Source organism: Hordeum vulgare, chromosome 2H, assembly GCF_904849725.1.
Source record: "Hordeum vulgare subsp. vulgare chromosome 2H, MorexV3_pseudomolecules_assembly, whole genome shotgun sequence".
NCBI lineage: Eukaryota > Viridiplantae > Streptophyta > Magnoliopsida > Poales > Poaceae > Hordeum > Hordeum vulgare.
The window spans coordinates 176,964,262-177,036,350 of NC_058519.1; the positions used below are offsets into that span (position 1 = coordinate 176,964,262).

Here is a 72,089-nt window from a genome sequence, read left to right on the forward strand (position 1 = left end):
GTTTACAAACTTTGAAATGCTTTATATGGTCTCAAACAAGCCCCTTGAGCTTGGTACAAATGCCTAACAATGTTTCTCATTGAAAAGGGTTTTGAGATTGGTAAGATTGATGCAACCCTGTTCACTAAAAGAGTTAAAGGAGAACTATTTGTATGTTGAATTTATGTGGATGATATTATCTTTGGTTCCACTAACCCACATTTAAGTGAAAAGTTTGGAAAAGTGATGCCAGAGAAGTATGAGATGTCCTTGATGTCTGAGCTGAAGTTCTACCTTGGATTGCAAATCAAACAATCGAGAGAAGGTACGTTTATCTCTCAAACCAAGTACATCAAGGACTTATCAGGAAGTTCGACATGCAAGAATGCAAAGGTATGAGAACCCCCATGCCTACTAGTGGACATCTTGACCTCACTAAGGAGGACAAACCAGTTGATCAAAAGGTTTATCGGTCAATGATTGGTTCATTGCTATATCTATGTGCCTCTCCTCCTGCCATCATGCTGAGTGTTTGCATGTATGCCCGATACCAAGAAGCACCTAAAAAGTGTCATCTATTGGTTGTGAAAAGTATAGTGATATACCTTATACATACACCAAACTTTGGCACATGGTATCGCAAGGGATCTTTTTTCAATCTTGTTGGCTATTCCGACTCGGATTATGCCGGACCGGAGACAAGATTGACAGAAAATCCACCTCGGATACATGTCAATTTATTGGGAGATCTCTTGTGTCTTGGACATCCAAGAAAAAAACTCAGTATCCTTATGAACTGCCAAAGCTGAATACATTGTCGTTGCATCATGTTGTGCACATTTACTTTGGATGACCCAAACGCTTAAGGATTATGGCATTCATGTTAGAAAAGTTCCATTTTTATGTGACAATGAAAGTACTATTAAAATTGTCTATAATACTGTGCAAAATTTTAGAACGAAACATATTCAAGTGCGACATCATTTCATTCGTGATCATGTTGCTAAAGGACATATCGATCTTAAGCATGTTTGTAATGACAAACAACTAGCTGATATCTTTACCAAACCACTTGATGAGAATGTGTTCTATTATTTGAGTAGTGAGTTGAACATCACTAATGCTTCAAACTTGAGCTAGACTCACTCGGATGCATGCAAGGGCATGAGCTTAAATGACTATTCCTTGATGCCATTGATATGACTATCTTATATCTTGGAAACTATGCTCCCTTGTATTGCATCTAACCGTTTGTAGGTACTTGGAAGAAATACACTCCACAAGGTTGCAATCCACTCCAATCAAAAGCAATCTTGACATGGACAAGTATCAACAACCTTTTCTTTGGAGATGAAGGAAGAAGACAACAAAATCATATCCTTGACAATTCTATGATATGGAATTTCACTCATGTCATTTGGATATATTATGTTCTTCCTTGCATGACTAATCATTGTAGGTGAAAAATGAACCAAAATGTCATGGATTGCTCTCAACTCAAGATGACCCACATCAACGTTGAGCATCCACAACAAGATCACCTACATGCCACATCATCAACATCATTCGAGGGTATATACTCATATCCTTGATAAAGTTCTAGCCAACACATGGAGTAAAGCAACTCAAGTGATATGAAGACATTGAAATGCTTAATCTAAAAATGGTAACCCCATTTCCCTCTTAACGATGAGTATGCCCTATGATCAAGCATCCTTGCTTGACCCCTCAAGTCAAATACTCTAATATAGGTGACCTAGTCACCGCCCCACATCTAGATGGAGATCATTAAATGGTTCACATTTGACCTTTTAGAATCTTAGAACCATTCAACTCTCATCTACATGTATGTATATTTTTCAAAAAAAATCATTGCTACCTTAAGTTTTCTTTTACTTTTGTTTGTCTTTCTCAATTTGTACCTTTTTACAACTGGACTCTTGAAACAATTCCTTCGATCTGTCTAAATTCAGTTAAAGAGTTGACTATCATTGCAAGTCTGTTTCACCAATCTAGAAAACTCGATCCAACCAATTTCTCCCAAAGGCCTGAATTTCATTCTCATCTCTACCGAACCACTTTGCCTCGGTGAGTCCAATTTCTTTTGACAGCCTTAGTTGCTCTAATATTTTCTTCTAGATCTTTGTCTTAGGGGGAGAAAACTTCTCTAGTGGGAGAAATATCTCAGTGATCCCATGCAATATAAGAGGGAGATTCATCTAGGATCCCTAACAAAGGGGGAGATAATTCAAGGAACTCTTATCCATATCAAAGGGGGAGAACATTCGAAGAACCCTTATAAAAGAGAGAAGTATCCATGATCCCTTTCTCTCAATGAGCCCTTACCCTTTGTCCTTCTTTTGGTAATTTATGCCAAAGGGGGAGGAATATTATCAAAGCTTTCATTCAATGAACCTACTTATAGGGGATAAATATCACCGAAAGCCTATACAAAAGAGGGAGAAACAACACCATGGAAAGATACTTGTTCCTAAGGTGAGATGTATCAGACCTCACATATTAAGGGGGGGAGAGAGATAAATTGCTTTATTTGATTGAACTTATCCTCCCTGCCTACTCCAATATCTTCAATGCCATGATTCAGGGGGAGAGGAAATTATCACATTCTCATTTATAGGGGAGAAAAGTTCTCACTCCTAGGAGACATATCCTTTCATCAAATCTTATCCTCAATATGTCTTCAATATCTTGGTACTTTTGAAGTTCTTAGCATCTTTACAACTGGGTATTATTGTGTCATCTAACATTTGTTTTCCCGAATGTACTCCTATGCTAAGACGCTCAAGATCCTCTAGGTAAGTATATGCATCATATCCATGTTCATGTTGACCACTTGTTTCTTGCACATATTGTTTGCAAGAGGGAGTCTTGAACATGTAAATCCTTCTTTCACATTTTTTTATGCATATAGCCAGGATGTCTATGACTTGTCTTGTCCTTCTACCTTGTGTGTGCCCGTGCAGTCCAAAGCAACTATCCTTTAAAAGGGAATGCACAAATTTAGGGGGAGCTTGTACTAGTCATATTTCTTTCAAAGTTGCCATATCCTTATGCTTATCTTTATTTGAAGCTTTGATTCTATGTTGTCAACAATTACCAAAAAGGGGGAGATTGAAAGCACATATGCTCCCTTGGTGACTTTGATAATTCATGACAACATACATTGTCTCTTGGACTAACATTTCTACCTAGATATTTCATGTTTAGGTCATCGAGATGTTATGGCTAAAGGTTTATGTAAAGATGCACCTTGATGCAAGAAAGGAATAGGATTGGCTCAAGCTTCAAGCTAGAAGACTCTTCATTTTATATTTGTGAGAATCACTTTTGAGTCCATAGGAAAGCCAATACTATTAAAAGGGGGTGAGGTAGTAAAATGAACTAACTGCTCAAAATACTCAAAGTTAGCCACCAAAATACTCAGTAATTTTTCCCACATATCCACTCTATCTAATCCCATATAAATAAATTCGGTGTCACCAACTTTCCCATATCAGACTTACCCATTTTGACGTGAGACAGAACCCTAGCCATTCCCATAAATCGATGCAACCGAAACCATATCGGTGCTACCAAGTTTGGGTGACCAACTTTCGGGTGCCTCGGTACACAAAATTGGAATTTTCGAGTTTCAATATCGGTGCCACCGAGTTTGGCCATCTGACCATTAGTCACTTTTTTGGTGCCACCGAGTTTCATATATCGGTCTTAGTGAGATTCAAAAGTTCACACTTTTAGTGCTAATCGATACCACCGAGTTTTCAACTTAGGTGTCACCGAGTTTGCCATTTTGTGTGTAACTGTTGGATTTTGGCTGCTGCCTATATATAACCCTTCACCCACCTCTCATTCATGGGAGAAGCACTCAGAACACACACTTCACTGCCTGATCCATTTTCTGAGAGAGAACCACCTACTCTTGTGTTGATACCAAGATATTCCAATCCAATCATGTGAAACTTGATCTCTAGCCTCCCCAAACTACTTTCCACTAAATCAACCTTTCCTACCCATGCATATTGTGAGAGAGAGTGATTTTTTGTAGAGGAGACTGTCTTTAGAATCACAAGAGCAAGGAGTTCATTGATCTACCAAATCTATTACCTTTTGTAGGGTGGTGCCTCCTAGATTGGTTAGGTGTCGCTTGGGAGCCTCCTACTTCGTCTTGTGGAGTTGAACCAAGATGTTTGTAAGGGCAAGGGCATCGTCTACTTCGTGAAGATCTATCGTGAGTAAGGCTGGTCCTCCGTGGATGGAAGCCGTGGTGGAATAGACAAGGCCGCTTCTTGTTGGACCCCTTGTGGGTGGAGCCCTCCGTGGACTCTCACAGTCGTTACCCTCCGTGGGTTGAAGTCTCCACTAACATGGACGTACGATAGCCCCACCTATCGGAACCATTCCAAAAATCGCCCTATCAACCTTATTGTGTTTGATCTCCTAAACTCTACTCCTTTACATGTGCAAAGTCTTTACTTTTCCGCTGCCATTTTTGTTGACTAGCATGTGTAGGGTGCACTAGACTTGTTAGAACTACGGAATTCCTGCCCTCCTAGAAATTGGGTTAGGCTAGAAATTTTATCTTGACAAGTAGTCTATTCACACCCCCCCCTCTAGACACATCTTCTATCGATCCCTCAATTAGTATCAGAGCAAGATGTCCAAAGCCTTGGTTTAATCGCCATTGGAGGAAAATGAGTGTGACTAGTTCCAGGATTTTTAGTTGTAGAGTGCCTATTCTTGATGGAGAGTACTTTAGACAATAGAAAGATGAAATGCTTGATATATTTGATGAGTTCCATTTGCGCAAGTATGTTAAATATCCCTATGTGCCTCCCATTAATCCCATACATCCTTCTCATGATGATGAAATTGATATGTTTTGTAAACTTAACATTGTCAATCTAATCATTAGAGGATTACCAAGAAATGTGCTTAATCAGTTACAAAACTTTGAGTGTGATCTTACCTTGTGGAAAGACTTAGAGAAAAGATATCAAAATTATTCCTTGAAAAATCTTGATATTATTGTCCACAAATGCATTTCTTTTTAGAAATTGAAGCCAACTGGTCCTAATTTCAGTAAATGCCTATTTGAGCTTCGTGACCTCATGCATGCTAAAGGAGATGTCATTACTATTAACAATATAATTGTTACAGGCATTCGAATGCATAAAGATGAACATTGTCACATTCACCTTTCTCATGAAACTCTTGTTTCTTATGAGGGAACTTCATCCAATGATGACTATGTGGAGGATGGATACTATGATAAAGATGAGGACTTCGACATCAAGTATGACAAGACCATGAAAAATCTTAGTCTTATGGCGAACCTTAGAGACTACATGGTCAGTGGTAAGGAGTGGGTTCTCGACAGTGGATGCACTTATCACATGACCGGAGATAAATACATGTTCCATGAGATCACACCGAATTGTGGACCTCGAAGGTATGTGACTTTTGGAGATAACTCCAAGGGTAAGGTACTTGGTCTTGGTAAGGTGGTTGTATCTCATGATAGTTCCATTCAGAATGTCGTGCTAGTTGAATCTCTAGGCTACAATCTCCTTTCTGTATCTAGACTAGAAGACTTCGGTTTCAATGTGCTATTTACGAAAGTAGAATGACGAGTGTTTGCAGCGACAACCATAAAATTGTCTTTACTGGTTTCCGTAGAGGTGATCTATACATTGTTGATTTCTCTAAAATATCCAAACCCCGTACATGTTTTTTTGCAAAATATTCTAAAGGTTGGTTATGGCATAGAAGGCTTGGACATGTTCGTATGCGTAATATTTACAAACTTATCAAAGGTGATCATATTCTTGGTGTTAAAGATGCTATCTTTGACAAAATAGACTTTCTAGTGCTTGTCAAGCAGGAAAGCAAGTTGGTGGAAGTCATCCCATGAAGAACATCATGACTACCGCAAGACCACCTCGAGCTACTTCACATGGATATCTTTGGTCCCTATTCTTACAAGAGACTCGGTGGAAATTCTTATGGTTTAGTCATTGTTGATGATTTTTCCAGATTTACGTGTGTGCTCTTTCTAAATGATAAGTCGCGGGTACAAATGATCTTCAAGAATTTTTCTCGAAAAGCTCAAAACGAGTTTGAAGTGAAGATCAAGAAGGTTCGGAGCATCAACAAAATGGAGTTTAGGAACACTAATGTGGATACTTCTATTGACGAACAAGGTATCTCACATGAGTTCTCAACGACGTACACACCTCAACAAAATGGAGTTGTTGGGAGGAAGAACCGAACTCTCATAGAGATGGCGATAACGATGCTTGATGAATACAAGACTCCAAGACACTTTTGGGCAAAAGCCGTGGAAACAGCTTGCCATGCAAAAAAAACCGACTCTACCTGCACAAGCTTCTCGGTAAAACGGCATACGAGCTACTCAACGGTAACAAACCCCATGTTGGATACTTTCGAGTATTCAGCTCTAAGTGATATATTCTTGATAAGCATCGTTTATATAAATTTGCACCTATTATGAAGGTTTCCTACCCGGTTATGGATCGAACTCTCACACTTACCGTGTCTAAAACTTGACTCGAAAAGTTGAAGAGACGGTAGATGTGAAGTTTTATGAGACTAACGGTTCGCAAGTCAAATAATTGCCAATTGATGTAGGAGATAAGGAACTTTCAGAAGCTATCAGAGACTTGTCCATTGGCAAGATTTGTTGGAAATATGCACTAGAGGAAATAATAAAGTGGTTATTATTACATTTCCTTGTTCATGATAATTGTCTATTATTCATGTTATAATTGTATTAACCGGAATCAGTAATACATGTGTGAATATATAGATCACAATGTGTCCCTAGTGAGCCTGTTGTTGGCTAGCTCGTTGATCAATAGATGATCATGGTTTCCTGATCATGACATTGGATCTCATTGATAATGGGATCACATCATTAGAGAATGATGTGATGGACAAGACCCGATCCTAAGCATAGCACTAGATTGTGTTGTTCGTGTGCTAAAGCTTTTCTAATGTCAAGTATCGTTTCCTTAGACCATGAGATTGTACAACTCCTGGATATTGTAGGAATGCTTTGGGTGCATCAAACGTCACAACGTAACTGGGTGGCTATAAAGGTGTACTACAGGTATCTCCAAAAGTGTCTGTTGGGTTGGTACGAATCGAGATTGGGATTTGTCACTCCGTGTGACGGAAAGGTATCTCAGGGCCCACTCGCTAGAATATCATCATAATGAGCTCAATGTGACTAAGGAGTTAGTCACGGGATGATGTGTTGCGTAACAAGTAAAGAGATTTGCCGGTAACGAGATTGAACAAGGTATGGGGATACCGATGATCAAATCTTGGGCAAGTTATATACCGGTAGACAAAGGGAATTGTATACGTGATTGATTGAATCCTTGACATCGTGGTTCATCCAATGAGATCATCGTGGAACATGTGGTAGCCAACATGGATATCCAGATCCCGCTGTTGTTTATTCACTGGAGAGGTGTCTCGGTCATGTATGCATGCTTCCCAAACCCGTAGGGTCTACACACTTAAGGTTCAATGACGCTAGGGTTATAGGGAAATAGTGTACGTGGTTACCGAAGGTTGTTCGGAGTCCCAGATGAGATCCCGAATGTCACAGGGAGCTCCGAAATGGTCCGGAGGTAAAGATTGATATATAGGAAGTCCTGTTTTGGTTATCGAAAAGGTTTCAGGCTCATCGGTAGTGTACCTGGAGTGCTGGGAGGGTGCCGGAGGACCCCCGGGAAGGGTGTGACGACTAAAGGACCTCATGGGCTGTTAGAGGAGGTGGACCAAACCTTATTGGGCCGGCCAAGGCCTTCCCTAAAGGCACATGCAGCTGGGATAAAGAGAAAAGGCAAAAAGGAGATTTAAAGGAAGGGATCCACCTCCCTTGTGGGAGGTGGACTCCTCCCCTAGCTTGGCCGCCGGCCCTCCTTGCCCCATCTAGGGTTGCCGCCACCCCTAGGGAGGGAACCCTAGGGATGCGCACCCTCTCTCCCTCCCTCCTATATATACCCAAGAGTTGGGGCTGATTTGAGACACGAAAACTATCTCTCTCGGCGCAACCCTTCCCCTCTCTCTCCTCGTCCTCCGCATAGCTTAGCGAAGCTCTGCCGGAGTACCACGTAGTTCCACCGCCACCACGTCGTCGTGCTGCCGGAGCTCTCTCCCTCAACCTCTCCTTCCTCCTTGCTGGCTCAAGGTGTTGGAGACATCACCGGGTTGCACGTGTGTTGAACGCGGAGGTGCCATAGTTCGGCACATAGATCTGAATCCACCGCGATCTGAATCGTTGCAAGTACGACTCCATCAACCGCGTTCATAGTAACACTTCCGCTTAGCGATCTTCAAAGGTATGAAAATGCTCTCCCCCTTTGCTCGTTGCTAGTTTCTCCATAGATAGATCCTTGTATGGCGTAGGAATTTTTTTGAAATTACTACGTTCCCCAAAAGTGGCATCCGAGCCAAGGTTTCTATGGGTAGATTCTATGCACGAGTAGAACACAAATGTTGTGGGTGCTGATTTTGTCAATTTCTTGCCGTTACTAGTCTTATCTGTTTCCGGCGGTGTTGTGGGATGAAGCGGCCCGGACCGACTTTACACGTACACTTACGTGAGACTGGTTCCACCGTCTCACATGCACTTGGTGCATAAGGTGGCTAGCGGGTGTCTGTCTCTCCCACTTTAGTCGGATTGGATTTGATGAAAAGGGTCCTTATGAAGGTTAAATAGCTTTGGCATATCAAAGTTGTGGCTGTCACGTAGGTAAGAAGCGTACTTGATAGAAACCGAGATCAGCCACGTAAAACTTGCAACAACAATTAGAGGACGTCTAACTTGTTTTTGCAGGGTTTGCTATGTGATGTGATATGGCCAAAGGATGTGATGTTACATGTGTGATGTATGAGATTGATCATGTTCTTGTAATTGGATTCACGACTTGCATGTCGATGAGTATGACAATCGGCAGGAGCCATAGGAGTTGTCGTGATTTATTGTATGAGATGCAACGCCATGTATTTATTACTTTACTTCATTGCTAATGGTTAGCTATAGTTGTAGAAGTAATAGTTGGCGAGACGACTTCATGGAGACACGGTGATGGAGATCATGGCGTCGCGCCGGTGACAATGATTATCATGCGATGCCCCGAAGATGGAGATCAAAGGAGCAAAGATGATAACGGCCATATCATGTCACTATATGATTGCATGTGATGTTTATCATGTTTTTCATCTTATTGCTTAGAATGATGGTAGCATAATAAGATGATCCCTCATAAAAATTTTAGAAAGGTATTCCCCTAAGTGTGCACCGTTGCGAAGGATCGTTGTCTTGAAGCACCACGTGATGATCGGGTGTGATAAATTCTAATGTTCGCATACAACGGGTGTAAGCTAGATTTACACACGCAGAACACTTAGGTTGACTCGACGAGCCTAGCATGTACAGACATGGCCTCGAATATATGAGACCGAAAGGTCAAACATGAGCCGTATGGATGATACGATCAGCATGGAGATGCTCACCATCGATGGCTAGTTCGTCTCACATGATGATCGGACGCGGGCTAGTCGACGTGGATCATGTAACACTTAGATGACTAGAGGGGTGTCGCTCTAAGTGGGAGTCCATATATGATTTGATTAGATGAACTTAATTATCATGAACTTAGTCTAAAAGTTTTCTTTACAAATATTGTAGATCCAATGGCCAACGCACCTGTCAACCTCAATTCAAACGCGTTCTGAGAGAAAACTAAGCAGAAAGATGATGGCAACAACTATGCGGAGTCGATCCATAACTTAAAGCTCATCCTCATTGCATCCAAGAAGGCTTATGCCCTTGATGGGCCGCTAAGTAACCCTCCTGTTCCCGTGGCAGCCCAGGAGGTTCTGAACGCTTGGCAGTCGCGGAGTGATGACTACTCTCTAGTTCAGTGCGGCATGCTGTACAGTTTAGAATCAGGGCTCCAAAGGCGTTTTGAGCAATACGGGGCACGTGAGATGCTCCAGGAGCTGAAACTAGTTTTTCAAGCTCATGCCCGGGTCGAGAGATATGAAGTCTCCGACAAGTTGTTTAGCTGTAAGATGGAGGAGAATAGTTCTGTCAGTGAGCATATACTCAGAATGTCTGGGTTGCACGGACGTCTGACTCAGCTTGGAGTCGAACTTCCGGATGATGCGGTCATTGACAGAATCCTCCAGTCGCTTCCACCAAGCTATAAGAGCTTTGTGATGAACTACAACATGCAAGGGATGGAGAAGACCATTCCCGAGTTGTACTCGATACTGAAATCTGCAGAGGTAGAAATCAAGAAAGAGCATGAAGTGTTGATGGTCAATAAGACCACCAGTTTCAAGAAAGGCAAGGGTAAGAAAAACTTCAAGAAAGACAACAAAGTTGTTGTCGCACCCGGTAAGACAGTTGCCGGGAAGAAGAAAAGGAATGGACCCAAGCCTGAGATTGAGTGCTACTATTGCAAGGGAACTGGTCACTGGAAGCGGAACTGCCCCAAATACTTAGCGGACAAGAAGGCCAACAACGTCAAAGGTATATATGATATACTTGTTATTGATGTGTACCTTACCAGCGCTTGTAGTAGCTCCTAGGTATTTGATACCGGTGTTGTTGCTCAAATTTGCAACTCAAAGTAGGAACTAGGGAATAAGCGAAGGTTGCCTAAGGACGGGGTGACGATGCGCGTCGGGACTGGTTCCAAGGTCGATGTGATTGCCGTCGGCACGCTACCTCGACATCTACCTTCGGGATTAGTTTTAAACCTTAATAATTGTTATTTAGTACCAGCTTTAAGCATGAACATTGTATCAGGATCTTGCTTGATGCGAGATGGCTACTCATTGAAATCTGAGAATAATGGTTGTTCTATTATATGAGTGATATGTTCTATGGTCATGCCCCGCTGGTCAATGGTTTATTCTTGATGAATCTCGATCGTGATGTTACACATATTCATAGTGTGAATACCAAAAGATGTAAGGTTGATAATGATAGTCCCACATACTTGTGGCACTGCCGCCTTGGTCCTATCAGTGTCAAGCACATGAATAAACTCCATACTGATGGACTTTTGGAGTCTCTTGATTTTGAATCATTTGACACATGCGAACCGTGCCTCATGGGCAAGATGACCAAGACTTCGTTCTCCGAAATAATGGAGCGAGCGAGCAACTTATTGGAAATATACTGATGTATGTGGTCCAATGAATGTTGAGGCTCGCGGTGGCTATCTTATGTTCTCACCCTCATCGATGATGTAAGTAGATATGGGTATGTCTACTTAATGAAGCACAAGTCTGAAACATTTGAAAAGTTCAAAGAATTTTAGAGTGAGGTTGAGAATCAACTTGACAAGAAAATAAAGTGTCTATGATCTCATCGTGGAGGAGAATATTTGAGTGACGAGTTTGGCACACACCTAAGGAAATGTGGAATTGTTTCACAACTCACGCCGCCTGGCACACCACAGCGTAACGGTGTGTGTGAACGTCGTAATCGCACTTTATTGGATATGGTGTGATCTATGATGTCTCTTACCGACTTACCGCTATCTTTTTGGGGATATGCATTGGAAACCACAGCATTCACTTTAAATAGGGCACCGTCTAAATCCGTTGAGACGACACCATATGAATTATGGTTTGGGAAGAAACCTAAGCTGTCGTTTCTCAAAGTTTGGGTCTGTGATGCTTATGTGAAGAAACTTCAACTAGATAAGCTCGAACCCAAAGCGGAAAAATGTGTCTTCATAGGATACCCTAAGGAAACTATTGCATATACCTTCTATCTTAGATCTGAAGCCAAGGTTTTTGTTGCCAAGAACAGATCCTTTCTAGAGAAAGAGTTTCTCTCGAAAGAAGCAAGTGGGAGGAAAGTAGTACTTGATGAGGTAATTGTACCTCCTCTCGAACCGGATAGTAGCGCAGCACGGGAGATTGTTCCCGTGGCGCCTACACCAACTGGAGAGGAAGTTAATGATGGTGATCATGAAACTTCGAATAAAGTTGCTATTGAACCTCGAAGGTCCACAAGGGTACGTTCTGCACCAGAGTGGTACGGCAACCCTGTGATGGAGATCATGTTGTTAGACAACGGTGAACCTTCGAACTATGAAGAAGCGATGGTGGGCCTGGATTCCAACAAATGGCTTGAGGCCATGAAATCCGAGATAGGATCCATGTATGAGAACAAAGTATATACTTTGGTGGACTTGCCCAATGATCGGCAATCCATAGAAAAATAAATAGATCTTTAAGAAGAAGACTAATGCGGACGGTAATGTGACCGTCTATAAGGCTCGACTTGTCGCAAAGGGTTTTCGACAAGTTCAAGGAGTTGACTACGATGATACTTTCTCACCCGTAGCGATGCTGAAGTCCGTCTGAATCATGTTAGCAATTTCCACATTTTATGATTATGAAATTTGGCAAATGGACGTCAAAACGGCATTCATTAATGGCTTCCTTAAGGAAGAGTTGTATATGATGCAGCCGGAAGGTTTTGTCGATCCTAAGAGTGCTGACAAAGTATGCAAGCTCCAGCGCTCCATCTATGGGCTGGTGCAAGCATCTCGGAGTTGGAGCATTCGCTTTAATGAGGTGATTAAAGCGTTTGGGTTTATACAGACTTGTGGAGAAGCTTGTATTTACAAGAAAGTGAGTCAGAGCTCTGTAGCACTTCTCATATTATATGTGGATGACATATTTTTGATGGGAAATGATATGAATTATTGGAGAGCGTGAAGGCCTACTTGAATAAGTGTTTTCCAATGAAGGACCGTGGAGAAGTTGCTTACATATTAGGCATCAATATCTATAGAGATAGATCGGGACGCCTCATAGGTCTTTCACAGAGTACATACCTTGACAAGATATTGAAGAAGTTCAATATGGATAAGTCAAAGAAGGGGTTCTTGCTTGTATTGCAAGGTATGAGATTGAGTAAGACTCAATGCCCGACCACGGCAGAAGATAGAGAGAAGATGAGTACCATCCCCTATGATTCAGTCGTAGGCTCTATTATGTATGCCATGTTGTGTACTAGATCTGATGTGAACCTTGCCATAAGTTTGGTAGGGAGGTACCAAAGTGATCCCGGTATGGAACACTGGACAACGGTCAAGAATATCCTTAAGTACCTCAAAAGGACTAAGCAAATGTTTCTCGTTTATGGAGGTGACGAAGAGCTCGTCGTAAAGGGTTGCGCCAATGCTAGCTTCGACACAGATCCGGATGACTCCAAGTCACAAACCGGATACATGTATATTTTGAATGGTGGGGCAGTCAGCTGGTGTAGCTCCAAGCAAGGCGTCATGGCGGCATCTACATGTGAAGTGGAGTACATAGCTGATTCGGAAGCAGCACAAGAAGGCATCTGGATGAAGGAATTCATCACCGACCTAGGAGCGATTCCCAATGCGTCGGGCCCGATGACACTCTTCTATGACAACACTCGAGCTATTGCCATAGCCAAGGAGACCAGGTTTCACAGGAAGACCAAGCACATCAAGCGCCGCTTCAACTCCATCCGGGATTACATCCACGAAGGAGATATAGATATTTGTAAAGTACATACGGATCTGAATGTCGCAGACTCGTTGACTAAACCTCTTCCACGAGCAAAACATGATCAACACCAGAATGCTATGGGTATTCGATTCATCACAATGTAACTAGATTATTGACTCTAGTGCAAGTGGGAGACTGTTGGAAATATGCCCTAGAGGCAATAATAAAGTGGTTGTTATTATATTTCCTTGTTCATGATAATTGTATATTATTCATGCTATAATTGTATTAACCGGAAACAGTAATACATGTGTGAATATATAGATCACAATGTGTCCCTAGTGAGCCTCTAGTTGGCTAGCTCGTTGATCAATAGATGATCATGGTTTCCTGATCATGGACATTGGATGTCATTGATAACGGGATCGCATCATTAGGAGAATGATGTGATGGACAAGACCCAATCCTAAGCATGGCACTAGATCGTATTGTTCGTCTGCTAAAGCTTTTCTAATGTCAAGTATCGTTTCCTTAGACCATGAGATTCTACAACTCTCGGATACTGTAGGAATGCTTTGGGTGCATCAAACGTCACAACGTAACTGGGTATCTATAAAGGTGTACTACGAGTATCTCCGAAAGTGTCTGTTGGGTTGGTACGAATCGAGACTCGGATTTGTCACTTTGTGTGACAAAAAGGTATCTCAGGGCCCACTCGGTAGAACATCATCATAATGAGCTCAATGTGACTAAGGAGTTAGTCACGGGATGATGTGCTGCAGAATGAGTAAAGAGACTTGCTGGTAACGAGATTGAACAAGATATGGGGATACCGACGATCGAATCTCGGGCAAGTTATATACCGGTAGACAAAGGGAATTGTATACGGGATTGATTGAATCGTTGACATCGTGGTTCATCCGATGATATCATCGTGGAACATGTGGGAGCCAACATGGATATCCAGATCCTGCTGTAGGTTATTGACCGGAGAGGTGTCTTGGTCATGTCTTCATGCTTCCCGAACCCGTAGGGTCTACACACTTAAGGTTCGATGACGCTAGGGTTATAGGGAAATAGTGTACGTGGTTACTGAAGGTTATTCGGAGTCCCGGATAAGATCCTGGACGTCACGAGGAGCTCCGGAATGGTCTGGAGGTAAAGATTGATATATAGGAAGTCCTGTTTTGGTCAGCAAAAAGGTTTCATGCTCATTGGTACTGCACCAGGAGTGCAGGAGGACCCCGGGAGGGGTGTGACGACTAAAGGACCTCATGGGATGTTAGAGGAGGTGGACCAGCCCTTATTGGGTTATCGAAGGCCTTCCCTAAAGGCCCATGCAGGTGGGATAAAGAGAAAAGGCAAAAAGGAGATTTAAAGGAAGGGATCCACCTCGCTTGTGGGAGGTGTACTCCTCCCCTAGCTTGGCCGACGGCCCTCCTTGCCCCATCTAGGGTTGCCGCCACCCCTAGGGAGAGAACCCTAGGGTGCGCACCCTCTCTCCCTCCCTCCTATATATACCCAAGAGTTGGGGCTGATTTGAGACACGAAAACTATCTCTCTCGATGCAGCCCTTCCCCTCTCTCTCCTGGTCCTCCGCATAGCTTAGCGAAGCTCTGCCGGAGTAGCACGTAGCTCCACCGCCCCCACATCGTCGTGCTATCGTAGCTCTCTCCCTCTACCTCTCCTTCCTCCTTGATGGTTCAAGGTGTTGGAGACGTCATCGGGTTGCACGTGTCTTGAACGCGGAGGTGCCGTAGTACGGCACATAGATTGGAATCCACCGCGATTTGAACCGCTGCGAGTACGACTCCATCAACCGCGTTCATAGTAATGTTTCTGCTTAGCGATCTTCAAAGGTATGAAGATGCTCTCCCCCTTCGCTCGTTGCTGGTTTCTCCATAGATAGATCCTTGTATGGCGTAGTGATTTTTCTGAAATTACTACGTTCCCCAACAAGATTCGTCTCATGAAGGTGAAGGTAAGTACTTCATCAACTCAAAGTGGAAGCTCCCACTTTGTGTCAAGGAGAATTGCAAAATTACATGGAAGCATCTACAAGCGGTACACGACATGATGAAGAAGAGGAAGAAGAACATCATGATGATCCGCCTCAACCTTCCTCACCGCCACCTCAAGGAGATGACGACGTCAACGAAAATGCTCAAGATGATGATGATGAATAAGAAGCTCCACCATCCAACAAGAAGAAGCTATGAAGAGTTAGAGCAAGAGTGGACAAAGATCATCCGTTGAATCAAATACGCGGTGACATGAAAACCGGTAGAATCACTCTCTATAAATCTCGTTTAGCTAAATTTTGTGAGCATTATTCTTTCATCTCTAGTATTGAACCTTTGAAGGTTGAAGAAGCACTTCAAGATCAGGACTGGGTGAATGCCATGCATGAAGAGCCACACAACTTCGAGAGAAATGAAGCGTGGACACTTGTTGAAAAGCCCGAAGGCGAGCAAAATATGATTGGTACAAGATGGGTGTTCCAGAACAAGCAAGATGAAGACGGACAAGTTGTACATAACAAATCATGTCTAGTAGCCCAAGGATACACGCAAGTCGAAGTTATGGACTATGGTGAGACTTATGCTCCTATTACTAGACTTGAAGCCATTCGTATTCTTCTAGCTTATGCCACTCACCATGATATTACTCTTTACCAAATGGATATCAAAAGTGCCTTTCTCAATGGAGAATTTGAGGAGGAAGTTTATGTTAAACAATCTCCTGGATTTGTGAACCCAAAGAAACTGAATCATGTTTACAAACTTCAAAAAGCTTTATATGGTCTCAAACAAGCCCCTAGAGCTTGGTACGAATGCCTAACGAAGTTTCTCATTGAAAAGGGTTAAGAGATTGGTAAGATTCATGCAACCCTATCCACTAAAAGAGATAAAGGAGAACTATTTGTATGCCGAATTTATGTGGATGATATTATCTTTGGTTACACTAACCAACATTTTAGTGAAAAGTTTGGAAAACTGATGTCAGAGAAGTATGAGATGTCCATGATTTCTGAACTGAAGTTCTTCCTTGGATTGCAAATCAAACAATCAAGAGAAGGTACATTTATCTCTCAAACCAAGTACATCAAGGACTTGATTAGGAAGTTCAACATGCAAGAATGGAAAGGTATGAGTACCCCCATGACTACTAGTGGACATCTTGACCTCACTAAGGAGGACAAACCAGTTGATCAAAAGGTTTATCGATCAATGATTGGTTCATTGATATATCTATGTGCCTCTCGTCCTGACATCATGCTAAGTGTTTGCATGTGTTCCCGATACCAGGCAGCACCTAAAGAGTGTCATCTATTGGCTGTGAAAAGGATAGTGAGATACCTTATACATACACCAAACTTTGGCATATGGTATCCCAAGGGATCTTCTTTCAATCTTGTTGGCTATTCCGACTCGGATTATGTAGGACCAGAGACAAGGTTGACAAAAAATCCACCTTGGGTACATGTCAATTTCTTGTGAGATCTCTAGTGTCTTGTTCATCCAAGAAAAAAAACTCAGTATCCTTTGGAACTGCCGAAGCTGAATACATTGCCGCTGGATCATGTTGTGCACAATTACTTCGGATGACCCAAACGCTTAAGGATTATGGCATTCATGTTAGAAAGGTTCCATTGTTATCTGACAATGAAAGTTCTATTAAAATTGCCTATAATCACGTGCAACGTTCTAGAACGAAACATATTCAAGTGCGACATCATTTAATTCGTGATCATGTTGCTAAAGGAGATATCAATCTTAAGCATGTTCGTACTGACAAACAACTAGGTGATATCTTTACCAAACCACTTGATGAGAAAGTGTTCTGTCATTTGGGGAGTGAGTTGAACATCATTGATTCTTCAAACATGAGCTAGATTCACTCGGATGCATGCAAGGGCATGAGCTTAAGTGACTATTCCTTGATGCCATTGATATGACTATCTTATATCTTGGAAACTATGCAACCTTGTATTGCATCTAACCATTTATAGGTACTTGGAAGAAATACACTCCACAAAATTGCAATCAACTCCAATCAAAAGCAATCTTGACATGGACAAGTATCAACAACCTTTTCTTTGGAGATGAAGTAATAAGACAACAAAATCACATCTTTGACAATTCTATGATATCGAATTTCACTCATGTCATTTGGATATATTATGTTCTTCCTTGCATGACTAATCATTGTAGGTGAAAAATGAACCAAAACGTCATGGATTGCTCCCAACTCAAGATGATCCACATCAACATTGACCATCCACAACAATATCACCTACATGCCACATCATCAACATCATTCGAAGGTATGTACCCATATCTTTGATAAAGCTCTACGCCAACTCATGGAGTAAAGGAAATCAAGTGATATGAAGACATTGAAATGCTTAATCGTAAAATGGTAACCCCATTTCACGCTTAACAATGAGTGTGACCTATGATCAAGCATCCTTGCTTGACTCCTCAAGTCAAATACTCTAATATAGGTGACCTGGTCACTACCCCACATCTAGATGGAGATCATTAAATGGTTCACATTTGACCTTTCAGAATCTTAGAACCGTTCAACTCTCATCTACATGTATGTATATTTTTCAAAAAAAAATCTTTGCTACCTTAAGTTTTCTTTTACTTTTGTTTGTCTTTCTCAATTTGTATTTTTTTACAATTGGACTCTTGAAACAATTCCTTCGATCTGTCTAAATTCAGTTAAAGAGTTGACTATCATTGCAACTTGGTTTCACTAATCTAGGAAACTCGGTCCAACCGATTTCTCCCACACGGCTGAATTTCATTCTCGGCTCTACCGAATCACTTTGCCTCGGTGACTCCAATTTCTTCTGACAGACTTAGTTTCTATGATATTTTTTTCTGGATCTTTGTCTCAGGGGGAGAAAAATATCAGTGATCCCATGCAATATAAGAGGGAGAATCATCTAGGATCCCTAACATAGGGGGAGATAATTCAAGGAACTCTTATCCATATCAAAGGGGGAGAACATTCGAAGAACCCTTATCAAAGAGAGAAGTATCCAGGATCCCTTTCTCTCATTGAGCCCTTACCCTCTATCCTTCTGTTGGTAATTTATGCCAAAGGGGGGAAATATTGTCAAAGCTTTCATTCAATGAACCTACTTATAGGGGATAAATATCACCGAAAGCCTATACAAAAGAGGGAGAAACAACACCAAGGAAAGATACTTGTTCCTAAGGGGAGATGTATCAAACCTCACATATTAAGGGGGCGATAGAGATAAATTGATCTATTTGATTGAACTTATCCTCCCTGCCTACTCCGAATATCTTCAATGCCATGATTCAGGGGGAGAAGAAATTATCACATTCTCATTTATAGGGGAGAAAAGTTCTTGTTCCTTGGAGACATATCCTTGCATCAAATCTTATCCTAAATATGTCTTCAATATCTTGCTACTTTTGAAGTTCTTTGCATCTTTACAACTGGGTACTCTTGTGTTATCTAACATTTGTTTTCCCAAGTGTACTCCTATGCTAAGACACTCAATATCCTCAAGGTAAGTATATGCATCATATCCCTGTTCATGATGACCTCTTGTTTCTTGCACATATTGTTTGCAAGAGGGAGTCTTGAACATGGAAATCCTTCTTTCACATATGTTTGATGCATATAGCCAGAATGTCTATGACTTGTCTTGTCCTTGTACCTTGTGTATGCCAATGCAGTCCAAAGCGACTATCCTTTAAAAGGGAGTGCACAAATTTAGGGGGAGCTTGTACTAGTCATATTTCTTTCAAAGTTGTCATATCCTTATGCTTATCCTTATTTGAAGCTTTGATTATATGTTGTCATCAATTACCAAAAAGGGGGAGATTGAAAGCACATATGCTCCCTTGGTGATCTTGATAATTCATGACAACATACATTGTCTCTCGGACTAACACTTCTACCTAGATATTTCAGGTTTAGTTCATGGAGATGCTATGTCTAAAGGTTTATATGGAGATGCCCCTTGATGTAAGAAATGAATAGGATTGGATCAAGCTTCAAGCTAGAAGACTCTTCATTTTATATTTGTGAGAATAAATTTTGAGTCCATAGGAAAGCTAATACTATTAAATGGGGGTGAGGTAGTAAAATGAACTAACTGCTCAAAATGCTCAATGTTAGCCACCAAAATACTTAGTCATTTTTCCCACATATCCACTTTGTCTAATCCCATATACACAAATTCGGTGTCACCAACTTTCCCATATCGGACCCACCGAGTTTGACCTCATACAAAACCCTAGCCATTCCCACCAAATCGGTGCAACCGAAACCATATCGGTGCTACCAAGTTTGGGTGACCAACTTTCGGTGCCTCGATACACAAAATTGGAATTTTTGAGTTTCAGTATCGGTGCCACCGAGTTTTGTCCATCTGACCGTTAGTCACTTTTTCGGTGCCACCGAGTTTCATATGTCGGTCTCGGTGAGATTCAAAAGTTCACACCTTTAGTGCTAATCGGTACCACCCAGTTTTCAACTTAGGTGTCACCGAGTTTGCCTTTTTGTGTGTAACGGTTGGATTTTGGCTACTGCCTATATATACCCCTTCACACACCTCTCATTCATGGGAGAAGCACTCAGAACACACACTTCACTGCCTGATACATTTTCTAAGAGAGAACCACCTACTCATGTGTGGAGACCAAGATATTCCAATCCAATCATTTGAAACTTGATCTCTAGCCTCCCCAAACTGCTTTCCACCAAATCAACCTCTCCTACCCATGCATATTGTGTGAGAGAGTGATGTGTTGAGGAGAATGTCTTTAGAAGTACATGAGCAAGGAGTTCATTGATCTACCACATCTATTACCTTTTGGAGGGCGGTGCCTTCTAGATTGGTTAGGTGTCGCTTGGGACCCTCCTACTTCGTGTCGTGTAGTTGAACCAAGATGTTTGTAAGGGCAAGGAGATCCCCTGCTTCATAAAGATATACCGTGAGTAAGGCTATTCCTCTGTGGATGGAAGCCGCGGTGGAATAGACAAGGCCGCTTCTTCGTGGACCCCTTGTGGGTGGAGCCCTCCGTGGACTCTCGCAGACATTACCCTCTATGGATTGAAGTCTCCACTAACATGGAAATATGATAGCGCCACCTATCGGAACCATGCCAATAATCGTCGTGTCAACCTCTTTGCATTTGATCTCCTAAACTCTACTCCTTTACATGTGCAAAGTATTTACTTATCCGCTGCCATATTTGTTGACTAGCATGTGTAAGGTGCACTTGACTTGTTAGAACTCCTGAATTTCTGCCCTCCTAGAAATTGGGTTAGGCTAGAAATTTTATCTTGACAAGTAGTCTATTCACCCCCCTCTAGACACATCTTCTATCGATCCCTCACTCTTCCTCAATAGCAGCAATAGTTTCTGTTGGGTCTTCATACATGGAGGCTTGTCTACCAATGACATGAATAGTTCTCTTCCTGGATCTCTTCACACCTGGCTTCTTAGGAGGCCTCTCAAGGGTAGGTGCCATCACGTGCCTTGCAGACTCTGGAGCTCTCATGTCTCAAGGTTTAGAGTACTCCTTCGTGACAGTTTTCTTGACTGCAGACTTTTCTTTCTGCTTCTCGGGAGTAGGAACTTCAGGAACAAAATTAGAATCTTCTTCATGATAATTCAGCTTCTTCCTGGACTTGGTAGCTGCCTTGGGCAAGCCATGCGAGCTAGGGGTCTCGGGATAGAAAGGGGAACTCTCAGGACTAGTGCCTGAATTAGACTCAGCATGGGGCTCATTGAAGTTGTTCTGACTGTCATTGGAATCTAACATCTTGCAAACCAAGCATACAAGCTGACACACAGACTAGCTGACCCTCTGAAAAGATGTGGAAGAGCTTGAAAAGATAAGCATAAAAAAATTATACAAATTTTTCAAAATTTGAAATTTATGATCTACTTCAGAATGTATTTCGGTAGCACGGGGTTTGTTAGAGCATATTTCTCCATATGTGGTTTTGGTAATTGATGACAATCCCTACGGACTAATGGTTGCCTTAAGTTATATTCAAAGGATTTGTCCATATGCACTTCTTGAAGTCCATCTGTTGGTTTCATGGAGTTTATATGATGACCAAGGCGGTATTCAAGGTATTATCCAAAGAATGGTCATAAAGACACAAGGTTGATCAAAACTAAGACAAATAGTAAATCAAGATGATCGACACACAAAGCTTACAAGATGTACCGAGAGGGGTCAAGTAATCCCATGGTATGGTAAGCAGTGTCCATAACGCTTTTGCATACTAACCCATGGTCTTCGTGAGAGTTTCTATGTGGGTTAGGTGTGTTTCCATGGGTTTGCGTCAAGAGGAAGATCTCATTCAACCTATGAAGGATGACATCAAGTGGTGATCGTCATCAAGATTGCGGTGTGCAAGTTCGAGTGGAGCATCACGAATATACCATGCTTGAAGCTTGCCATCCATTGTGGTGGCAATGAACTTGTGAAGATGTGCTGATGAGTGGCTAACCCATAGTGAGTATGGGGGAGCAATCAAGAAAGGTGGTCCATCTTGAGGAAGCCAAGATCATCATCATCTAGCTCAAGAGGACTAGGTGCAAGGTATAGGTTTGCCCTTGATAGGTTTTTCTATTTTGGGATAGATTATTGTACTGTCAAGGGGAGCTACCAAGTGATTAGCTTGATCATATCGTTCATTGAGAGCTCAAACCATTTGCATCCTTGCATCATATTTATTGGTTCTTGTTTGGTGTTTCTCTTTGTGAGAGAGCTTATGGTCATCTTCATGACAAGCTCGAGTTCATCGAAAATATATTTTTAGAGGACGAGAAAAACTCTTATCTCAATGCTCAAGCTTCTAATGTGCTTTTTGATGCTTTGAGCAATGTAATTATATTTCAACTCATGTCGTTCAAAGATAAATCTACAAACCCTCGGAAGGGAAAAATGTGTACCTGTTTCTTTTTGAAGGAGAAAGATGGTGACCGAGTGTATCCCGACGAAGACAAAGAAGATCCATCACTCAGGTAGCGTGTTTGGGAAGGCCCAGTCGTCGTTCTCAAAGATCTGGCATGCGCGGCAATGGGGAAGAGTGGGAGGAAGAAGAAGACAAGAAAGGATAACGCAGGGGTTCACGTGCCTATTTATAAGGAAAGGAGGGGGACTAAAACAGAACAGTCACATGAAATCAGTGGCTAGGTTTACGTTTGGATTTTCGCACCAGAACGGATTTAACGTTGTCTTTTGAAAAGATTTGCTATGATGACTTGGACGATAGCGGTCAGCATGCTGACGTCATGTGAATATAACCTGAGAACCGCTAAGTCTCGAAGAAGGAGGGATGACCCAACATCACTTTGACCCGGATTCAAGTTCATTTTCACATATAAAGGGTGAAAGATGTCGGATCATAGTTTTATTAAGGAAGCTTGAAACAAACAAGTTCAAATCAATCTGGGGACTAATGTCGGGGATGTTAACCCGTGATATAACACACCATATTGGGCCGGATCAAACTGTAAGAGAAGATAATAGGATGGACCAAAAGATTTACCTAGTAAGCCGCCTGTCGGCCAAAAATCAAAAGATGACAACTCAAGGCCCGCAAGGCAGGGGATGCTAGGAGTTTTCCTAACTTGGGGAGAAAGATAAAGTAGAATTGTAGTAAGTCACGGGTGCTTATTCCACCCGAACTCTGTTGTAAAATCGAGAGTTCTACATATATATAAAGGAGAGCCCTCGAGCCAGAAAGATCAAGTAAGAAACCCTCGAGAGCTAGGTTAGCAATTCTGCATCCTTGTAATAGAGATCTCCATCAATATAGACACAAAAGCAGGACGTAGGCTTTACCTCCATTGGAGGGGCCGAACCTGGGTAAATCCATCTCTCGTCCCTAATCAACCCCTTCGAGTCGCCACTCTGCGACGATGGCCTCACCACTAAGTCCATTCATGAGGACATCTGTCGTGACAAAACCATGACACCGTTCCTAGGCGTCGGGACACATTCCGCTCCAGGGAGGCGCACCTCCACAAGACCCGCCAACGGTAGCTTCCTACGGAGGTGGAGGTGGTCGATGTAGTCCTCGTCGATGTTGTTCCCGTCCCACGCGCCCTTGCTCCCGATCGGCGGGCTCGGTGCAGGTTTGGGTGCGGCGATGCCATGGGTGGCGCGGAAGAAGTTGCCCAGCGGGGCACTGGGCGTCGCGGGCGGCGAACGGTGGTCGCGAGGGTCAAGCAGCGTTTTGCTTGCTCTCTCTCTCAATGAGACGTTGCGAAGAAGACAAGGGATGTGGGCAATGAGGGCGGAAGGCGTGCTCTACGCCCCTCCCCTCCATTTAAATCCCATGCGCCTTTAGTGGGGAGTGGATCGGTTGGGCACGATCTCCACTCTCCCATCCTGCACGGGCGCGTTAATGCGCCTGGGAAAGCCAACCGACGGCCTCAGTCACAGTGGATCCCGTGTGCGGGACCGAGGTCGAGGCCGTGCGGGCCCTAGCCCATGGTCCTGTCTTGTCACCCGTGTTGCTTGGCAGTGCTCAGCCTGCTATGGGCGACATGTGACGACCATGTTCCTCGCAATTGAGGCGCCGCGGTGCGCTGCTCATTGCCGATCGGCCGAGCCCACAGACACGGCGTGTGGACGGGCGGTCCGGCACCCAGACTTCAGTAACAAATACCGTGGGGGACAAGCCCATGAGGCCCGTCGCCTCGAGCCGATGGGTCTCTCCGGCTTCGGGGACTACCGTCGGGGGGATAACCCCGGGGTAGCCTCGCGGCAGCAGATGCCCCCTTTGAAAAACATCGGGGCGAGCTTTGCCCCTCAAGCGACGACTCCCATGGGTCGGCTCCTACCGCATGAGCGGGCTCGGGGTTGAGCCCCGCGCTGCCCGGCTCTAGACGACCGGCCAGCCGGCGCTCCTGTGCCCCACTCACCGACCCCTACGACAAGACACCACCATGACGGTGGGACGCAACGACACAGCCAACCACTCCATGGCGCCGTGCATGGATGGCTAGAATGGAGTCGGCCATACCGCTGACCGTTGTCTACTGCGACCAGGAGAGGCGGCACAATGGCCATGCTATGCCAACCACTCCATGACGCCATGCACACATGGCTGTAGTGGAGTCTGCCGTACCACTGATCGATGTCGACTGCGACTAGGCAAGGAGGCATAATGGTCACATAGTGCCACCTACTCCATGACGCCGGCCATGCGTGGCAACAGTGGAGCCGGTCGTACCACTAACCACAAATGACCACGACTAGGCGAGGCGGGGCACCACTTCAAAGGGAACCCTCACCCAACAGGCCCTACGGGCCACAAGACTACTCCAATGGTGGCACCCTTCAGCCGGCGAGAGAGGTTGTTAGCCGGGCCCCGCCCTTATTATCCACGCATATTGTATGCCGGGGGGCTGGCCTATTGTGACAACCTCAGCTTTTGCTACAGTAAGCATTTTAATTAAGCTACAGTAATGACCATGATGAGTGTCTAATTATTTTGCTAAGCAATCAATGATCAAGTTGAAATTCATGTCTCATTTCAAATTCCGTTATAAGAGGACATTGGATATTTGTTGAGATTAAATACTACCTCAATCATAATAAGAAAAATGTTGCATCATTGTGGGATAATCCAAAACAAATATTGTTAAGGAAAACAACATCACCAAGCTAATGGTGTGGACCCCACCTTAAATAACACAACCTTATAGCAATTTAAAGGGGGGTTTAATTCAAATTTAAAATGCCAACAACTTCTAAAAATCCCCAAAATATTTATGGCCATGTAGAATATTGCATTATGTTTATTTGACCAAGTCACACATTTTTACTAAATGGAATTAATGCTAGAAAGAAATAAAACAAAACCTGTAAAATAAAAACAGAAAAAAGGAAAAAAGGAAAAAAAGAAAAGGAAAACCCTGCTGGGCCGGCCCCAACCGGTCCAACGTGCCTCTCCCCCGTGTTGGCCCAGCCCCCTGGGTATATAGGCCCCCTCCAAACCCTAGCACCACATGCTCCCTCCACTCTCCTTCTCAACCGCCGCCGCACCCACTAGAGACCATGAGGCCTCGTTTGTTTTCAGGGGATTGGGGAGGATTTGGGAGGGAGGGATTTCAGGGGATTAGGTGAATCCCTTCCTTCCACCCAATCCTCTCAAATCCCCTCGAATCCCCTCAAATCCTCTCAAATCCTCTCAAATCCTTTCTATTTGGTACAAAGGGATTCATACACAGGAATACACTAATAATTAAAAATGTAATTTTTAAAACTTCAGATCAAAAGAGAACACATCACATGATAAAAATCACCATATATAAGTGGATTCCAAAACCACGAATGGTCCACGAGAACACATCACAGGATAAAATCTACTAATTTATCATTCCAGGCATGCAGTGCAAATATAAACTCAGAACACAGTACTGGATACTTGGATAGTATCATGATGGTCATTCGTTCATTACAGGCTTGTTGTCGCTGGCCTTGAACCTCTGGTCCTTCGGCTTCCGCTCTTCCATTTTTCTGCCATCAGGAAAGCAAAGGGAATTAGTCACTTGAATTCAACATTCATCAAATTTACTGCATTTTGTCAGTTGTCAAAGTTCGATGCAAATGGGTCATTCAGAAATGCATTCCGCAACAGTGTGTTACTGGTACCAACAGTACAGACATATATAGCATTTCTTCTTTCATTTAGCCACTATCTAATACTATGGTTCATGCATAGGCATATAACTGATAAGATAAATAACAACAGTAAAAATGGAGGTGACAGGGTAGCAGACTGTTCATTATAACAGCTTTTATCCAAATTCACTACAGATTATGTATTGCCAGACCATTCAACACTTGTCTCATGCATCTGTAGATAGATAACTATGGCTGTAGGAGCCAATCCATTCAACACTTGTCTCATGCATCTGTAGATAGATAACTATGGATGTAGTGATAGCTCATGAACTCGTTGTTACCAATCACAACACCCGTGTAACAGTGGAAACTAAGGACAGTGGAAACCAGCAGCTACCAAGCACAGCAGCAGCAGCTATCAAGCACAGCAGCTACCAAGCATAGCAGCAGCAGCAGTGGAGTATTTTTTTCCAGACACATAATCTGGCTAAGACTAGCAGACACATAATCCAGCCAACCAAGTAATTGAAAGTAAACACACAAGAGTATGAAGAACATAGAAAAATCTTACCTTAGATACCCCGAGGTAAGTCTGCCATTTCGCTCCGAAGGAACACGGCGGCGCTCACTTCATCTTCGGCGGCGGCATTGAGGAAAATCTCACGATTCTCAGCATTTTTGAACACCTTGTATGCAGCGGCCCTTTCTCCGTGTGAGTGCAGAACAGCAATGCACTTGGTGATGGTGAATTGTTGGGCATTTTTTGACTCTGCGAACAAAGCAGACTCCTCCTCTGCTTGCTTCCGTTTGATCTCCACATAGTTTTCCATCACTTCCACCATGGGATCATCCCGCTTTTTCTTCTTGGGCTCCTTCACTAGCTTTTTATTGGAACCACCAAGAGCACCTGCTCGAGTAACATCACTTTGAGTACCATCTATTGGATCATCACTTTGAATAGCTCCACTTGGATCATCACTTTGAGCCGCATCTCTTGGATCATCATACATGAGTAAATCATCTTCGCACTGATTCAGATCAAAAGAGAACCCAGTCTCATCTCTTTCAACTTCAGGATCATCGTCAATCACTTGTGTAGCCTCAATTGATGTAAAATTGTAATTACCTTCTGCTATATGTCCTGCACAAGCACCCAAGTTATCATTAAAGGTCGCATAGCAATAGAAATTCTTTATAAAGGTAAGAAAAAGGTAGCAAATGAAAATCCATTAAACTCACCATCATAAAGATCACCTAGCTTGTCATACAGAGGAAATGGCTTTGTTTGAAACTTGCTTATGTCTGGCCAGGACTGTATATAAGAGAAATGATTTATCAAACCTAGATCAGCCGAAAATAGGAGGAAACAATTTGCATTGTATATTATCAAACTTACAATAATCAAGTTCTGCCAAAGATGTCGGTCGGCCTCTATCATGTGTGTATGATAGTTCCAGCTAACACCACTTTGCTTTCGAGCATCCTTGATCATCCTGTATTGACTCTTCAAATCTTTTTGTTTCTCTTGGATTTGTTGTTTTGTGAAATTTGTATGGGGATATTTCTCATGGAATATTTTTGTCATTCTGTTCCAAGATTCAGCAGACCAACCATTTTGACCTCTATGATATGGATTATTGTGCTCATCAAGTAAATCTACCAGGGCCTTTTCAAGAGCCGGGTTCCACTGAGCTCTGGGCTTCTTAACTACACATAGCACAAATTTATAGAGTAAAATACTTGATCACACTCAACATGACAAGAGTTTCTATAATTCAACAAGCAGAGATGAAGCATTAAAATACCTTTTGGAGTAGTCTTTTTAATTTTGGGTGTCAACTTCTTCGCACCGTGTGAAGCCTTTTTTCCAGCCACTTTCATAAGATTGTACTTTGGAGACCCCTTTGGATACATATCTGCATTCAACAAGGATTACATTGTTAGATGATGAAGACGACATAAGTTGATTAATGCATCTCGGCACTAAAACTAGAATAAGCAAGCAACAAGCAGGATAATAAACAACGTGTAAGACAACAAATAGTCACTCATATAAAATGTAGAACTTTAGTTGGGTGTCGCATTTTACACAACCGAGTCAACAATAAGTTAGCGGTGCCTAGAACTTGACTTGAAGCAAGTTTTTCATACAGACATAATAGAAAATCATAAGAGGCCAGGGAGTACCGAAGTTAGGCGTCACAACTGGATCCCAAGATGGAGGAAACTCATCCACCCCAACAAGAACCCGAGCGGCAGGCTGTCAAAATAAAAACAAGGTTAAGAGGAAACTCAAAACACCACACAACCATGGATTAGTGAATCAAATAGCATTTTCACCAAGATAACCAAAGACCAAACTATTGTGTGCACCTAATACATTTTCACCAAGATCACATACCCCAAAATATTGACCTTAATCCCAAACGACATAAGAGCATTCTTTGTAAAGGTCACTCCCACCTTCCCACTGCATGTGCACTACTTGTCTAAAAAAACAGTGATATCTCAAAACAAAACCACTGCATCTCACTTAGATCATTGTCTAAAAAACAGTGATATCTTTCAGTGTTCAGCCCCATACTTGAACAAAGCGTCAGCCAGTCGAAACAGTAACCCAGGTCCTGTAAAAAGAAAATAATCTGAAACTGCAGGCATTCATGGAAGCACATAATGTTCAGTCAAACACCACAAAGGATCTATGCCGGACCATGCTCCTACTTCTGAGCAAGCTAGACAATGCATTTCTTTTTCTTCTCATGTAAAGGTTCAGAAATCACGGCAGCATGCCGCCCGTGTCCACATATCTTCAGTGCCAACGAAAACATCCTCAATACGACAATACCTTTTTTCTATGTGAGCAAAAATCGAGGGCCTTCAACGCGAATCGTCTAACCTAGAAACTGCATCATAGTACCAGATAGCTCCACACCCTAGAACCGTAAACAAAAAATTGAAGGACCGACGAAGGACCAGACCGATCCGCAGATCAGCATGGATCAAACCAGACCAGCATGGACCGGCGGAGGACCAGACCAGCATGGATCGAACGCAGATCGGGACATGAGGGGAGAAGGGGAGGGGCGACAATGACTTACGACCGGGGAAAAATCCAGTTGGGGTCGCCGGAGGAGTTCGCCGGCGTCGAGGGGTCGGGCGGCGGGGTGTCGAGGGGTCGGGAGGCGGGGCGTAGAGGGGACGGCGGCGGCGGCGGTGGCTGGCAGCGTGTTTCAACCAAGCTGGGTGTTTCCTCGAGGTCGGGCGACGAATCCGCGAGGCCACCCTCGAGGCCTCTGAACCACGTGGAAACGAGGGTACAGGAGGGGATTGGAGGGGGTTGGACCGCCGGAACCCCGCGAACCAAACGGGTGAAACGGGATTAGCGAGGATTCTGATCCACCCGAGGAAAATCCTCTCGAAACCCCTTCGATCCACCTCTACCAAACGAGGCCTGAGGGAAAAATCCCCTCGTTCCCGACCTCACTCGCTCGCACCCCATCCCCTCGTCACTCCCAGCACGCCAGCTCTCGCTGATCTCGTCGCCCCCACCGAGCCCCTGTGCTCTCCCCTCATCAGCCCCAGCCACCGACCCCGCCTCCGTCGCGTGCACCCCGCCGCCAGCTCCCCTCCACCGGTCGGCCATCTCCTCGACCAACGGCCGACCCTCGGCTTCCTCTCACAGCGTCACCTCTATTCAGGTCGGGCCCCTCCTCCTTGGGCCCTCCACGTCCTCCCCTGCCTCCGGCCGAGGCCCTCACCTCCGTCTGGCCCTCCTCGGCCAACCCCGCCTCCACCACGTCGATCTCGCCCCGCCTTGCCAGAACCGGTCGCCCCGCGCGCCGCCGCACCGCCGGCCACCGCCCCATCGGCGCTGCACCGCCGGCCACCACCGCTGCACCGACCCTTCATCCGGCCGCCACGCCCTCGTGCCGGAGCCGCACCACCACCGCACCTTCCCTCGACCTCCTCCAACGCATCACCGCTGACAGCCGCCTCTCCCTCACCGGTCCTCCCGAGGCCTCGGCATCCCCGGCAACGCCGGTGAGCCTCTGGCAGCCGCGTCGCCCCGAGCTGTTATAAGGGTTGGGTTCGAGGGTTCTAGTCTTTGCCTTCGCTTTTCAAATCTTAAAAGTGCTTAAAAATGCAAATTCTCAACCCTTAAAACTGGTTTAATGATTTGAGGGTAGTACAGAGATGCTGTAGCCGAGAGACCTATCAACCGGGTCAAAGCCGACAGGGTCCTAATCGGCTTTGGTGAAGCCGACTGGAGCGAGCCGACTTTGGTTAGGCCGAAGGTGTATTATTTCTGAAAAAAATATATGGTAACGTTTCCCATAATATATTTGACTAGTTCAATAAAAAGTGTATTACTTTTAAAAAAAATAGGCACGCATAATCTCACTTGCAGCCTCACTGCTGGGGGACGGCAGAAATTTCAAGTTGGCCACGGGGGCAGAAACGAGGAAGGTCTTCGCGTTGCTGCCCTGCGCATCTGGCCTCTCCTTCGTCCTCTTCTCTCACGGTTGATGGCCTGAACTCTGAACTCCACTGCTGCCTTTTCCCGATAACCCCAGCAGCGTCCCTTCCGGATCTTTGCCGCCGCATCCCACCCGCATCTGGATCTCTCCACCGCTGCCACTCCTCGGCCCTCGCCTTGCCCTCCTTCATATCCCCACCTCTCGCCATCTCAGCAACCCCTCTCTTCGCCTGGATCTCCACCGCCGGCGAGCTCCTTCCCTCACCCACCGAAGCCTCTCGGTCGGTATTCAGTACGCGCTTCTTCTTCTCCTTCATCTTGCCCGTTGGTTTAACTATCAAAACCTAGAGCGAGCTGACGGCTAGCTTTGGTTCATGCTTGCTTTGGACACACACAATGTGCCAACTGTAGTACACGATTTGCAGTGCACTCGCTATTTTCATCGTCACTCGAGCTAACATTTTCCATCCGCTTCCCGCATCATGTAGTAATTGACAATGGATTTTTTGTTTTGTTTGCAGGTTCATTGCGCCGGTGGCAGTTGGTAGTCCATCCTCAGATTTTTTTTTTGTTTCCCTTGCACAAAATATGGACGAGTAATGATCGGTTCAGAATAGGCATTCTTCCATTTATAGGCGACTGTTAAGCTTCTGTTGTAAACTAAGTTCACTATGTTTCTACTTGACCAGAGAAAATCCTGTTGAGCTGCTACAACGTTATCGCCGTGATCGCCATGTGTTACTCAATTACATCCTTTCCGGTAACTTGATCAAGAAAGTTGTAATGCCGCCTGGTGCTATCTCTCTGGATGATGTGGATATCGATCAAGTCAGTGTTGATTATGTCCTCAATTGTGCTAAGAAAGGTGAAGTAGTTGTAGCCTCATTCAAGTATCTCACTTGTCTCCTTATATTGTACTGATGATCCTTTGATTTTTTAGGGGATCCTCTTGACCTTGGAGATGCCATCCGGCTTTATCATGACAGCCTTGATTACCCATATGTTGTGAGTGTATACTTATGCTTTCTTTATGTATTGTATTTTTTTCTTCTAAATATTACCATTTGGCAAAGGAGGAACGATATGATGAAGGAATTTCAAACATTCATGATAGTGCCGCCTGTCTTACTTTACCAATCATTCTGCTGAACGCCCATGGATACCAAACTGCTCCTCATATGTGCAATTTTATATAATCTTCCCAGTTTCAGTGTCGAAATTTTTACATTGGGCTACATGCTTAGTTCAGTTATTTGCAGACCATGATCAGAGTCATTAAATTCATCGCCCATTAAGTTTTCATATGCCTCAACTTTATTTTTTTCAGGATAACACAGGAGATGTCGAAGGGTTCTATTTACTTACGAGACCTGAATATTCTGGATCAGCACCAACAAGAGAACCACCCCCTATCCCTGCCACTGCACCACCACGAGTTGTGGTACCACCACCAGTTGTTGAACAACCACAAATTGCTGTACCATCATCAGTTGCAAACTTACCAAAATCACTATCATTGGACTCTCCCACCGAGAAGGAACTAACCATAGATGACATTGAAGACTTTGAGGATGATGAAGGTGAATTCGATAGCCGAAGGGCTTCTCGGAGGCATCAAACTGATGCCAATGATCTATCATTGCGCTTACCATTATTTGAAACAGGTAATAGTTATTAATTGGCAACTATCAGTATCGCATGCCTGATAATAGATTGAACTTAACTAGCCATGCCTTATGTTCTGATACAATAATTATCATGCTATTGCTACTACAGACGATTTTAATGTTCTTTTATCTGTCCCTTTTGCCTTTACATGCATTTGTTGGTTGTCTCCTCATAACTTGCCAGTGATACACTATTGCTTTCTTTAGTTTATTGAATCACGTGAAGGCGTTCACTTTCGTTATTGGAACAATAACTGGGTTGTCATTATTCGCTTCAGTTACTTCTTAAACCTGTTAATTTGTAATATAAAAGTTAAGGCGCTTGCTTTAGTTAGTGATATAACTAGGACATTGTTGATCTCTTTGTTTGACTCTGAATTCTGAACTATCGGCTAAAGAAAGTTATTAAAAAACAACGTCTGTCTTACTCTTCCAGGTATCACAGATGATGATCTTCGTGAAACAGCATATGAAATCCTTGTTGCTGCTGTTGGTGCTTCAGGGTAGGCCTGTGCAGTTCACTGTGTCGAGCATAGTGTTTTAATTAGAAGATAACAGTTTGCAAGATTGTCATAGTACTTAACCTATTTCTACTGCTTATAGGGGGCTTATAGTTCCAAAGAAAGAAAAGAAGAAAGAGAAGAGACACAGATTAATGAGGAAACTTGGGCGTAGTAAGAGTGAAAGTGCTGAAGTGCAAACTCACCGGCAACCTGGTTTAGTTGGCTTGCTTGAAATCTTGAGAGCCCAACTTGAGGTGGCTTGTCTTACCTCTGTTCCTGGTTAATGAATAGAAAGACAAAATTTGCGCCTTTGTGTTTTCTGTTGTTTTGTACTATATATTTATTTCACTCACTTGAAATTATATTTGACTGTTTGTACATTTCAACATTAGTAGCTTGTGAATCCCTTTTCCTGTTTCAAACTGCATATAGTACAACTCGTTGAGTTTAAGGTTACTGTTCCTTTTTTATATTTTTGTGAACAACCAAATTTAATAAAGATACTCAGAATGCTAATCTTACATCTGCTTACCTCCTTCACCCTCTGCTTTTGAATAGATAACCGAGTCCATGGATATTAGGACTAGACAGGGGCTACTCAATGCTATGGTGGGTAAAGTTGGAAAACGGATGGACAATCTCTTGATACCACTGGAACTACTGTGCTGTATATCTAGAGCTGAATTTTCTGACATGAAGGCATATCTTCGTTGGCAGAAAAGACAGGTTAGCCGTCCATTTGTGCTTTAATAATTTTGAACCATACCTGCATGGCTTGACAATATAAGGTCTGTTTGTGTCTTTGCTTAGCTGAACATGCTGGAGGAGGGCCTGATAAACCATCCTATTGTTGGATTTGGAGAGTTAGGTCGAAAAGTCAATGAGCTAAGAAATCTTTTCAGAAAGATTGAAGAATCTGAGGTTTTATGGTTACCCCAGTTAGTTCTTATGGTTGATTTATTTATTCAAATAAGCACGATATGAACTATACACTAAATAGAGGTTATGATGTTGTATTGTTTGCTAGTCCCTATCCCCATCTGCTGCGGAGGTCCAACGTACAGAATGCCTACGTTCACTGAGAGAAGTTGCTACATCTTTCTCTGAAAGGCCTGCTCGTGGTGATCTTACCGGTGAGGTTTGTCATTGGGCTGATGGTTACCATCTGAATGCTGCCTTGTATGAAAAAATGCTTGGCAGTGTTTTTGACACCTTAGATGAGGGAAAACTCACAGAGGCCAGTACTACAAATCCCTGTTTGGCATTTTCCGCTGTCCACCCACTTGGCTGCAATATTCGTCTCACACTTTTGCTTTTATCAACCAGGAGGTGGAAGAAATCCTTGAGCTCCTCAAGTCAACTTGGCGTATACTAGGAATCACAGAGACAATTCATGATACGTGCTATGCATGGGTATTATTCCGACAGGTAAAGCACTAGAAGAGGCTATCCTTCTTGGTATTTTTTTGACATCTATCTCAAGCCGGACGGATGAAGTGGCGCCAAGCTTTTGGCTTTCTATGCGACGAGAGTGCCCCAAAAGCTAAAAGGCAGGTTCTATAGGACGGCGATTTGACCTGCAATGTTGTATGGCGCTGAGTGTTGGCCGACTAAAAGGCGACATGTTCAACAGTTAGGTGTGGTGGAGATGCACATGTTGAGATGGATGTGTGGCCACGCAAGGACTGGGTCCGGAATGATGATTTACGAGATAGAGTCGGGGTAGCACCGATTGAAGAGAAGCTTGTCCAACATCGTTTGATATGGTTTGGGCATATTCAGCGCAGGCCTCCAGAAGCTCCAGTGCATAGCGGACGGCTAAAATGTGTTGATAATGTCAAGAGCGGTCGGAAGTACTGGATTATCGCCAAAGAACTAGCCATGGACAGGGGTGCGTGGAAGCTCGCTATCCATGTGCCAGAACCATGAGTTGGTTGCGAGATCTTATGGGTTTCACCTCTAGCCTACCCCGACTTGTTTGGGACTAAAGGCTTTGTTGATGTTGCTGTTTTATCCTTCTTGGAGTATTTCGTGCTTTTGCTGTGGCGGGCCTTAGATATCTCTACGGCAGCAATCAGTTGTGTTTCTGGATTCTGGCATCTAGTTTTTTTTAAGAGTTCCGAGTGAGCCAAAAGCAAGGGAGGATCTTCTCATCCTTATCCAATTTTTAGTGACAGCACCTCTAGCCTTTTCTCTTCATAGTGTCAGTCTGTCAGAGAAACTTATCTGAAAAAAAAACCTTAGCGCAAACTCCAGTTTTACCTTCACCATTTTATGGAAATGATGGCTTTTCGTCAGAGACAGTTATCTGAAAAAACCTTTAGTGCAAACTCCCCTTTTCCCTGTACCATTTATGGAAATGATGCCTTTTCATAATATAAAGTAGTTCAAGTTAAGCCTGTCATAATGTAGGGTTATCATTAAAGTGGTGAGTCATATCTAAAACCAGTAACCACTGGGTCATTAGTTTTTCTTGAGATCAAAAGATGCTCTTGCATAAACCATACTGGACTAAACATGTAGTCCTGTTCAGTAGGATGCTACTAATTTATTAGTTCATGAACCAAGTCACCATCACCATAGTATGATAATTGATGTAGGTTCTGCAACACAGTTTGTTTTTACAGGTGAGCAAGGACTCCTGAAAGTTGTGATTGAGCATTTGAGGAAGATACCCTTGAAGGAACAGCGTGGTCCACAAGAACGCTTGCACTTGAAAAGTCTACGTAGTTCTGTTGATGCCGATGATAGCTGCCAGGACTTTACGTTTTTTCAGTCTTTCCTGTCTCCAGTTCAGAAATGGGTGGACAAGAAATTGAATGATTATCATCTGCACTTCTCAGAGGTTTGTTTTTCTGAATCTGGGTTTGCTGATGTGCACCTAAGATGCATGGCAAGTGAACCTCTTTGAAACTAATCCTTTGATCTCAACAAGGAATAGATCTGGATTTGTTTGCTTTATACAGTAAATATTTACCATGTCAGTGAAGATGAGTAATACAATCATGTACCACTTCCTGCATGCTATGTCTGATTTTTATTCACCACCGCATGTTGCAACACATATACGCATAAGGCAGCCCATCATCATTGCTGGTTGCTTATCATTTGTTCCTGAATGACTGCATGTGCCTTGCTATGATAAAAACATGCAAATTGTATATTTAAATATCCCATGGAATAGTTCGCAGGCATAGTTTCTCTTGTCAAGCTTGTCATGTTCATCTCTTGTTTTTATTAGGCTCATGTGTGTTTCATATTTGATCTAACCTGCACATAGATTTGAGCCCATAATTTTCTTTTAGTTCACCATTTTTTTCATTTGCATTGCATACACGCATGCGCGGGTGGTTTTACAGTCCTTCAACCTAAGGCTAGACGGCGGTATCATGCCGTGTTCTTTGTCTCAGATGAATCTTCTTTGATACGCCACAGTACTCGCGTGTGGGCGTCCACTACAATCCCTACAACTATTGTAGAGGTATAGGAGCCTCATGTTACACGGGTGCACACTTTTGCACCAAACACACATGTATGTACTATTATTAAATATGACACACCATGTCAATCCTAGAGGTTGAAATCAGGTGGGTGGGAACTGTTAGAGAGAATTGTATTGTTGTAGTACTCTTTATAATATTCCTTTTGTCCGAGAATTCCTACTTTATCTTCTCTCATGTACATGTATGTATTAGACCTAGAGCCCATGGAATAGATTAAGTAATTATTCATATCATGGTATGAAGAGCTGGCTTTGAAGGTTCGATTTTTTTGTTTCACTTGGCTCCTTTAAGATCGATCTGGTCGTTCCCTCTCCTCTGTCTTCTTCTGCACGCCATGGTTGTGCGCAGCCACCATGCTATCTGTACCATGTCGGTTTCTTTTCTGACGGCCGCTGCTTTTCACCACGCCATATCTGCCCTCTGTTTCTGCTGAGCTTCCATGCTCCTGCTCTCCTGAGCTCTGCCGCTGCAACCCTCTTCCTCAGGCTGCCGAGCAGGCATTCTGCTCCATTTTCAGAGTGATCTGTCTGTATGTAGATGCTCTTAAAAATAATGCCATCTTCTAGCTCTTCATCGGGCAATGTCTCTGTTCCCCTCCGTCTGGTGATCTTCGATGGTATCAACTACCATGGCATGGCCATTTACGTGCACCTTCATATCCAATCAGTGACTGAGATTTTCTTCCTGGTAAGGTGCAGTGCCTGCCTTCCTTTCCCTGTCATGCATGTACTCGCATGGTACTGCTGAGAAAGATGCTCAAAAAAAGAAGGCTCCTAAGGACACTCACAAGCATGCACTTGATCATCATGATGAGGTTATGGAGTCGTGCAATACCCAGTTTGCTGCCTACAAGCCATTGCTTGCTAAGTCCAACTAACCTTCTCCTGGCGAGGCATTATCTTTTCCTGATGCACCACCATCTCCTTAGTATGCCCTTCATGCTCGTCCCGGTATGCCTATTGACCACCTTGGTTTTTGCAGGCGTGGGCTCCTGCCGAGCTGACTTTTTTTTCTGTGATATTCTTCATCAGGAATGGCAGCATGCAATGGTAGATGAGTTTGCTGCCCTTGAACTCACTATTCATAACAGGACCGAACACTCTCACTCCAACCTTGCATGTTGCTATTTCTGTTGTGTTCAGACTACCATTTGGGATCTGCTATCTCTAAGCTAGTGTAGATTCTAGTGGACCTGTTCATCTCTTATTTTTGTTTGTAATGATATTCTTATTTTTTACCCAGATTAAATTTGTCTTTACATCTGCAGGGTTCCAGTATGATGGTTGATATCGTAACAGTAGCAATGCTTACTAGGCGAATCCTTGGTGAAGAAAATGACAAGGTGCTGAAGCTTTACATTCAATCCTTTATTTCTCATCCAACATGCCTTTTTTAATCTAAAAATTGGACCGTCTACCTGTGGCTAGTGTACGTATGAGCACCAACGCTTCCAGGCATTTCTTGAGCAAAAGTAACTCGAGTACAAACAAATCTAGTAGTATTCCTCACAAAATGGTCTCTAACCACCACACGTCTCATCTTCTAACTTGTGGCAGTATACAGTAGCAACCTTTTGTTCTCAATAGCAAGCGCTGCATAATGTAGAAAAGCAGAGCTTTAGCGTTTGCACATACAGACAAATCTGATTTCGCACCGTATTTGCTTTTTCTGCATCAGGCAATGGAGTCACCTGATCGAGACCAGATTGACCGTTACATCACTTCTTCTGTCAAAAGTGCTTTCATGAAGGTGATCTTATTTGCAGCTGCAATTATTCTTTTATAGTGTAGCTCTAATATTGCTGATTTTCTTTCCTTCCTGATGAATTTTTCTCATTTTACCATGAGATGGATATAATAAGATCACTTATTCACCCATGCCTGCTTATGCAGACCTTGAATGTTGGTCCATTATAGTATTACATGTATCGTATTTGATCACCTTCACTTCTATAAATCTCTGTTATGGTCACCGTTGGCGAGATTCTTTGCAGTTAGAGGTGTTCGATCACTTTGTATATTTGAATGTGGCATACCTCTGTTATTTTAGTAGGACTGTAGTTTGGTTCTTTGTCCCAAATTTTGTGTGTGCTTTTTGGCATTTTGGTCTAGAGGATTTGTTCTGGTCTTTTCCTGGTCACTATATTCCTCAAAAGTCAGTCTGACATGAGGCCTTCTATGCAATATTCATGTTCTATGTGCGTATAAGAGTTTAAGCACGTGGTTTCATCTGCATGTCAAAGGATATAAATGCTAGATTCTATATCTTCATATTTGTACTGTTAATTGTGACTTTTTTTCTGGTCAGATCATTAGTTTTTTAGTGTACTGGGTTGGAAACCCATGTCTGCAACTCAAGTGGACATCGCCATCTATATCCATATAGTGCAATCTGTAGTTGTATAGATCATGTACTTTTCTAGTTCCATCTATATGTCAACACTCTAGATTTTGTTTTGTTTTGTTTCAGATTGCACATTCCATAGAGATTAAAGCAGACACATCACATGAGCATGTTTTAGCATCTCTAGCCGAGGAGACAAAGAAGCTTTTGAAGATAGAGGCAAACATTTTTTCCCCAGTTTTATCAAGATGGCATCCACAGGCAGCAGTTCTTTCTGCTTCCCTTCTCCATAAACTGTATGGAAACAAATTGGTAAGTTATAATAAATAACTGTTAAATCCATCATAATCTTGTGAGGCTGCATGCTTACGTTAAGCTGTGGCAGGGACCTTTTCTTGAGCACGCTGAGCATCTTACGGAGGACGTAGTTTCCGTATTTCCGGCAGCTGATTCTTTGGAGCAGTACATAATGTCAGTGATGGCTTCTGTTGTGGGTGACGATGGTTTGGACAGCCTATGTAGACAAAAGCTAGTTCCTTATGAGGTTAGATCTTTTCTTCCTCAACTACAAACAATCACAAAAACGCAAATTTCTTGGGTGTCACCTTGACAATTTACATGCTATGGTCATGCCCCCCCCTCCCTCTTTAGCATCCATTATTTTGCATTGGGCCTTCTTGTTGTGTTTATCCTGATTTGCTGCCTTTTTGTTTATCTCAGATTGAAAGTAAATCAGGCACGGTTGTTTTACGCTGGGTGAATGGGCAACTTGAGAGAGTTGAAACTTGGGTTAAAAGGGCTGCTGAACAAGAGGTTAGCACATTTCTTTTTGCATATGAATGTTTTTGAGTTTGTGTAAGCATTTTACTAGGTATGCTAGATCATTTTGTTTTACTGCCACTTGTTACAATATATCCTTTTCCCATGCCACTTGTCTTTGCTTCCTAACATTACTTTGGTACTCATCGAGTGTTCTTATAAATTTTCTGCACCATTTTATCTATGCTAAATTTTATGTTTGACAGACTTGGGATCCTATATCCCCTCAACAACGCCATGGGGGTTCTATTGTTGAAGTCTATAGAATCATAGAAGAGGTGTTGCTTCTGTCCTCCACTATCTCTTTAATTTTTTGTTCATTAATCTCTTCTTACAGGTTAATCTCTAATGTTGTTTCTCTTTTATGCCACAATATTTCAAAGTTATTTACATTTAATGTTTTAAAATATTTTTTTTGCTTGATAAATGAGCTGTCTCTGTGAAAGTAATGATCACTTGTGAACTATTGCAGACTGCAGATCAATTTTTTGCATTCAAGGTTCCTATGCGAATTGGGGAATTAAATAGCTTCTGTCGTGGTATCGACAAGGCATTTCAAATTTATACACAACTTGTTACTCAACCCATAGGTTTGTATCATCACCATTTTCTTTCTCCTTCAGTATCTTTCTGTTTATCTTGCTGGACGTTTATATATTTTTTCTTCACCTTTATTTCCTGTCAAGTAGCTCTGAAGTCAAATATTATCTTGTTGTAGAGCACAAACCTGTAAAATTGTGCTTTAGATTGATGGTCCCTGCTAAATAGTATAGTTGAGATAGTATCTAGTATGGACAAAAGAAATATCTATCCCATTTGTTTTAGCCCGCATGCTTTAGTTTAACCTTTTATTTTCTCTAGCTCTTAATTGGTAATGGTTTTTGTGTGCTTGCAGTTGACAAAGAAGATTTAGTTCCACCTGTTCCTGTCCTTACTCGATATAAAAAGGAGCTTGGAATCAAAGCTTTCGTAAAAAAGGAAATCCAAGAAGTCAGACCTGTTGATGAGAGAAAATCAAGTGAAATAGTTCAACTTACGATGTCAAAGCTATGTGTGCGGCTTAACAGTCTATATGTGAGTTTGTTACTTACAACTCATGCTGCTACGTTGCTTTTATTTAGAATGACTTGCCAAGTTTCTGGGCAATTTTTGATACACAAAGATGTAAATGAGAAGGAAAAACACATAGCAATTTTCATAGAAGATTTATTTTGGAATGGTTGACACTCACGCTGGAGCAGTATTTCCTTAAATTTGTAGACTTCAGATATGGAGTTGATAATTATGCTGCTAACCTGCTACAGCTTGCAGTCACATTAAATATATCTTTTGTAACTGGTGGCTGTATCTTCGAAAGTTTCTGGTTTGATGCTGTTCCCCTTTTGAATGCCGTTAATATTAAGTTGTTGCATTATTAGTAATATTGGTTATCAGTAATTTTACATTGAATCATTGCAGAATTTTCTATTGATTGTGCTGATGGTTGTGGACTTGACATAATATTGTTGTATCGAGTCAATAGCTGGTACTGGCTGTTGCCATGATTTACATCAACAGGATCCATGGCATTCTTTTATATTTAACCACGATTTACATCAACAAGACTCATGCCATTCTTTTGATAATTGACGTTCTTGCTATTCTCTTGTTCATTTTGATTACTTTGAGAGTTTATGAACTGGAAGTTTTTTTTTATTAATATCCAAACAGTATGCTATAAGCCAGCTAGGCAAGTTGGAGGACAGCATAAGTGAGCGGTGGGCTAAAAGGCAAAGTGACAAAATTAACATCAGTAAGTGTGCATTTAAAAAAAAAGTAATCAGTTTATCTGTAGGATTCTCTGATAGCATTGCCACTTAATCTGTTTGGTCTAGTCCACATAGATCAAACTAATTCATTTATTTATTCAAAATATTGTAACTGTATTAGGACGATCAATGAACGGCAAGTCAAAGAGCGTAGTCTCCAATCAGAAGAATCAATTTGATGGCAGTAGAAAAGAAATCAATGCTGCTATTGACCGGGTATGTGAATTTACAGGTAAGAAAATATGTATGCACTCAGCAGTGGTACTTGGAAGCTGATAGCTTGTCAATGTTGAAGTTTGCATCTTTTCTTTCGTAGGGTTAAAGGTCATATTTTGGGACCTCCAACAGCCATTCATCGACAATATGTACAAAAACAATGTTTCGCAAGCTCGATTGGACACTATTGTCGAAGTTCTTGATTTGGTACGTTCATGAGTTTGCATGCGAGAAATCTTATGGACGGTTATTGTGTCAGAAATTTGTTTTTTGTCAAATGCTAAGCATATGCTGATACCTCATACTTTGGACAAGCATATTTATTAGCATTTCTTTCTAAAGGTTTCCACTTGTAGTCTAGTTGGTAAGCTACTAAGCTTCTGCCGAACTAATTGGCATTTATTGATGTCAATGCTCAATCTTTAGGTGCTTGCTCAACTCTGTGACGTCATTGTGGAGCAACTGCGAGATCGTGTGGTTACAGGGCTTCTGCAAGCATCCCTGGTGATAATTTTGGCTGTTGAAATCACTGAGAGGCTGTAAAAGTTTTGATTATAATTTTGTCGTAATTTCTCTTTTGGTAGGATGGCTTAGTTCGGGTAATACTAGATGGAGGTCCTACACGCATCTTCTCTCCAAATGATGCCCCTCTTTTGGAGGAAGATCTTGAAATTCTTAAGGTATATTGTTATCAGAAGACATCTTGGCTGCTTTTGTGCCTAGAACATCTTGCCTTGTCTTTATTGTCCGACCAATAAACATATTGTTGTCTTAAGTTATACACAAGGGGCATCTTGTGTGTGGCTGTATCATTCTATAACGAACATGCTTATCATGTGTCTGGAACATATATTTAATCTTGCCTTGTCTTTATTGTCCGACCAATAAATGTTGTCTTAACCCATGCTGACTACTTTTTTGCTTACCTTAAAAGTTACCCCTTTTTTTGCTGTAGGAATTCTTCATATCTGGCGGAGATGGGCTGCCTCGTGGAACTGTTGAGAATTTGGTCTCGCGTGTTCGTCCTGTAATAAATCTGATCAAGCAAGAGGTAAATTTGGATTAATTTTGTCATGAACCTTTTGGGGGAATTGGTTAATACTGATAGAACAAGTGCACCATTTTTTTTTTGAGAAGCACCATCTATAACGACCTTGCCATATCTGCAACTATACGCATAATGCTTTGAACGCCTACTAGAGTGACCTTAGTGATTTCCTTTTTCTTCAAACTAGCTACAGTTCAATTCTAGAAAATATTCCATAATTGAATCAATAACTGCTTAGCAGTGTGCTGTCGAGTTGTTAAGACTTGGGACCAATGGCGTAGCCAGGAGTAAAATGAAGGGTGTGCACACTTTAAAAAATTCTACTCAATTCAAGTATCATTCAATATTTGACAAAAAAAAGGATGTCCATTGGTAGAAACTAGGGTTCTACCGGGTCTTGGCCGGAGGTTTGTAGGGGATGGAGGGGATCGGCCGTGGTCGCCGACGCAGGGGCGCCGTCTCGCACGGATGGGGGCGGCGGCGCGATGGAAGAGGCGGCTAGGGTTAGGGCACCGACTCCTGGTTGGAGCCGATCAAAATAGATTGATCTTTGCTTAATCTCAAAAGTGTTGATTACATGACTATATATAAGTTCCCTAGGCTATAATAAACTGGGCTAAGCCCCTAATATTATTAAGATAACTGAGCTAGTTTGGCTAACTGAAGCTATGGTCATAACATTTCTTCCCGCCTGCGCAAATAGCTCGTCCTCGAGCTGGACATCTAGAAAATGTTGGCGGAACTCCTGGAGCTTCTCCCAAGGTGCCTTCGGAGGGTTGAGCTGGTCCGAAGTACGTCATACATCAAGGCCTGGAATGTCGCCGGCGCATTGGAGAGACCGAAAGGCATCACCAGAAACTCGAAGTGGTCGTGATGGGAACCAGAATGCAAATCGAGCGTAGGGAATAAGCATGGCCCTGGCGGCTCTTCCCGGAGCTCTTGCACGACCGATATAGGAAAATTGACCCTCGTCGTCTTGGCAGTGAGAGCACGATAATCGAGGCAGAAACGTCACGAGCCCTCGGGCTTGTGAACAAGGAGCACGGGTAAAAGGTTGTCGTGCCGTTGTAGGAGATGAGCCAACTGGGGCGGCTCGAAGTCTGCTATGGCGGTCGACAACTGAGGGAACTGCTGGAGAAGTGCCACCCTCGCCCTTCCACTACACCATGCGCCCTTGACGCCATAAAGTCATGGTCAGTGCGTCGAAGTCCCAAAGGATGGGTCTGAGCGCAAGAAGTCGACGCCGAGGATGAAGTCGTAGTCGCCCAAGTCGATGCCGACGCACGTGATGGTGAAGGACTTGTCGCCGATGAGGATGAGAACCTGCTGCGCAATTCCGTGGCAGCGGAGACGGTCATCATTAGCCACGGTAACTCGGAGCTGCTCGCCGCCCGTCGGCTGGAGGGCCAAGCAACGCATAGTAGACGCGGGCAGGAAGTTGTGTGTAGAGCCCGTGTCCAGGAGAGCTAATTGGCGCTCCCCATTAACCGTCATTGGCAACAACATCGTTGTTTCTGCTCGTATGCCGTCAAGGGTATGCAGGGAGACCACGAGAGCGGTGGCGGACGCCGGGGCCGCCGCCTCGGCAAGCTCGGAGGGAGCTGTATCCTCTGCGACATAGTCGTCCGCCTCCAGGTAGAAGAGGCGTGGGCAGACGTGGCCTGACACGTAGGGCTCATCGCAGTTGAAATATAACCCCTGGCGACGACGCTCGTTTTGTTCGGCTGGGGTTAGCCGACGGAACGGTCGAGTTGTTGCTGTGGCGGGCGTCCTTGTCGCCGGCTGGGTAGGCTGGCTGGGTGCAGACATAGCCGGCTGAGGGGGTGGGCGAGGTGCCTGGGCCGGGAACGCCTGTTGCATAGCCACCGTCCGCTGCTCGAACGCGCGGGCATAGTACATGGCCGTCTGGATGTCCTACGGTCCCCGAAGCTCTACGTCCACGCGGATATGATCTGGCAGACCGCCGACGAAGAGCTCGGCCCGTTGACGGGCCGTAATGTCAGGCGCGTGGCACGCCAGGGCCTGGAAGCGGTCGGCGAAGTTCTGCACCGTGGAGGTGAAGGGGAGTCGGCCTAGCTCCGCCAGCCGGCTCCCGCGTATCGGCGGCCCGAAGCGAAGGAGACAAAGCTCGCGAAAGCGCTCCCATGGGGGCATGCCGCCCTCGTCGAGGGCGTAGTACCACGTCTGCGCGGCGCCTCGGAGGTGATATGAGGCGAGCCAGGTGCGGTCCGATGCGAGTGTGCGTTGCCCCGAAAGAACTGCTCACACCGATTAAGCCAGTTGAGCTTGGCGAAGCGCGGGGGTGTCTGAGTATGACCGTCGTGGCCGTACGGGTCGGCGGTGTGGAGCAGCATGGGGGGGGGGGGCGGCGCCAGGTCGGTGGACACACGGGGTCCCCCATGAAACGGCTGCCCGTCGAGGCCGGCGTAGGGGCCCGCGGAGCTGGAGGGCCCGCCGTACTGCAGGGTGGGCGCCGGCTGTGGTGACGACCCGGCCAACCAGGCTGGAAGCGTTGACGGTGAAGGCGGGAACCGGACCTGGTGGATCGGGACTCCCACCGGCGCGGTCGTAGCCGGCCAGGAGTGGATCGGCGGGGGCGCTTGCAGCTGCAGCGGCTGCTGCAGGGGGAAACGGGCACGGGGAGGTCGCGAGGGTCGGCGACGGCCACTGTGGCCAGGGCGGGTTGGAGGCAGGAGACGGCTGCAGCTGCAGCGACCCAGTGAGCGCCGCGGAGGCCACCGGGTGCGGCGGTTGCCACGGCAGGAGCAACGGCCCGGTGGCAGCGGCCCGTAAGGCCCAGCCAAGTAGAGGCGGATGCTCTGGACCGCGGTGGCGAGATCGCGGAGCGCTCCAGTGACTTCCTGCACCAACTGGGCGCGCCAAGGATCATGCTCAAGCTCGACCTAACCTGGGCCTTCGACTCCATATCATGGCCCTTCCTCTTCGAGGCCTTGCGCCAATATGGCTTCGGAGCGAGGTTCCGGGAGTGGCTGGCCATCCTCCTCTCCTCGGCCAGCACCCGCGTCTTGCTTAATGGCGTGCCGGGACCCCCGATCTGGCACCGCCGCGGGTTGAGACAGGGCGACTCGACATCCCCTCAGCTCTTTGTCTTGGCCGTCGACACGCTCAGCCGCCTCATGCAACGGGCGCTCCAGGCCGGCATTCTCCGGAGACTGCACCCCCGACGCAACATCCCGGCTATCTCACTTTACGCCGATGATGTGATGCTGTTCTGCCACGCCTCGACCGACGAGGTCCTTGCCGTGAAGGGCATCCTAGGGGTTTTTGGCTCCGCCTCCGGCCTGCACGTGAACTACGGCAAGAGCTCTGCCACTGCGCTTCATGGAGATGAGTCGACCGCCGAATCATTAGCAATTCTTGGCTGCCAGACGGCAGCTCTGCCCATCACGTACCTGGGTATCCCCCTCTCCACGCGCCGCCCCTCCGCGGCTCAGATGCAACCTCTAGTCGACAAGGTGTCCGACCGCCTCCCTTCGTGGAAGGCATGGCTCATGAACAAGGCCGGGCGGCTGGCGCTCGTCAAGTCTGTGCTTAGCGCCATCCCCATCCACCAAATGCTGGCCCTAGCGCCCCCAAAGAAAACCCTGAAGCAGCTTGAGAAGATACAGCGCGGGTTCTTATGGGCAGGACGCGAGGCCGCCCACGGTGGGCACTGTCACGTGAACTGGCGCCGGGTATGCCGACCGCTTGAGTACGGCGGCCTGGGTGTCCGCGACCTTGAGCGCACAGGGCTCGCCCTTAGGCTCCGATGGCTATGGCTCTCGCGGACGGACTCTAGCCGCGCATGGCATGATCTGGGCCTGCAGTTCACCCCCGAGGAGCACGGCCTCTTCCATGCCTCCACCACCATGCAGATTGGAGACGGTTCGACAACGCTTTTCTGGGAGGACCGATGGCTCCTCGGCCTCTCCATCCGCGAGCACGCGCCCTCGCTGTACTCTTGCATTCCCAAGCATCGCAGAAAGTCCCGGACGGTGGCCCAGGGCATCGCCGGCAACGCTTGGGCGAGAGACATCCACGACACTCTTGGCCTTCAGGAGATTGGGCAGTATCTCCAGATTTGGCAGCTGGTGTCCAGCATCACCCTCTCCTCAGAGCCGGACACGCTCTCCTGGAAATGGACAGCCAGCGGCAGCTACTCAGCCAGTTCCTGCTATCTAGCCACCTTTCACGGGTCCATCACTTGCCGGTCCTGGAAGCTGATCTGGAAGGGCTGGGCCCCTGCGAAGGTCAAGTTCTTCCACTGGCTCGCTAATCAGGACCGCTGCTGGACTGCCGAGCGCCTTGCTCGCCATGGCCTAACGCATCACCCTCGGTGCCTGCTCTGCGACCAAGAACCGGAAACGATACAGCACCTGCTGCTCTCTTGCCCATTCGCGAAGCAGACTTGGCACGGGACCATGTCTTGGCTGCGACTCCCGGCACCGGTGCCCGGCCAGGACGCCACGCTTCAGGACTGGTGGATGCGCGCTCGCGACACCACACCTCACCCGCTCCGCAAAGCGCTGGCCTCGGCTGCGCTTCTCGTGCCTTGGATGATCTGGAAACATAGGAACGCGTGTGTATTTGATCATGTAGCCCCATCGCTAGTTGAGCTCGCTGATGCGATCAAGGACGAGTCCAGGAATTGGGCGAAGGCAGGGGCCAAAGGGCTTAGGGTCACCCTGCCACCCACCTGGGACGTGCATTGATCCGGTTGTAACACCTCTGTACTAGCCTCTTAGGAGGAGTTATTCCTCCCTCTTTTCAATACAATGAAACGCAAAGTCTTTTGCGTTTTCTCGAAAAAAAACTTCCTTTGGAGTGAAGATGGTGGGAACCGGCGCGGCGGAGCTGACCGACACCGGCAGAGAAGGGGTGCAGGCCGTGGTGGCCAGCGGGGCGGTGGTGGTGGTCGGCAGTGAGAGGGTTGAGGTGGGCGGCGGCGAAGACATGATCGCACCGAAGCTATACCTGATATCAAACAGGTAGAAACTAGGGTTCTACCGGGTCTTGGCCGGAGGTAGTAGGGAAGGAAGGGATCGGCCGTGGTCCCCGGCGCAGGGGCGCCGTCTCGCACGGATGGGGGTGGCGGCGCGATGGAAGAGGCGGCTAGGGTTAGGGCACCGGCTCCTAGTTGAAGCCGATCAAAATAGATTGATCTTTGCTTAATCTCAAAAGTGCTGATTACATGACTATATATAAGTTTCCTAGGCTATAATAAACTGGGCTAAGCCCCTAATATTATTAAGATAACTGGACCAGTTTGGCTAACTGGGCCTCTGGTCATAACATCCACACACGGAATTTATAGAATATGGCGTGATAAAGGAAGAAACTCCCAGAATTCTGGGTGTGCCATGGCCCATCCGTGCTACTCACTAGCTACGCCGCTGCCTCGGACTGGGGACGCTGTAGTATAAGAATTCGAGCAGCCTTTGCTGTAATCATATTTGTAAATGATTAGATGTCATTTCTTATCCCAGACCCGTGTGCTTATTGATGATCTGCGCGAAGTTACTCAAGGAGGCAAAAGCAAATTCGGAAGCGACTCCAAAACCCTGCTGAGGGTCCTGTGCCACAGAAATGATTCAGAGGCATCACACTATGTAAAGAAGCATTTCAAGATACCCAGTTCAGCTCCCCCGAGCACCTGATTTTCGGGGAAAAGAAAATCTGGAAACGCCTCGAAGGTACATATAATGGATGGAACGGTGCTTGGTCTTGCAACCTAGGAAGTGTATCTTGTAATAATTGTGCATTATTAGCAGTAGGAGCTAGGGAACCATACGCTAGTTTTGATTCATGGGCATTGTATTGATTGATTGCTTCTACCCAGGAAATATTTAGATGTCTTACCCTTGTTGCTTTGGGGAGTTTTTAGCTGGATTTTGATGGCATTTCCGTCTGATGGGAATGTTGGTCTGTTGTGGTTTCAGAACTGATGCTTACAATTCTGTAGGGTGGTTTTTTATGGGTATGACCAATGTATCTTTTTGCAGTCATTTGTTGTGGTGTCTAATGTTAGTATGCGTGTTATTTTTTTTGGAGAAGATCGACTTTTGATTTCATCAACTCAACTTGAGTCTCCCTCTGATTTGAAGCTCAGCCGTAGCAAATTTAAAGATTTAAAAGTTCATTTTTGTGTAATAACCAAATACATCTCGTTTTTTTACAAGAATGTAAATTTGACGCAACAAATGGTTATAGAAACCAAAGAATTCGTGAAACAACATCCATTACAGAATATTTTGCATTTATAATAATAGTACTCGCTCTGATCAATACTATTTCCTCTGTACCTTAATATTTGTTGTTGGGTAGAACTACAACAAATATTTAGGAACAGAGGGAGTAATTGTCATTGTTTTAGTACAACTTTAGCAATTGCAATTTTCAACAGAAGGAGTAGTGACTTTATCGTATGTAGTATGTAAATTAGTAACATCTTGAAACACACAAGAAAGAATTTGTGAAAAATTGCGCACCAAAGAATTTTGCATTATCATATACTCTCTATATATGAGTGCATCGTAGTACAAAACTGTTTTGTTTCGCTTGATCTACACATTAAGAATCAGGAACGATCTAGTACATGCACATGGAAGCAAGGAGATACTCCTCGTGATGGCGCACTTTGCTGGGGGCATCGATCTGTGCTTCTCAGACGCAGGCAACTCCAGCGGACACCGGCGCAGCCTTTCCGCCGTCTTCGAGCTTCATCAGTTTGGCGCAGTGATCATCCGGCGGTAGACAGGCGCTCGCCCGCTTCTTCCTCTTTGCCTCGTCGGCAGCGTCGTCCGCGGCGGCCATGTCGAGCAGGCGCTGCACCATCTCCATGGCGATGTCCAGCCCCGGGACGTACTCCTTCAGAACCTTGCAGTTCTCGGGGCCGCAGCCTTCGAACGTGGCCAAAGCTTCGCGCAGCTGGTGCCTGGACGCGCCCGCCAGATGCCGGGTGACGGAGGACACGACGGCGAGGCGCCCGGGGTGGTCGACGAGGGATGCGGCGTGGATGGCGTCCTCCATCCCGACGGGCTCGTGGTCGCCCCGGCGCCTCCGGCGGGCCGCGCCCGCCCGCTCGGCGAGGCCGACCCGCAGCTCGCGGTGGCCCAGGGGGTGGCCGTTCAGGTTGCGGCACGCGCTCTGCGCCGTGGCGTCGTCGGCGTACTCGACGAACGCGTAGCCCTTGCGCTTCCCTGTGGCGGCGTCGGCTGCGAGGTTGAAGGAGAGGACGGGGCCGATGAGCTCGCAGGCGTCGCGGACCTCCTTCTCCTCGGCTTGGAAGGGGATGTTGCCGACGTAGACGACGCGGCTGCAGCGGCAGTTGGCGGCGGCGACGGCGATGCTGTCCATGATTGGCAGCTTGATGAGTCGATCGAGACGAGCAAATGCGATCGAGACGGGGCGTGTCCGGATCAAGGCTTTGGCGAAATATATGGAGTCGTATCATCACCGTTCAAGACTCGGATTCGGTGTCCCTTTTCTTGTCGAAGCGCGTCTCCTGTCGTAAGTCGGTTCAGGGGCGCGGTAAGGCACTTACAATGGTCGAGAGCATCACGCCTAAACAAGCGCCGCGCTGAAAAATTAGTCTTTTTTGACACCCGTTACCGTCTCGAATGCTCCAACGAAGACGGTAAAACCGTACGCGCGCAACAACGAGTTCAGCGCGATAACGTTTTTGCCCGCGCCCGTTTATTTGCTGCGTCCACCGCCGCGCGCGACAAACTCCAGCATTCGCTCGCAGCTCCACCTACTCCGCGGCGCCGCCGCCGCCCCACCATCCCATTTCTTCCGGCGACCGTTCCGGCGCTTCTCCGGCCTATCCCCGCGCCGCCGCTGCTTCCTCCGTCACTGTCGCCCCCGTTCAGTCTCTCTCTAGTCCCGCCGCCCCTCGCGCGCGGCAGTCGATCGACAAACAACGCCCGGTCGACTATTGAGTAAAGATGGATCTTTAAAAGAAGACAGACGATGATGGTGATAAGTCACTATTAAGAAAAGCTCGACTTGTCGCAAAGATGTTTTCGATAAGATCAAACAGTTGACTATGATGAGACTTTCTCACTCGTAGCGATGCTAAAAGTCTGTTAGAATTATGTTAGTTGTTGATGCATTATTTATGAAATATTGCACGTAGGATGTCAAAACATTGTTTTCTCGACGGTTTCCTTGAGCAAACATTGTATGTGATACAACCAGAAGGTTTTGTCGATCCTAAAGATACTAGCAAGTATGCAAGCTCCAGTAATCCTTCAATGGACTGGTGCAAGCATCTCGGAGTTGGAATATACACTTTGATGAGATGATCAAAGATTTTGGGTTTGTACAAGGTTTATGAGAAACTTGTATTTCCAAAAAAAGTGAGTGGGAGCACTATAGAATTTCTGATAGGTATATGTGGTTGACATATTGTGGATCAGAAGTAATGTAGAATTTCTGTAAAGCATACAAGGTTGTTTGAAAGAAGTTTTCAAAGGAGTACCTGGATTACGCTACTTGAACGTTGAGCATCAAAGATCTATGGAGATAGATCGAAAGCGCTTAATAGAAGTTTCAACAAGATGCATGCCTTGACAAGTTTTTGAAAGAGTTCAAAATAGACCAGCAAAGAAGGAGTTCTTGGTTGCGTTGTGAGGTGTGAATTTGAGTAAGACTCAAAACCCGACCACGGCAGAATAAAGAGAATAGACGAAGGTCGTCTTCTATGCCTTAGCCGTAGAATCTAAAGTATGCCATGCTGTGTACCGCACCTGAAGTGTGCCTTGACTCAAAGTATGTTGAGAGGTACAGAGAGTGATCCATGATTGAATCACTAGCAGCGGTCGAAATTTATCCTTAGTAACTAATGGACTAAGGAATTTTTCTCGATTATGGAGGTGGTTAAAGAGTTTGTCGTAAAGGGTTACGTCAATGCAAGCTTTGACACTAATCCGGATAACTATGAGTAGTGAAACGGATTCATATAGTAGAGTAGATATTTGGAGCATTTCCGAATAGCACGTAGTAGCAGCATCTATAAGATGACATAAAGATTTGTAAAGAACGCACGAATCTGAAAGTTTCAGAACCGTTGACTAAAACCTCTCTCACGAGCAAGACGTGATCAGACCCCATAACTATATGGGTGTTGGATTCGTTGGAATCACATGGTGATGTGAACTAGATTATTGACTCTAGTGCAAGTGGGAGACTGTTGGAAATATGCCCTAGAGGCAATAATAAATTAGTTATTATTATATTTCTTAGTTCATGATAATCGTTTATTATCCATGCTATAATTGTATTGATTGGAAACACAATACTTGTGTGGATACATAGACAAAACACTTTCCCTAGTAAGCCTCTAGTTGACTAGCTCGTTGTTCAAAAGATGGTCAAGGTTTCCTGGCCATAGGCAAGTGTTGTCACTTGATAACGGGATCACATCATTAGGAGAATCATGTGATGGACTAGACCCAAACTAATAGACGTAGCATGTTGATCGTGTCATTTTGTTGCTACTGTTTTCTGCGTGTCAAGTATTTATTCCTATGACCATGAGATCATATAACTCACTGACACCGGAGGAATGCTTTGTGTGTATCAAACGTCGCAACGTAACTGGGTGACTATAAAGATGCTCTACAGGTATCTCCGAAGGTGTTAGTTGAGTTAGTATGGATCGAGACTGGGATTTGTCACTCCGTGTGACGGAGAGGTATCTCGGGGCCCACTCGGTAATACAACATCACACACAAGCCTTGCAAGCAATGTGACTTAGTGTAAGTTGCGGGATCTTGTATTACGGAACGAGTAAAGAGACTTGCCGGTAAACGAGATTGAAATAGGTATGCGGATACTGACGATCGAATCTCGGGCAAGTAACATACCGAAGGACAAAGGGAATGACATACGGGATTATATGAATCCTTGGCACTGAGGTTCAAACGATAAGATCTTCGTAGAATATGTAGGATCCAATATGGGCATCCAGGTCCCGCTATTGGATATTGACCGATGAGTCACTCGGGTCATGTCTACATAGTTCTCGAACCCGCAGGGTCTGCACACTTAAGGTTCGACGTTGTTTTATGCGTATTTGAGTTATGTGGTTGGTTACCGAATGTTGTTCGGAGTCCCGGATGAGATCACGGACGTCACGAGGGTTTCCGGAATGGTCCGGAAACGAAGATTGATATATAGGATGACCTCATTTGGTTACCGGAAGGTTTTCGTGCATTACCGGAAAAGTTTCGGGCTCATCGGTAGTGTACCGGGAGTGCCGGGAGGGGTGCCGGGGACCATCGGGAGGGGTGTCACGCCCCAAGGGGTCTCATGGGCTATGGGAAGAGATAAACCAGCCCCTAGTGGGCTGGAATAAGTTCCCACTAAGGCCCATAAGGTTTGAGAAGGAAAAAACACAAGGTGGAAAGAGTTTCCAAGTGGGAAGGTGGAATCCTACTCCAAGTAGGATTGGAGTAGGACTCCTCCACCTCCAATTTCGGCCAAACCTTTAGGTTTTGAGGCTGCCTCCTCCCCTCCCTCCCACCTATATATACGGAGGTTTTAGGGCTGATTTGAGACGATTTTTCTCACGGCTGCCCGACCACATACCTCCATAGTTTTTCCTCTAGATCGCGTTTCTGCGGAGCTCGGGCGGAGCCCTGCTGAGACGAGATCATCACCAACCTCCGGAGCGCCGTCACGCTGCCGGAGAACTCTTCTACCTCTCCGTCTCTCTTGCTGGATCAAGAAGGCCGAGATCATCGTCGAGCTGTACGTGTGCTGAACGCGGAGGTGCCGTCCGTTCGGTACTAGATCGTGGGACTGATCGCGGGATTGTTCGCGGGGCGGATCGAGGGACGTGAGGACGTTCCACTACATCAACCGCGATCTCTAATCGCTTCTGCTGTACGATCTACAAGGGTACGTAGATCACTCATCCCCTCTCGTAGATGGACATCACCATGATAGGTCTTCGTGCGCGTAGGAAATTTTTTGTTTCCCTTGCGACGTTCCCCAACAGTGGCATCATGAGCTAGGTTCATGCGTAGATGTCTTCTCGAGTAGAACACAAAAGGTTTTGTGGGCGGTGATGTGCGTTTTGCTGCCCTCCTTAGTCTTTTCTTGATTCCGCGGTATTGTTGGATTGAAGCGGCTTGGACCGACATTACTCGTACGCTTACGAGAGACTGGTTTCATCGTTACGAGTAACCCCCTTTGCTCAAAGATGACTGGCAAGTGACGGTTTCTCCAACTTTAGTTGAATCGGATTTGACCGAGGAGGTCCTTGGATGAGGTTAAATAGCAACTCATATATCTCCGTTGTGGTGTTTGCGTAAGTAAGATGCGATCCTACTAGATACCCTTGGTCACCACGTAAAACATGCAACAACAAAATTAGAGGACGTCTAACTTGTTTTTGCAGGGTATGATTGTGATGTGATATGGCCAATGATGTGATGTGATATATTGGATGTATGAGATGATCATGTTGTAATAGAAATATCGACTTGCACGTCGATGGTACGGCAACCGGCAGGAGCCATAGGGTTGTCTTTATACTAACATATGTGCTTGCAGATGCGTTTACTATTTTGCTAGGATGTAGCTTTAGTAGTAATAGCATAAGTAGCACGACAACCCCGATGGCAACACGTTGATGGATGATCATGGTGTGGCGCCGGTGACAAGAAGATCGTGCCGGTGCTTTGGTGATGGAGATCAAGAAGCACGTGATGATGGCCATATCATGTCACTTATGAATTGCATGTGATGTTAATCCTTTTATGCACCTTATTTTGCTTAGAACGACGGTAGCATTATGAGGTGATCTCTCACTGAAATTTCAAGACGAAATTGTGTTCTCCCCGACTGTGCACCGTTGCGACAGTTCTTCGTTTCGAGACACCACGTGATGATCGGGTGTGATAGACTCAACGTTCACATACAACGGGTGCAAAACAGTTGCACACGCGGAACACTCGGGTTAAGCTTGACGAGCCTAGCATGTGCAGACATGGCCTCGGAACACATGAGACCGAAAGGTCGAGCATGAATCGTATAGTTGATATGATTAGCATAGGGATGCTTACCACTGAAACTATTCTCGACTCACGTGATGATCGGACTTGAGATAGCGGATTTGGATCATGTACCACTCAAATGACTAGAGAGATGTACTTTTTGAGTGGGAGTTCTTAAGTAATATGATTAATTGAACTAATTGTCATGAATATAGTCTAATGGTCTTTGCGAATTACGATGTAGCTTGCGCTATAGCTCTACTGTTTTTATATGTTCCTAGAGAAAATTTAGTTGAAAATTGATAGTAGCAAACTTTGCAGACTGAGTCTGTAAAACCGAGGATTGTCCTCGTTGCTACGCAGAAAACTTATGTCCTTAATGCACCACTCGGTGTGCTGCACCTCGAGCGTCGTCTGTGGATGCTGTGAACATCCGACATACACGTTTCTGATGACTACACGATAGTTCAGTGCAAAGTACTTAATGGCTTAGAAGCAAGGCACCGAAAACGTTTTAAAACGTCACGGAACATAAGTGATGTTCTAAAGAGATGAAATTGTGATTTCATGCTTGTGCCCTTGTTAAGAGGTACAAGACCTCCAACAAGATTCTTTGACCACAAAGTGGAGGAGAAAAGCTCAATCGTTGAGCGTGTGCTCAGATTGTCTGAGTACAACAATCACTTGAATCAAGTGTGAGCTAATCTTCCAGATGAGATAGTGATGGTTCTCCAAAGACACTGCCACCAAGCTGTGAGAGCTTCGTGATGAACTATACATATCAAGGATAGATACAATGATCCTTGAGCGATTCGTGATGTTTGACACTGCGAAAGTAGAAATCAAGAAGGAGCATCAATAGTTGATGGTTTGTAAAACCACTAAAGTTTCAAGAAAGGCAAGGGCTAGAAGGGATACTTCGTGAAACGGCAAAACAGTTGCTGCACTAATGAAGAGACCCAAGATTAAACCCAAACCCGAGACTAAGTGCTTCTGTAATGAGGGGAACAGTCACTGAGGCGGAGCAACTCTAGATACTTGGTAGATAAAGAAGGCTGGCAAAAGTCGAAAGAAGTGTGTTTGATATACATGATGTTGATGTGTACTTTACTAGTACTCCTAGTAGCATGAGGGTATTGGATACCGGTTCGGTTGCTAAGTGATTAGTAACACGAAATGAAAGCTACGGCATAAACGGAGACTAGCTAAAGGCGAGGTGACGATACGTGTTGGAAGTGTTTCCAAGGTTGATATGATCAAACGTCGCGCGCTCGCTCTACCATCGGGATTGGTGTTAAACCTAACTAATTGTTATTTGGTGCTTGCGTTAAGCATGAACATGATTGGATCGTGTTTGTTGCAATACGATTATTCATTTAAAGAGAATAATGGTTACTCTATTTTCTTGAATATTCACCTTCAATGGTTTATTGAATCTCGATCGTAGTATTACACATGTTCATAATATTAGTGCCAAAAGATACGAGTTAATGATGATAGTACCACTTACTTGTGGCACTGCCGCTTGAGTCATGTTAGTATAAATTGCATGAAGAGGCTCCATGCTGATGGATCTTTGTACTCACCTGATTTCGAATCACTAGTGACATGCAAATCATACCACATGAGCAAGGCCTTGTTTTCATTGAGATGAAATAAGATAGTAACTTGTTGGAAGTGATACATTTTGATGTATGCAGTCCAATAGGTACTGAGGCACGCAGTAGATATCATTATGTTCTTACTTCACTGATGATTTGAGTAGATACAGGAATATTTACTTAATGAATCACAAGTCTGAAATGTTGAAAAGTTCAAATCCGTTTCAGAGTGAAGATCGTCGTAACAAGAGGACAAACTGTCTACGATATGATCATAAGAAATGAATATCTGAGTTACGAGTTTTGGTACACAGTTAAGACAATGTGGAAATTGTTTCGCGGTTCATGCCACCTGGAACATCATAGTGTGATGATGTGTCTGAACGTCATAGCCACGCACTATTTGATATGGTGCATACTATGATATCTTTTATCGAATTACCACTATCGTTTATGGGTTATGCATTAGAGACAACCACACTCATTTTAAATAGGGCACCGCGTATTTCCGTTGAGATGACACAGTATAGACTGAGGTTTAGAGAAATCTAAACTGTCGTTTCTTGAAAGTTTGGGGCTTCGACACTTATGTGAAAAAGTTTCAGTATGATAAGCTCGAACCCAAAGCGGACAAATGCATCTTCATAGGATATCCAAAACAGTTGGATACATCTCCTATCTCAGATCCAAAAGCAAAGTGTTTGTTTCTAGAAACGGATCCTTTCTCGAGGAAAGGTTTCTCTCGAAAGAATTGAGTGGGAGGGTAGTAGAACTTGATGAGGTTATTGAACCATCACTTCAACCAGTGTGTAGCAGGGCGCAGGAAGTTGTTCCTGTGGCGCCTACACCAATTGAAGTGGAAGCTGATGATGGTGATCATTGAGCTTCGAATCAAGTCACTACAAACCTCGTAGGTCGACAAGGTCGCGTACTGCTGCAGAGTAGTACGGTAACCCTGTCTTGGAGGTCATGTTGTTGAGCAACAGTGAACCTACGAGTTATGGAGAAAGCGATGGTGGGCCCAGATTCCGACAAATGGCTGGAAGCCATGAAATCCGAGAGAGGATCCATGTATGAAAACAAAGTGTAGACTTTAAAAGAACTACTTGATGGTCATAAGACTATTGAGTAAAGATGGATCTTTAAAAGAAGACAGACGATGATGGTGATAAGTCACTATTAAGAAAAGCTCGACTTGTCGCAAAGATGTTTTCGATAAGATCAAACAGTTGACTATGATGAGACTTTCTCACTCGTAGCGATGCTAAAAGTCTGTTAGAATTATGTTAGTTGTTGATGCATTATTTATGAAATATTGCACGTAGGATGTCAAAACATTGTTTTCTCGACGGTTTCCTTGAGCAAACATTGTATGTGATACAACCAGAAGGTTTTGTCGATCCTAAAGATACTAGCAAGTATGCAAGCTCCAGTAATCCTTCAATGGACTGGTGCAAGCATCTCGGAGTTGGAATATACACTTTGATGAGATGATCAAAGATTTTGGGTTTGTACAAGGTTTATGAGAAACTTGTATTTCCAAAAAAAGTGAGTGGGAGCACTATAGAATTTCTGATAGGTATATGTGGTTGACATATTGTGGATCAGAAGTAATGTAGAATTTCTGTAAAGCATACAAGGTTGTTTGAAAGAAGTTTTCAAAGGAGTACCTGGATTACGCTACTTGAACGTTGAGCATCAAAGATCTATGGAGATAGATCGAAAGCGCTTAATAGAAGTTTCAACAAGATGCATGCCTTGACAAGTTTTTGAAAGAGTTCAAAATAGACCAGCAAAGAAGGAGTTCTTGGTTGCGTTGTGAGGTGTGAATTTGAGTAAGACTCAAAACCCGACCACGGCAGAATAAAGAGAATAGACGAAGGTCGTCTTCTATGCCTTAGCCGTAGAATCTAAAGTATGCCATGCTGTGTACCGCACCTGAAGTGTGCCTTGACTCAAAGTATGTTGAGAGGTACAGAGAGTGATCCATGATTGAATCACTAGCAGCGGTCGAAATTTATCCTTAGTAACTAATGGACTAAGGAATTTTTCTCGATTATGGAGGTGGTTAAAGAGTTTGTCGTAAAGGGTTACGTCAATGCAAGCTTTGACACTAATCCGGATAACTATGAGTAGTGAAACGGATTCATATAGTAGAGTAGATATTTGGAGCATTTCCGAATAGCACGTAGTAGCAGCATCTATAAGATGACATAAAGATTTGTAAAGAACGCACGAATCTGAAAGTTTCAGAACCGTTGACTAAAACCTCTCTCACGAGCAAGACGTGATCAGACCCCATAACTATATGGGTGTTGGATTCGTTGGAATCACATGGTGATGTGAACTAGATTATTGACTCTAGTGCAAGTGGGAGACTGTTGGAAATATGCCCTAGAGGCAATAATAAATTAGTTATTATTATATTTCTTAGTTCATGATAATCGTTTATTATCCATGCTATAATTGTATTGATTGGAAACACAATACTTGTGTGGATACATAGACAAAACACTTTCCCTAGTAAGCCTCTAGTTGACTAGCTCGTTGTTCAAAAGATGGTCAAGGTTTCCTGGCCATAGGCAAGTGTTGTCACTTGATAACGGGATCACATCATTAGGAGAATCATGTGATGGACTAGACCCAAACTAATAGACGTAGCATGTTGATCGTGTCATTTTGTTGCTACTGTTTTCTGCGTGTCAAGTATTTATTCCTATGACCATGAGATCATATAACTCACTGACACCGGAGGAATGCTTTGTGTGTATCAAACGTCGCAACGTAACTGGGTGACTATAAAGATGCTCTACAGGTATCTCCGAAGGTGTTAGTTGAGTTAGTATGGATCGAGACTGGGATTTGTCACTCCGTGTGACGGAGAGGTATCTCGGGGCCCACTCGGTAATACAACATCACACACAAGCCTTGCAAGCAATGTGACTTAGTGTAAGTTGCGGGATCTTGTATTACGGAACGAGTAAAGAGACTTGCCGGTAAACGAGATTGAAATAGGTATGCGGATACTGACGATCGAATCTCGGGCAAGTAACATACCGAAGGACAAAGGGAATGACATACGGGATTATATGAATCCTTGGCACTGAGGTTCAAACGATAAGATCTTCGTAGAATATGTAGGATCCAATATGGGCATCCAGGTCCCGCTATTGGATATTGACCGAGGAGTCACTCGGGTCATGTCTACATAGTTCTCGAACCCGCAGGGTCTGCACACTTAAGGTTCGACGTTGTTTTATGCGTATTTGAGTTATGTGGTTGGTTACCGAATGTTGTTCGGAGTCCCGGATGAGATCACGGACGTCACGAGGGTTTCCGGAATGGTCCGGAAACGAAGATTGATATATAGGATGACCTCATTTGGTTACCGGAAGGTTTTCGTGCATTACCGGAAAAGTTTCGGGCTCATCGGTAGTGTACCGGGAGTGCCGGGAGGGGTGCCGGGGACCATCGGGAGGGGTGTCACGCCCCAAGGGGTCTCATGGGCTATGGGAAGAGATAAACCAGCCCCTAGTGGGCTGGAATAAGTTCCCACTAAGGCCCATAAGGTTTGAGAAGGAAAAAACACAAGGTGGAAAGAGTTTCCAAGTGGGAAGGTGGAATCCTACTCCAAGTAGGATTGGAGTAGGACTCCTCCACCTCCAATTTCGGCCAAACCTTTAGGTTTTGAGGCTGCCTCCTCCCCTCCCTCCCACCTATATATACGGAGGTTTTAGGGCTGATTTGAGACGATTTTTCTCACGGCTGCCCGACCACATACCTCCATAGTTTTTCCTCTAGATCGCGTTTCTGCGGAGCTCGGGCGGAGCCCTGCTGAGACGAGATCATCACCAACCTCCGGAGCGCCGTCACGCTGCCGGAGAACTCTTCTACCTCTCCGTCTCTCTTGCTGGATCAAGAAGGCCGAGATCATCGTCGAGCTGTACGTGTGCTGAACGCGGAGGTGCCGTCCGTTCGGTACTAGATCGTGGGACTGATCGCGGGATTGTTCGCGGGGCGGATCGAGGGACGTGAGGACGTTCCACTACATCAACCGCGATCTCTAATCGCTTCTGCTGTACGATCTACAAGGGTACGTAGATCACTCATCCCCTCTCGTAGATGGACATCACCATGATAGGTCTTCGTGCGCGTAGGAAATTTTTTGTTTCCCTTGCGACGTTCCCCAACAGTTTATAGTTTTCATAGCTTAGTTTAAACATTGTAGATGAGTTCCTCATATGATTCTTCCGAAGAAGAATTTGATATGGAAGAGGAGAAGGATCTTGCAATGATCCTAGCCATGCACATCAATAAAAAACCGAAGCACGGTGGTTCAGTTATGGGTCGGCAGAAAATTTGAGGGATAGGATCTATGCCCAAAACATATTGATTAGGCACTATTTTGCGGATAATCCCATGTATCCCTAGTCGTACTTCCGGCGTCGGTTTAGGATGAGCACCGAGTTGTTCAGACGCATTGCAGAGAAACTAGCGAGCCATGACCGATTTTTTCAGCAAAGGAGGAATGCCGCCGAAGAGCTCGGGCATAGCACCTTTCAGAAAGTGACAGCCGCTTTGCGTATGTTGGCATACGGTATCCCCGCTGATCTAGTTGATGATCACTTGGCCATGGGTGAAAGTCAAGCCATCATGTGTGTCAAGCGCTTCGTAGTCGGAATTGTGCAAGTGTTTGGCGAGGAGTATTTGAGATTTCCCAATGCTGAAGACGTCGCAAGGCTATTGGAGATGAACAAAGCTCGTGGCTTCCCAGGTATGCTTGGCTCAATAGATTACATGCATTGGAGTTGGAAGAATTGTCCTAAGGCATGGCATGGGCAATTCCACGGCCAAAAAAAGGGTTTCACTATAATCCTTGAAGCGGTGGCCGATCAAGAGACTTGGACTTGACATGCTTTTTTTGGAATGCCTGGATCTTTAAATGACATCAACGTTGTCACCACTGATGAATAAGATTGCAAATGAGGAACTGCCATCGATGCAGCTTGTAGCAAATGGCCATACATACAACTGTGTCTACTATCTCGCGGACGACATCTACCCAAAGTGGCAAACATTTATCAAGCCGTTGAAAAAACCGGAAGGTAAGAAAAATCTTGATTTCCACAATGCTCAGGCGACGGCTAGAAAAGATGTGGAGAGAGCTTTTGGGATTTTGCAAGTCCAATTTGCTATTGTGAGAGGACCGGTTAGATTTTGGGATCAAAAGATGCTTGGTACATCATTCATGCTTGTGTGATCATGCACAACATGATCATCGAGAATGAGCGTTGTCAAGATTTAGACTACTCTCAGTATGAGCTCTTGAGACATCCCGTGCGAGTGTGGCGGAGGGCTGAAAGGGTGGCCAGTTTTGTTGCCGCTTATCATGCCATTCGGCGTCTCGAAACACATGTTGATCTTTAAAAGGATCTCATCGAGGAATGGTGGGCATGAAATGGCCGACAGAGAGCATCATGATTTATGCATTTGATGTTGTATTGTTAAACTATTTGTTGTATTGAAAGATAAACAATTTGTTTGAGTTGTAAAAACTATTTGTTTGAGTTGTAACGAAATTGAACTATTTTCTTGATTTATTTTAGTTGTGTTTGATCTTTTTTGCTTGTGTTTTGAGCGCATATGTTGTTTGAGCGATATCGCGCGCTGTATTTTAGCGTTTCTATTGGAGCTATATGCGCGCGCTGTATTTTACAACGGCTGCTCGAGCCAGCGCTAACCGCCACGCTAAAACAGGCGAAGTGCGCGCTGCATACTGAATTTTAGCGCGCCCGCATTGGGCGCGTGTTGGAGAAGCTCTAATAAGATTGTTCTATTTTAAGTCTTGCATGCAATTTATAGATGACAAAAAAATATCTTACAATGGATCACCTCTTAACCTTATTTTTAATAACTAGCTATTTTTAAAAACATGATGAAACATATTATGCTAAGATGTCACCTCTTGTTCTCTCTTAAATAAGAGAAGATAAACCTTTTTTTATGAGTTCTTTCTCCTCCACCTTATTATTTATCCTACATGACACTACTAAAATAGCACCATTGTATATGTCCTAAGTCGGTGACACTTTGTAGTTTTTTAAAGATCCAGCAAATTGCTGGCGTTTCAATCAATAGCAGGAAGCAATGGAAATACACAAGGTGGGATGAGGGTCCCAGGACCCGTTTGTAACTCAAAAGGACAGAAAAATGACACACAGAGAAAAGCAAGAAACGGCTTAGCCTTTGGCAATGGCAAAATCTATGCTAACTCTTCATGACGGACTCTAAAAGAGGCTCTCAAGGCATGTCGCTCACGCCTGGTGCCAAAGATGCATGGATCATCGATGACCTTTTGGATGTCTTCAGCTGAAGGCAGTTTCTTTTCCTGAACACGCATATGTTTCGTTCCTTCCTTATCTCTAGAAACATTTCTTATCTCTAGAAATATGGTTGCCTTGTTTTGTTTCTACCTAAATATAAGTCTTTCTAGAGATTCAACTAATGGACTACATACGGATGCATATAGACATAATTTAGAGTATAGATTGATTCATTTTGCTCCGTATATAGACACCTAGTGAAATATCTTAAGACCTTGTTTGGTACTAGTGTTTTTGAAGAGATTGGTGGGGATAATCCTCCAAGGAATTGGGTGAAACTCCAACCTTCACCCAATCCCTCCAAATCCCCATTTATCCCCAATACACTAGGTAGGGTAGTGTATTGGGTATTGAGAAAAATGCATTATAATTTAGGGATTTGAGGGGAAATGTGGGGATGAAACATGTCAAATACACTAGAACCAAATGGTGTTATGGGGTGTGTGGGGATTGAGGGGTTTGACCGGGATAATCCTCACAAACTCCCTAAAATACACTAGTGCCAAACAAGGCCTAGAAGACTTATATTTTGGTATGGAGGGAGTAAATGCAAGGGCTGCGCCTCATGAACTATCTCCTGCATGATTTTTAGAGAGTTTTCATTTGTCCCCATCTGCTTGGTAAGAGCTGTTGGCATCCACCTCGTGTGCACATCTTTGTCCATACATATCGAGTGATTGGACAAGTCCATATAAGATGATGTGCCGTTTTCGGGTTACGGACGCCGAGCGGGCAGAAATAAACGTTTGGCCAACCGCGCCGCTACAAGCGGTTGTTTGTCCAGAGCCAGTTCTGCACTTGTAGCCAGGTGAAAATCTTGATGTTTCCCGACACCTTGGACTTCTAGATAAGTTCCTCCGAGTCCATTTGGAGCCTGCCATGGAATTGTGCTGTGTACGTTGAACTGGCCGTGTATCTCCCTTTGCCTCTAAATTTCAGCTGATTTTGTCTCTACCTATGCAAAGCTCCATGGCAGCCGCGGCGATCCGTCGATGTAGTTGGATGAACTTCGGATCAAACTGCAGCACGTTCTCATGCCTCAAATTTTTTATCCAGTTTCCATCACGAAATGCCTCTTGGATAGTCCTATTTTTTCGACGGGAATGCTTGTAGAGCTGGGGGTGGGCAGCGGCCAGAATGGGTTGCCCGATCCAGGAGGAGTGCCAAAGCAGGGCAGTGGCTCCGTCACCGATTTTGACTGTTGTCGACGCCGCAAAAAGATCCTTGTTTATGTCGTTGCATGGTGGCTGTGTGCCGACCCATGGTCGAGCCGGGTCATCCCAGGCGATCCATAGCCAGCGAAGTCGTAGGGCGTGGTTGAACAGCTCTAAGTCAAGGATTCCGAGCCCTGCGTGCAACGTTGGTGAGAAGAACGTTGGCCAGTTCACCTTGCAGCTGCCTCCTGTGATTTCCTTGTCTTGTTTCCACAGGAAACTGCGTCTACACGTCTCGATATCTTTGAGGAGCCTTTTTGGCATGCGGAGGACTGACAGAGCGAAGGTTGGCATGGCGCTGAGAACACAACGGACTAAAATCCTCCTACTAGCGATCGGCAGAAGGCGCCTCTTCCACCCCACAAGCCTAGCCTTGATCCTATCTATGATGAACTACAGGTTTGCTAGTCTCAACCTAGTTAAAGTTAGAGGGAGCCCTAGGTAAGTAGTGTGAAAATGCACAATAGCACCCCCCGAAGTTTGCAGCACCTCCTTGAGATCAATATTTTCACATCTAATTGGTAAAGCCATGGATTTCAAAGGGTTGACGTGCAACCCTGTTGTTGGGAAACCGGGCCCATCGCGTGGGCGACAGCGGCTTCGTGCGAGGCACGCAGCCGAGCCCCTTTCGTTTTCACATTTTATGTTAACACGTATATAAAAGGAAAATGTTTGAAATCATCCGGATGATTTCTCCCTTGCGTAAACCTTCTCTTGTGAATTGACTCGTGCCATATGGGGCCAGCAACCTCTTTCATCCAATCTTATCTTCTCCCTTTCGCTCGTCCTCCCCCGCCGCTTTTCCCCTTACCCATCCCTCTCTTCTGTCACACAAGAGGGTGATTAGTCCATGACGATCGTTGCTACATCAAGTCGGGAGCAACACTGTGCATCCCTCACCATGCCAACAACAACCCGCGATAGTTGGGGCGCTGGGATGTAGATGAGGTAACCGCTCGCCGCACGCTGTAAGGCGTTCGTTCATGCTGCAAGGGGCATTCTCGATGCAGTGAGATGAGGGCGTGAACTGCCACCGTGATGGCGGCAAGACCTGGTGCTGCGAGCGACAATGTAGAGCGCAATGTTGTTGAAAGGACGTGGATGTCGCCTAGAAGGGGGAGGGGTGAATAGGCGCTTTAAAATAATTAAGGTTTAGGCTTGAACAAATGCGGAATAAAATTAACGTTTAATATGTCAAGCACAAAACCTCAAACAACTAGGCTCACCTATGTGCACCAACAACTTATGCTAAGCAAGATAAACAACTAAGTGATAGCAAGATATATGACAAGAGACAATATGGCTATCACAAAGTAAAGTGCATAAGTAAAGGGTTCGGGTAAGAGATAACCGAGGTACGCGGAGACGATGAAGTATCCCGAAGTTCACACCCTTGCGGATGCTAATCTCCGTTGGAGCGGTGTGGAGGCACAATGCTCCCCAAGATGCCACTAAGGCCACCGTAATCTCCTCACGCCCTCGCACAATGCAAGATGCCGTGATTCCACTAAGGGACCATTGAGGGCGGTCACCGAACCCGTACAAATGGCAAACCTTGGGGGCGGTCACCGAACCCATACATGTGGCAACCCTTGGGGCGGTTACCGGTACCCGTACAAATTGCTCGGGGCAATCTCCACAACCTAATTGGAGACCCCGACGCTTGACCGGAGCTTCACACCACAATGATTGAGCTTCGAGACACCACCAAGCTTCTAGGACGCCAAAGCATCCACGAAGAACAATATCTAGGGTACTAAGTACCAAAGGTAATAAGCTTCTCAAACTTTACTTCCACGTATCACCGTGGAGAACTCAAACCGATGCAACCAATGCAATGACAAGAACACACGAAGTGGTCAAGTCCCTCACACTCAAATCCCTCCACAACAACAAAAGCTATGAAGAAATATGAGATGAAGAACAAGGAGCTCACAAAGAACTCCAACATCTAGATCCAAGGGGTTCCCCTCAAATAGAGGAGAAAGTGATTGGTGGAGATGTGGATGTAGATCTGCTCTCTCTTTTCCCTCAAGAACAAGCAAGAAGCATTGGAGGGATTGAGAGTAAGCAAGCTCTAAGAATGTCAACAATGGAGGTAGAACAAGAGCTCAACAGATGAATAAGGCCAAGGGGGAAGAAGACCCCCTTTATATAGTGGGGGAAGGAATCAGACCGTTACCCCCACTTACAGCCCGAGCCCAGCGGTACTACCGCTGACCCTCCGGCGGTACTACCGCTGGCTGCAGCGGTACTACCGCTGAGCCCATGGTAGCGCAAAGATACTACCGGGCCAACCACCGCCAAGAAAATCTTCGCAAAAATGTCCGACGCAGTACAACCGCAAAGATGACGGTACTAAAATCTTGGAGCGGTACTACCGCTGGCCAGGGGCGGTACTACCGCTGGGACAACAGTACTACCGCCTGGGACAACTGTACTACCGCCAGCTCTAGCTGTACTACCGCTAGGGCCAGCGGTACTACGGCCAACTCTAGCGGTACTACCGCTAGGTCCAGCGGTACTACCGCTCGCCACTGAAACAGCCATAACTTTCGCATACGAGCTCCGAATCGAGCAAACCCAAGCTTGTTGGATTTAGGACGACAAGAGCTATCCAAACAGCTGGTAAGGTGCAGTGCCTGCCTTCCTTTCCCTGTCATGCATGTACTCGCATGGTACTGCTGAGAAAGATGCTCAGAAAAAGAAGGCTCCTAAGGACACTCACAAGCATGCACTTGATCATCATGATGAGGTTATGGAGTCATGCAATACCCAGTTTGCTGCCTACAAGCCATTGCTTGCTAAGTCCAACTAACCTTCTTCTGGTGAGGCATCATCTTTTCCTGATGCACCACCTTCTCCTTAGTATGCCCTTCATGCTCGTCCCGGTATGCCTATTGACCACCTTGGTTTTTGCAGGAGTGTGCTCCTGCCGAGCTGACTTTTTTTTTCCTGTGATATTCTTCTTCATCAGGAATGGCAGCATGCAATGGTAGAGGAGTTTGCTGCCCTTGAACTCACTATTCATAACAGGACCGAACACTCTCACTCCAACCTTGCATGTTGCTATTTCTGTTGTGTTCAGACTACCATTTGGGATCTGGTATTGTTATATTTGTGTCGAATATTATGTACGCAAGGGGTTACGTGGACTTGGAGTTGTAATTGGTGTGGATAGGTACGAGTCGTGTAGGAGTCGGACACGTTGTATCCTAGGCCTCTTATATATCGAGGGGCACCACACGTTGTAACCCATGACGATCGGATAGCAATAGGTACGCGGGGAAGCCGGCGACTTGTGCCGGCGCCCGGGCGGTCGGTGTTGCGGTATCTTGGGGAGGAGCGCCCGTAATCATGCCCCGGGGATGTAGCCATATCGGTGAACCTCGTTAACAAATCTCGGCGTCGTGCTTGTGTGATTGCTTGGTTCTCGGTAGATCGACGAAGTGCCTCGGATTAATTCTAACAAGTGGTATATGAGCAAGGTTACGAGAAGGCTATGCGGAAGATCATCTGGAGATACGAGGATCATGCTCGACGGGTGCCAGGAAACGTCCGATTGGCGCAAGGTGGAGCACGGCGGCGATCGCGGATGCGGTCGGTGGTGTCGGACACTTCGGGCAGGAGGCCTGGACCGTTCGATGGGCTGCGGTCGGTAAGGATCGGCTAGACGTGGCGATCGGACCGGCGTAGTGGCTGTTGAAGACGTTGCGGAAACGACGGATTCAGCTCGCGATCAGACCGGCGACTAGACGTGGGGGGACGGCCGGATAGATCGGAGTGTGAGAGCATCAAGATGATGCGCTCGGTGTTGTACAAAGGCGGCGGCGCGACACTACGGACAGATTGTGTCGGCGACGCGGGTGGCCAGGGTACGACACGGCTCGTGCATGGATGTTGCGCGAGGTGGCGATTGTTGCAGCAGAGTTGGCTAAGACGAGTATGCGCGACAGGGCATGTTACAAATCGCTGGCGAAGAACCAAGATCAAAAGTGAAAGCTGACGTCGTTTAGCGGCGGATATTTTCCAAGTTGACACGGACAGAGAAAAAGAAGATCAGGTTTACGTTGCGCGAGACATGTGCTCGGAGTCTCGGAGGAGGCGTGGAAATTGATCTCGGCAGCGGTGCTACGTGAGTAAGTCTCTTCGGAAGCCGGTGCAGCGTACGTATTGTGGCAGGAGTCTAAGGAATCAACATACACACGTGAACCGAGTTGATGCGTGTTTGCATGTGGATATTTGATTCAGGGGACAAACCTACAGCTGGTTGTGATTAGAAAAAGGAATCACGGCAGCATGTGGATATTTGATGCGTGTGCAGGTTCGTACGTGGAAGACTTGGTTTGCTAGCGACCAGACAAAACGGGATTGACTTTAATTGTGTTTCCGTGTACGGGAAGGAAAAGGCTATGGATCCATACGGTAATAAAAGCCTGGCGATGGAGGCAGCGAAGGCACGAGAAAAAAGTCTGCAGATTCAGAAAAAAAAAGTGGAGCGAACGAGTTGCTTTGAGTAGAATTAGCGTTGTATTCTGCGCTTTGTGGCAAGAGGCTTCACTGCAATTTTTGGAAGGGCGGACAGGGACGGTGCAAGTCAAGGTTCTTGGTAAATCGCGTATTGCAGTGTGGCTTCAGACGAAGAATTTGGAATCGAAGATCTTTTTCGTGAGGAAGTCGCAGAGGCAAGCAAGGGCGGTCAGACCGGCGGCAACAGGTCGGTTAGATCTCGGCTCGGCATGGCGCCGGGGTTTATCAGATTTGAGGTGGAGAAATTCGATGGCACGGGTAACTTCGGTCTATGACAGACAAGAGTCAAGGATCTTTTGGCGCAGCAGGGAATCTTGAAGGGTTTGCAGGAGACGAAGCCGGCCAAGGTTGACGACGACACGTGGGAGGATATGCAAGTGCGGGCAGCCGCCAACATACGGTTGTGCCTTGCAGACCAGGTCATGTATCATGTCACGGATGAAGATTCTCCTAAGGGAATTTGGGACAAGTTGGCAAGTCGTTATATGTCCAAGTCAGCGACCAATAAGCTGTATTTGAAGCAAAAATTCTATGGGCTGAAGATGCAGGAGGGGTCGGATCTTGTGGAGCATGTGAACGCCTTTAATCAGTTGGTCACGGATCTAGCACGGCTGGATGTGAAGATTGAGGACGAGGACAAGGCACTACTTCTTCTTGTTTCGTTGCCACCGTCCTATGAGCATTTGGTCATTACGTTGACACATGGAAAGACAACTGTCAATAATGAGGAAATCACGGCAGCATTGCTTGGACATGAGTTGAGGAAGCAAAAGAATGCTGCTGAAAGGGATAGTACTCAAGGTTTGGGGTTGACAGTTAAAGGTAATCATCTCAGAAAGGGACAAGAGGCGGAGAAGAAAAAGAAGAAAAAGGTGCAGTGCTACAAGTGCAAGGAATGGGGACATATAAAGAGGGAATGCCCAGAGCTGAAGGGTGAGGCTAGTGCTAACCTGTCTACTAATGGTGGTGACTCAGACAACAGTAGTGATGCTCTCGTAGTATCAGACAAACGGTCAACTAAAACTGAAGCGTGGATGTTGGATTCAGCTTGCTCTTTTCATGCGACACCCAACAAGGAGTGGTTCTCTTCGTACAAGTCTGGTGAGTTTGGTTTCGCCTACGTGGGCGATAACACTGGTTATCGTGTTGCTGGAATAGGTGACGTCAAAATCAAGATGTTTGACGGAGTTGAGCGGATGCTTCGGGGAGTCAGGTATGTGCCAGGGCTAAGGAGGAATCTAGTTTCGCTTGGTGTTCTTCATGATGGTGGTATGGAATTCCGTTGTGATCGGGATAAGAAGACCATGGAAATCATGAAAGATGGGATGACCGTGATGATAGGAGAGAGGACGGTTTCGCATCTTTACAAGTTGCAAGGGAGCACTATTGCAGGTGGAGTCATGAAGAGTGGAGCTGCAGGAGTAGCGGTGGAGTCTCAGGGTGGCGGCGAGTTAGACCCGTCGGGTAGCTCAGTAAGCTACAAAGAAGACAACTCAAGTCCGGAGTACATGGAGGCTCGATGCATGGACGACTTCTAGGTGGTGGAGATTATTCGCCAAGGTGGAGTTTGTTATATTTGTGTCGAATATTATGTACGCAAGGGGTTACGTGGATTTGGAGTTGTAATTGGTGTGGATAGGTACGAGTCGTGTAGGAGTCGGACACGTTGTATCCTAGGCCTCTTATATATCGAGGGGCACCACACGTTGTAACCCATGACGATCGGATAGCAATAGGTACGCGGGGAAGCCGGCGACTTGTGCCGGCGCCCGGGCGGTCGGTGTTGCCGTATCTTGGGGAGGAGCGCCCGTAGTCATGCCCCGGGGATGTAGCCATATCGGTGAACCTCGTTAACAAATATCGTGCCTCGGTGTGTCGTCTATGATCTTGCATTAGCGTTTTATTCTAACAGTTATCTCTAAGCTAGTGTAGATTCTAGTGGACCTGTTCATCTCTTATTTTTGTTTGTAATGATATTCTTATTTTTTACCCAGATTAAATTTGTTTTTACATCTGCAGGGTTCCAGTATGATGGTTGATATCGTAACAGTATCAATGCTTACTAGGCGAATCCTTGGTTAAGAAAATGACAAGGTGCTGAAGCTTTACATTCAATCCTTTATTTCTCATCCAACATGCCTTTTTTAATCTAAAAATTGGACCGTCTACCTGTGGCTAGTGTACGTATGAGCACCAACGCTTCCAGGCATTTCTTGAGCAAAAGTAACTCGAGTACAAACAAATCTAGTAGTATTCCTCACAAAATGGTCTTTAACCACCACACTTCTCATCTTCTAACTTGTGGCAGTATACAGTAGCAACCTTTTGTTCTCAATAGCAAGCGCTGCATAATGTAGAAAAGCAGAGCTTTAGCGTTTGCACATACAGACAAATCTGATTTCGCACCGTATTTGCTTTTTCTGCATCAGGCAATGGAGTCACCTGATCGAGACCAGATTGACCGTTACATCACTTCTTCTGTCAAAAGTGCTTTCATGAAGGTGATCTTATTTGCAGCTGCAATTATTCTTTTATAGTGTAGCTCTAATATTGCTGATTTTCATTCCTTCCTGATGAATTTTTCTCATTTTACCATGAGATGGATATAATAAGATCACTTATTCACCCATGCCTGCTTATGCAGACCTTGAATGTTGGTCCATTATAGTATACATGTATCGTATTTGATCACCTTCACTTCTATAAATCTCTGTTATGGTCACCGTTGGCGAGATTCTTTGCAGTTAGAGGTGTTCGATCACTTTGTATATTTGAATGTGGCATACCTCTGTTATTTTAGTAGGACTGTAGTTTGGTTCTTTGTCCCAAATTTTGTGTATGCTTTTTGGCATTTTGGTCTAGAGGATTTGTTCTGGTCTTTTCCTGGTCACTATATTCCTCAAAAGTCAGTCTGACATGAGGCCTTCTATGCGATATTCATGTTCTATGTGCGTATAAGAGTTTAAGCACGTGGTTTCATCTGCATGTCAAAGGATCTAAATGCTAGACTCTATATCTTCATATTTGTACTGTTAATTGTGACTTTTTTTCTGGTCAGATCATTAGTTTTTTAGTGTACTGGGTACCCATGTCTGCAACTCAAGTGGACATCGCCATCTATATCCATATAGTGCAATCTGTAGTTGTATAGATCATGTACTTTTCTAGTTCCATCTATATGTCAACACTCTAGATTTTGTTTTGTTTTGTTTCAGATTGCACATTCCATAGAGATTAAAGCAGACAAATCACATGAGCATGTTTTAGCATGTCTAGCCGAGGAGACAAAGAAGCTTTTGAAGATAGAGACAAACATTTTTTCCCCAGTTTTATCAAGATGGCATCTACAGGCAGCAGTTCTTTCTGCTTCCCTTCTCCATAAACTGTATGGAAATAAATTGGTAAGTTATAATAAATAACTGTTAAATCCATCATAATCTTGTGAGGCTGCATGCTTACGTTAAGCTGTGGCAGGGACCTTTTCTTGAGCACGCCGAGCATCTTACGGAGGACGTAGTTTCCGTATTTCCGGCAGCTGATTCTTTGGAGCAGTACATAATGTCAGTGATGGCTTCTGTTGTGGGTGACGATGGTTTGGACAGCCTATGTAGACAAAAGCTAGTTCCTTATGAGGTTAGATCTTTTCTTCCTCAACTACAAACAATCACAAAAACGCAAATTTCTTGGGTGTCACCTTGACAATTTACATGCTATGGTCATGCCCCCCTCCCTCTTTAGCATCAATTATTTTGCATTGGGCCTTCTTGTTGT

At 45.0% G+C, this 72,089-nt stretch overlaps 3 protein-coding genes and 1 long non-coding RNA gene across 7 annotated transcripts in view; 3 read left to right on the forward strand and 1 right to left on the reverse strand.

The window, feature by feature from the left end:
• The first annotated feature begins 29,649 nt into the window (after positions 1-29,649).
• LOC123425733 (protein unc-13 homolog) lies at positions 29,650-48,590 on the forward strand. Of its 4 annotated transcripts, none has more exons than XM_045109443.1 (27): positions 29,650-30,242; positions 31,200-31,274; positions 31,368-31,543; positions 31,619-31,683; positions 32,006-32,342; positions 32,782-32,848; positions 32,949-33,102; positions 33,407-33,574; positions 33,659-33,769; positions 33,876-34,085; positions 34,175-34,276; positions 35,463-35,693; positions 37,619-37,693; positions 38,029-38,100; positions 38,821-39,006; positions 39,080-39,238; positions 39,415-39,507; positions 39,720-39,791; positions 39,986-40,103; positions 40,409-40,587; positions 41,224-41,305; positions 41,443-41,553; positions 41,638-41,744; positions 41,964-42,041; positions 42,122-42,217; positions 42,493-42,588; positions 48,072-48,590. In XM_045109443.1, exons 2-27 carry the CDS (start codon positions 31,267-31,269, stop codon positions 48,240-48,242), a joined length of 3,324 nt encoding a protein of 1,107 aa, XP_044965378.1. In that variant the 5' UTR covers positions 29,650-30,242; positions 31,200-31,266; the 3' UTR covers positions 48,243-48,590. The 4 variants fall into 4 exon arrangements, with proteins under 4 accessions (XP_044965378.1, XP_044965380.1, XP_044965381.1 ...); XM_045109445.1 differs by having other exon boundaries at positions 29,715-29,899; XM_045109446.1 differs by lacking the exon at positions 29,650-30,242 and adding an exon at positions 30,605-30,959.
• A 533-nt stretch (positions 48,591-49,123) lies between these two features.
• Positions 49,124-50,067, reverse strand: LOC123425734 (cleavage stimulating factor 64-like). Its single transcript, XM_045109447.1, has one exon. It carries the CDS (start codon positions 49,939-49,941, stop codon positions 49,249-49,251), a length of 693 nt encoding a protein of 230 aa, XP_044965382.1. The 5' UTR covers positions 49,942-50,067; the 3' UTR covers positions 49,124-49,248.
• Positions 50,068-70,379: 20,312 nt separating this feature from the next.
• Positions 70,380-71,627, forward strand: LOC123425735. The gene is made up of 3 exons (XR_006621872.1): positions 70,380-70,412; positions 70,748-70,819; positions 71,534-71,627. It is a non-coding gene; the product is annotated as an uncharacterized LOC123425735 (long non-coding RNA).
• Positions 71,628-71,705: 78 nt separating this feature from the next.
• The window catches only part of LOC123426046 (protein unc-13 homolog), a 7,274-nt gene continuing 6,890 nt past the window's right edge, over positions 71,706-72,089 (forward strand). The window contains exons 1-2 of the mRNA XM_045109827.1: positions 71,706-71,719; positions 71,765-71,951. Of these exons, the coding sequence (XP_044965762.1) occupies positions 71,706-71,719; positions 71,765-71,951 (201 nt within the window). The remainder of the gene's footprint in view (positions 71,720-71,764; positions 71,952-72,089) is intronic.

Excerpts from the sequence above, each read along its gene's own strand:
- LOC123425734 (XM_045109447.1), bottom strand. The coding sequence starts at position 49,941 with ATGGACAGCATCGCCGTCGCCGCCGCCAACTGCCGCTGCAGCCGCGTC.
- LOC123425733 (XM_045109443.1), top strand. Across the intron at positions 34,277-35,462 it reads CATGGGTATTATTCCGACAG|TTTGTTTTTACAGGTGAGCA; the intron begins GTAAAGCACTAG and ends TCTGCAACACAG. Across the intron at positions 39,239-39,414 it reads AAAAGCTAGTTCCTTATGAG|ATTGAAAGTAAATCAGGCAC; the intron begins GTTAGATCTTTT and ends TGTTTATCTCAG.